At 40.5% G+C, this 72089-nt stretch overlaps 2 protein-coding genes across 3 annotated transcripts; one reads left to right on the top strand and one right to left on the bottom strand.

Annotated features, from left to right (window-relative positions):
- The first annotated feature begins 21725 nt into the window (after positions 1 to 21725).
- PSMF1 (proteasome inhibitor subunit 1) lies at positions 21726 to 45232 on the top strand. Of its 2 annotated transcripts, XM_020990646.2 has the most exons (7): positions 21727 to 21959; positions 25711 to 25863; positions 27409 to 27491; positions 31563 to 31748; positions 41781 to 41834; positions 43245 to 43403; positions 43937 to 45232. In XM_020990646.2, exons 1-7 carry the CDS (start codon positions 21831 to 21833, stop codon positions 43986 to 43988), a joined length of 816 nt encoding a protein of 271 aa, XP_020846305.1. In that variant the 5' UTR covers positions 21727 to 21830; the 3' UTR covers positions 43989 to 45232. The 2 variants fall into 2 exon arrangements, with proteins under 2 accessions (XP_020846307.1, XP_020846305.1); XM_020990648.2 differs by lacking the exon at positions 41781 to 41834 and having other exon boundaries at positions 21726 to 21959.
- Positions 45233 to 56709: 11477 nt separating this feature from the next.
- Positions 56710 to 64439, bottom strand: TMEM74B (transmembrane protein 74B). The gene is made up of 2 exons (XM_020990649.2): positions 63958 to 64439; positions 56710 to 59136 (listed from the first exon to the last, which is right to left on the bottom strand). The coding sequence occupies exon 2, from the start codon at positions 59091 to 59093 to the stop codon at positions 58311 to 58313; it is 783 nt and encodes a 260-aa protein (XP_020846308.1). The 5' UTR covers positions 59094 to 59136; positions 63958 to 64439; the 3' UTR covers positions 56710 to 58310.
- Positions 64440 to 72089: the final 7650 nt, after the last annotated feature.

The following is a 72089-nucleotide window of genomic DNA, read 5'->3' as shown; positions in this document are numbered from 1 at the left end:
GAGAGGGGTGACAGGCAATGCTTGTATCTTGCTCTCCCAGAAACTGGATCAAAGAGGGAATAACATACACACTCAGTTGGGTACAGAAATCTATCTTGCCCTACAGAGAATTAGAAGGGGAGGGTGACAAGAAAAGGAAGGAGAGGAACTGATAGAAGGGAGTATGGATTGGGGGAGCAGTGGTCAGAAGCAAAATAGACTTTTAAGGAGGGACAGGGTAAAAGGAGAGAGAGAAGGATAAATGGGGGGAAATAAGATGGAAGGAAATACACAGTCAGTCATCATAACTGAATGTGAATCAGATGAACTCACCTATAAAACAAAAGCAGATAGCAGAGTGGATTAAAAACTAGAATCCTACAATATGCTATTTATAAGAAATATACTTGAAGTAGAGAGACATACAACACAAAATTAAAGGACTGGAGCAGAATTTGTATGTGTTTATGGTTCAGCTGAAGTAAAAAAAAGCAGAAGTAGCAATGATGATCTCAGACAAAGCAAAAAAAAAAGAATCTTAATTATTCATGGGTAGGCTGAGCCAATATAATAAAATGTACAATTCTACTTAATTTACTTATTCAATGCCATACCAATCAAATTACCAAAAAACTATCTTATAGACCTAGACAAAATAATAACAAAATTCATCTGGAAGAACAAAAGGTAAAGAATATCAAGGGAATCAATGAAAAAAACGTGAAGGAAGGTGGCCTAGTAGTACCAGATCTCAAACTGTATTACAATGCAATAATTATCAAAACAATCTGGTGAAGGCTAAGAAATAGAATAGTAGATCAGTGGAATAGATTAGGTACACAATACACAGTAATAAATGGCCATAGTAATCTAATATTTGATAAATGAAAAGACCCAAGCTTTTGGGACAAAAACTCATTATTTGACAAAAATTGCTGGGAAAACTAGAAAACAGTTTGGCAGAAACTAGGTATAAACCAGTATTTTACACTATATATCATGATAAGATCAAAATGAGTACATGATTTAGATATAGAAGGTGATATCATAAGAAAATTAGGGGAGCATGGAAAATTTTTATCTGTTAGATCTATGGATGGATAAGGAAAAAATTTATGCCCAAACAAGAAATAGAGAGCATTACAGGATATAAAATACAAAATAAAATATATAATTTTGATTATATTAAATTAAAAAGAGTTTGCCCAAACAAAACCAATGCAGCCAAAATTAGAAGGAAAGCAGAAAATTGTGGGGAAACTTTTTTTACAGCAAATTTCTCTGATAAAGGTCTTATTTCTCAAATATATGGAGAACTGAGTCAAATTTATAAGAATACAAGTCATTCCCAATTGATAAATAGTCAAAGGATATAAACAGGCAATTTTCAGACAAAGAAATCAAAGCTATCTATAGTCATATGAAAAATTGCACTACATCATTATTGATTAGAGAGATGCTAATTAAAACAGCTCTGAAGTACCACCTCATACCTATCACATTAGTTAATATGACAGAAAAGAAAAATGATGGGTGTTGGAGAAGATATAGGAAAATTGGAACACGACTAATGCATTGTTAGGAGAGTTGTGAACTGATCCAAACATTCTAGAGAAAAATTTGGGGGCAGCTAGGTGGCACAGTGGATAGAGCACCGGGCCTGGATTCAGGAGGACCTGAGTTCAAATCCAGCCTCAGACACATGACACTTACTAGCTGTGTGACCCTGGGCAAGTCACTTAACCCCATTGCCTAGCAAAAAAAAAGAAAAAGATTTGGATATACAACTATCCTTTCTATATTACAACTTTCCCCATCATGGTTTTAATATATCATAGGTTGACTTAAGAAATTAAATGGGAATTTCAGGGAGTTTTGCAGAAGCTGAAGAACAGCAGATGACACAGAGCCTATGACCAAATACTTATCCCAAATTTTACAATAAGGTACTGTAAACACCCTACGAAAGAAAAAGAAAAAATTCAGACTTCATCTCTGGTATGAAGGGAGGGCCAAAAAATTTACTTGGATTTTCCAGATCTAAGGGGCCCATGTCACTAGCAATGTGGAAGGGATAACTGTACGCCCAAAAGGCTATAAAACTATGTATATCCTTTGACCTAGTAATACCACTATTAGGTCTGCATCCCAAAGAGATTAAAAAAAAAAAAGGAAAAGGACCTACACATATAAAAATATTTATAGCAGCTCTTTTTGTGATGGCAAAGAATTGGAAATTGAGGGGATGCCCATCAATTTTGGGGAATGGCTGAACAAGTTGTGATATATGATTGTGATAGAATACTACTGTGCTGTAAGAAATGAAGAGCAGGATGGTTTCAGAAAAAACCTAGGAAGACTTATACAAACAGATACAAAGTGAAGTGAGCAGAACCAGGAGAGCATCATACACAGTAACAGCAGCATTGTATGATGACCAGTTGTAAATGAATTAGCTGTTCTCAGCAATACAATGATCCAAGACAATTCCAAAGGAATTGATGGAGTCTGAATGCAGATCAAAGCATTTTTTTTACTTCATGGGGGAGGGGAGCTGTCTGTGTTTTCTTTTACAACATGGCTAATATGGAAATATGTTTTGCATGACTACATGTATAATCTATATAAAACTGTGTCTGATAAAATATATTATCTCTGATTTCTACTGTACTGATTTTATAATGTAATTACTATTTATGCTGCATTGATTTTTAGAATTGTCGGTATCTGCCTGAACTCAACTGCTCAAAACTTTGGTCTGTCCTAGTCTGAATTGGCCTAGAGGTCTGGTTGAAAGAGAGTAGGTGCTATAGCTCATGCTCCTAGTCAGTCCTTCACCCCCTCAACTGTTGATTGCTAACCAGTTTAACCCGGGACTCATTTGTTTTCTGTAAACAGCAAGTGAACAGCTTAAACCCCTCCCCCCCAAGACAATTCTTCAGTGCTTTTCTTCCCTCGTAAAACTAGAGGTGGTTTGATCTTCCCCAAGGGGACAGCTTACCAGGTGGTCCTGATTTGGGTAGTGCTGATTTTCTACCCAAGATTACTAAAGGCAGCTGGTGCCCCTAAAGCAATTAATATTCTGTAATTGTTAGAGAGAGGGTGATCAGCCATACCTGAAGGCTAACCCGCTTTCCCTAGTCGCAGCCAATCATAATGTTTCTCACCTACTCAGACCACCCCCCCTCCTTTCCTGTGTCTCAATAAAAACGTGTGTTTTTTTCCTGTACCATCTGGGTCCCTGATTTTGCAGAGGTTGCCAGAGTGATCCACTTTATTGACAGCTATAGGCATTACAGTTAATAAACTATTATCTTGCCCAAAGAAAACATGCCTCAGTTACACTGTTATTGGCATTTTAGGTGCCACAGTTTTAGAGGTCCCACCCAGATCAGGGGAGAAAGTCTGGTCCCTTAGACTCCTGTACTAGATCCTTCCCTTTCTTTTGGGCCCTCGTGGAATTTTCCAACACAGGGCAGGATTTCTTCTAGGGATTTGCACTGTGAATTGTCTCTTCCTCCTGAGCCCAAAATCTTCTCTCAGTGAGAAGGTAAGTAGCCCACTGGAAACAATTTTATCTGTCTTGTGTCAAAAATTGCAACTTTATCTACATTATTTTAAGGTGCTAGTTTTGTGTTCAAGTGTAATAATTTGTAGATAATTTGCGACCCCCAGAGATCAATCCCTTAAAGGAAACCTTTTTCCTCAAGGAAGTCTCACAGCTTAAACTGGGGAGAAGGATGATCCCTTGAGGGAATTTTTGTGGTGGTGATAGGGGGTTATCCCCTCAAGGAAGACTCTCAACTGTGGGTTGGAGAGTAATCCCTTGAAGGAGTTCCTCCTCAAGGAGTTCTCCCCTCATCCCTCCATGAAGGGAGTTTTGTATAACATGGTTTCTGGAGACATATCACACACACACACACACACACACACACACACACACACACACACACACACACACACACACGAGATCGGTGGCCTGGAGAGTTTTGTATAACATGGTCTCTGGAGCCATCTAGGGACCAAACTAAGAATACCAACAGGCTTCTTTTTGTTTCAGATGTTTTCATTGGTGGCATTTATTACAACGCCCCTTTAATTTCTTTAGGGAGAGAGATTGTCTCCAGGTCTGGCCCTGATACTGCCCTTTAGTAGCTCATAAACTGGGTCCCCGAACAAAGGACTGAACCTACTGGCAGTTACACCTACACTGGGGAGTATGGCATAATGAACCTAGTTGTAGAAAGCAAGGGCCAACAGGGATTAATCCTACATCTCCCCCAGGAGGCTTCATTTGTGTCAAAAGCACCAACATTTTCAAGAAACCCACAGATTTCCCCTTAACTAACCACCACTTCTGGTGCTAAAAGCTGGCATCTAGAACAGGCAGAAGGGATTTGTGTTAGGGACTTCTTTAGATGCATAAACTGAGCACCTGGCCTGTGTCAAGGCTGTTCAGCTAAGCTATGTGGTGCCTCAGGAGGGTTTCCTGAAAAGATTAAAACTTTAGCCAGAGCATTCTGCAAGACTGTTGCCATATTAAGCTACCCAAGTATCTAAATTGTCTGTGTCTAATAATTTTTTTTAATGGAAGCTAGAATTAGCAAAAATAGTATACCAAACAAAAGGTACTCCCTTAGGGAAACTCCTTGAAGCATGGGATAAAGGCAAACTCCCAAATGAGCCAGGGATGACAAAAACAACAACAACAACAACAAAAAGGAATTAGGTTTTGTAATATCTGGTTTAAAACAGGAAAAGGAGAAGAAACAGGCTGTTATTGCCCCAGTACAGATAGCTTCAATCCAAACCAGACTTGCTGTCTTGCCAGCTGTTTCAGAGGCCTTCACACAGGTAGAACCAGAGGCAATCTCAAAACCTCTCCATTCACATGAGTGTTTTTGCTATAGGAGGGTGGGCCATGTTGCTAAGGATTGCAGAAAGAAAAAACAAGACCCTAGAAAGGAAAAAAAGAAACAGCTGTGGAAGTACCCAGAGGAACAGTAATACACTTGAAAGTGTAGGGAATGGGACTATGGATCTCGAAGAAGAACTTTTTATTTCCCTAGAACCTGAAGTCCTAGCCCTAGTTATCCCATTCCATTCCTCTCCCAAAATGGTGAACGCCATGTCACCCTTAAGGTTAGGAACACATACTATACTCTAAATCAGTCCTAATGAATAAGCCCAATTCCAAATGGGCCTCTCTAGGGCCTTTAAATGTTGGGGTTTCAAGAAGCCTCAGCACATTCCTAAATTGTCCCTTTGTATGATTTCCATGGGTCCCTTTCTGTGGCGCATTCCTTCCCCCTAATGCCTAAATCCCCTGTAAACCTACTGGGACCAGATCTCCTATGCAAACGTAAGGCTTCACTGCTTCCCTGATGGTACTCTGCCTCTATGGCTACTCACCCAATATCTGACAACAGGGTAATGTGTTTAAAACTGCAAAATAAGTTGTTGTTCCTTAAAGTATACTTTGATCAAGTTTTCTCTATATTGGCTTTGAAGGCAATCAATTTAGAATGTCAGCGATTCATGTTTAAGATATATGTTACTATTGTATAAGAAATGTTAAGAATTTTAAAATGTAACTCTCTTGATTTGGAAATTACAGAGTATTAACCCTAACCAGACTCTGGAAAGTGCAGAATAAATAAACAGAAAACAGAAGAGAGTAAGCATAATTGAATTTCAATAAATGCTTTGTGTTACTTCTGTGAACAACATAGTAGACCTCGGTTGTCCTTTGCTCTGAAGAGGACCAAATGTGGCTGATGAGAACAATACAAGCCTGGAAGGCTTTACCACAGTTCAGTCACAAATAGTCCATATGAACATTTGGAGTGGAGGTGTGTCTAGATTTGCATAGCTCACTTTTCTTTTGAGCTACCACAATTCTGCTTTGCTCATAGAGTACAGCACCTTCTCTGATGAGGGCACACCATGCTGGATGATCCTGTGCCAGTATCTCCTATGACTCACAATTGATTACAAAGTTCTTCAGGGAGACCTTGAAAGTGTCCTTGTACTGCTTCTTCTGGCCTCCATGTGAGCATTTGTCTTGTGTGAGTTCTCCATAAAACAGTCTTTTAGACAAACATATGTTTGGAATTCAAACAACATGGCCAGCCCATCAGAGTTGAGCTGTCTGCCGTAGACTTCGAACACATAGCAGTTCAGCTTGAGAAATGACATCAGTGTCTGGTATCTTCTCACATGGGTAATTGTCAGGAGGTAACTAATAGGAGGAAGAGACTAGTAACTGGGGAAACATGAGACCAATTGTCCATTATCCAGAATCCATGTAAGCATGCCATCGTGGAACTGACTGATGAAGACTGATTTTCCACAAGCCCTCACAACTGACAGTATCAAAGGCCTTGGTTAGATCCACAAACATTCAACATTGTGTACAAACCTCTGTTCTGCTCCTGGCATTTCTCCTCAAGTTATGGGCAGCAGACACCATATCAACTGTTCCTTGGCCCTTTCTGAAGCCACACAGGCTCTCGAGTGGATGACCATCTTTCAGATGAAGGATCAGCCTATTAAGGAGGACTCTGGCAAGAATTTTGCTGGCAAAATATTAAGAGAGAGAAAGACACCTCCACTATGTCACAGGACAATCTATTTCCCTTTTCTTTATAGAGATGGCCATCGGAGGCATCCTTGAACTCCTGAGCAGCTAGGTGGCCCAGTGGATAGAGTGGCTGTGCCTAGAGTCAGAAAGACTCATCTTCTTGAGTTCAAATCTAGCCTCAGATACTTGCTAGCTGTGTGAGCCTGAGCAAGTCCCTTAACCCTGTTTGCCAAATGAGCAGACCTTAACTGCTATTTGAATAGACCAGGCTTTTGTAATCTGTTAACTAGGTATGGAAGAACTCAGAATCCCACTTCCTGTGCCTCAATAGGAGGATAAGCCACTGCAGGCCTCTTAACTTGAAATGTTATGTTTTAAAGGTTTTTATAATTACTAAGAATGTCTTAATGGATTTTTAGGAGAGTTTGTCGCACAAATATCTTATTTTGGGACTAGGATTGTGCAGTGTAAGTTTCTTTCTGGGAGAGTGGGAGAGATATGACATGCTTTCATCTACTAGAATTTCATCTACCAGAATTGCAACTAATCAAGCAATAATTCAATGGAGTTTAGTTATTTTAGGTAAATTAGTAAAAAGACCATCTGAGTTAAAATGAACTACACAGCTTAGGAACTAAAAGCTTAGTAATGTCAGGACCCATATGCTAAGACCACTCCTCTCTTTTTACTATTAGGAGACAACCTGTCTTCCAGAGTTAAGACCCAGAAAGCAAGTCATGCCCTGAGCCTGGCATAACAACAATCCTTTGGATTCATCCTCTGGATGAACTCTACTGTAGCTACATCACAGAACTGGCTCAAGCCAGCCTCACGTGGTCCCAGAGGTTGGACAAGTAAGTACCTGCAGGAGCCACATTCAGGTCATGAAGAGAATTTTTGTCACTAAGCAAACTTGCCTCATTGTTGCTGTTATATCTCACTGCTTGGTTCTTTGTCTACCCAAAGCTATATGTATCAAGGCTTAGCCGCACTGTCTTGGATCTCCTTGGTCTAGAGAAGACTCTGACACATGTATCTAGTTTCCATCCTCCAACAGAATAAAGAAGATTTTTGCCTATAATATCTGTGAGCTCTGGTATTTTGTTTTATTTTATTTTTCAGAGTTAACAGTTAGTGTATAATCTCTATGAGCTCTTGGTTATTTTCAGAGTTAACTGTTGGTGTATAACCTCTATAGCTCTTTATCAACCCTGAAAATAAATGACCAAAGAGCTATAGAGCCACCGTCAGGATTACACAGAACTTTGCAGCTTCTACATTAAAGGATCAGAGGGCTTGGAATACGATATTCCAGAAGCAAAGGAGCTTGGATTACAACCAAGAATCAACTACCCAGCAAAATTTAGTATAATCTTTCCGGGTAAAAAAACAAAAATTCAATGAAATAGAGAACTTTCAAACTTTCCTGATGAAAAGACCAGAAATGAACAGAAAATTCAGTCTTCAAATATAAGACTCAAGAGAAACATAAAAAGGTAAATGGGGAAGAAATGTTATTCAATAAGATTAAATTGTTTATATCCCTGCACAGGAAAATGATGCTTATAACTCTTAAAAACTGGATCTCTATTAGGGCAGTTAGGAGTATACATAGACAAAGGGTGTAGGTATAAGTTGACTTTGATGTGATGATATAAAAAAAAATTAAGGGGTGAAAAAAAGGATTGTACTGGGAAGATGAAAGGAATTTTAGAAAACTTAGATATGATAGACCTCTGGAAAAAACTGAATGGGGATAGAAAGTAATAGACCTTTTCTCAGAAGTACATGGCACCTACACAAAAATTAACCATGTATTAGGTTCTAAAAACCTTACAATAAAATACAGAAAGGCAGAAGTATTAAATGTATCCTTTTCAGATCATGATGCAATAAAATTATGTGTAATAAAGGGTCATAGAAAGATAGACTAAAAATTAATTGGAAATGAAATAATTTAATCTTAAAGAATGAGTGGGTCAAACAACAAATCACAGAAACAACCAATAACTTTATCCAAGAGAATGATAATAATGAGACAACATACCAAAACTTATAGAATTCAGGCAAAGCAGTTCTTAGGGGAAATTTTACATCTCTAAATGCTTACATAAATAAAATGGAGAAAGAGGAGATCAATGAATTGGGCATGCAACTAAAAAAGCTAGAAAAAGGGCAGCTAGGTGGTGCAGTAGATAGAGCACTGGCCCTGGATTCAGGAGGACCTAAGTTCAAATCCAGCCTCAGACATGTAACACTAGCTGTGTGACCCCGGGCAAGTCACTTAAGCCCATTTCCTAAACAAAAAAAAAAAGCTAGAAAAAGAAAAAATGAAAACTCCCCAATTAAATACCAAATTAAAAATTCTGAAAAGCACAGGAGAGACTAATAAAATTGAAAGTAAGAAAACTATTGGACTAATAAATAAAACCAAGGCTGGTTTTATAAAAAAAAAACAATAAAATAGATAAATCTTTGATTAATTTGATTTTTAAAAACCAGATTACCAGTATAAAAATGAAATGAATGAATTCACCATGAATTAAGAGGAAATTAAAGCAATAATTAGGAGCTATTTTATCCAACTGTATACCAACAAATCTGAAAATCTAAGTGAGGTGGATGAATATTTACAAAAACATAAATTGCCCAGGTTAACAGAAGAGGAAATAAAATCTTAAATAACTCCATTTTAGAAAAAAGAATTGAACAAGCCATCAATGAACTTCCTTAGAAAAAAATCTCCAGGGCCAGATAGATTTACAAGTGAATTCTACCAAACATTTAAAGAACAATTAATTCTGATACTATATAAACTATTGGGAAAAACAGGTGAAGAAGGAGTTCTACCAAATTCCTTTTAAGACATGATGCTGGTACCTAAATCAGGAAGAGCCAAAATAGAAAGAAAATTATAGACCAATTTCTCTAATGAATATTGATACAAAATTTTTTATTAATGTATTTTATCAACAATCACTTCCATAAGCATTTGAGTTTTAAATTTTTCTACCCCTCCCTCCCCAAGACAGCATGAAATCTGATGTAGGCTATATACATATACATTCCTATTTTACATATTTTCACATTAGTGATATTGTAAGGAAGAATTAGAACCAATAGGAGGAACCACAAGAAAAAGAAAACAAGAAAAGAGTAGCAAATAGTATGCTTCCATCTGCATTCAAACCCCACAGTTCTTTCTTTGGATGTGGATAGCATTTTTCATCATGAGACCTTTGAAAATGTCTTAGATCTTTGCATTGCTGAGAAGGGCTAAGTCTATCAACTTTAGTCATCGCACAGCATGGCTGTTACTGTGTACAATGTTTCTTGGTTTTGTTCACTTCACTCAGCATCAGTCCATACAAGTCTTTCTAAGTTTTTCTGAAGTCATCCCAGCACAATAGTATTCCATTACATTCATACACCGCAACTTGTTCAGCCATTCCCCAATTGATGGCCATCCCCTCAATTTCCAATTCTTTGCCACCACAAAAAGAGCTGCTATAAATATTTTTGTACATGTGGGTCCTTTTCCAATTTGTATGATCTCTTTGGGATATAGCCCTAGAAGTGCTATTGCTGGGTCAAAACTATTCCCTTTGGGCCTAGTTCCAAATTGCTCTCCAAAATGGTTGGATCATTTCACAACTCCACCACAATGCATTAGTGTTCCAACTTTTCCACATCTTCTCCAACACCCATCATTTTCCTATTTTGTCATGTTGGCCAATCTGATAGGTGTGATGTGGTACCTCAGAGTTGTTTTGATTTGCATTTGTTTAATCAATAGTGATTTAGAGCATTTTTTCATATGACTATAGATGGCTTTAATTTCTTTATCTGAGAACTGCCTGTTCATATCTTTTGACCATTTGTCAATTGGGGAATGACTTGTACTCTTATAAATTTGATTTAATTCTCTATATATTTTAGAAATGAGGCCCTTATCAGAGACACTAGTTGTACAAATTCTTTCCCAATTTTCTACTTTCCTTCTAATCTTGGTTGCATTGGCTTTGTCTGTGCAAAAACTTTTCAATTAATGTAATCAAAATTACCCATTTTGCATTTTGTAATGTTCTCTATCTCCTGTTTGGTCATGAATTCTTCTGTTCTCCATAAATCTAAAAGGTGAACTATTCCTTGCTCTCCCAGTTTGCTTATAGTATCAACCTTCATATCTAAATCATGTACCCATTTTAACTTTATTTTGATATATGGTGTGAGATTTTGGCCTATATTTAGTTTCTGCCATACTCTCTTCCAGTTTTCCCAGCAGTTTTTGTCAAATAGTGAGTTCTTATCCCAGAAGCTGGGGTCTTTGGGTTTATCAAATGGTAGATTATTATAATCATTGACTACTGTTTCTTGCATACCTATCCTATTCCATTGATCTGCCACTCTATTTCTTAGCCAGTACCAAGCATTTCTTTTCATTAGTTCCCTTGATATTCTGGGCCTTTTGTTATTCCAAATGAATCTTGTTATTTTTTCTAGCTCTAGGAAATAATTTTTTGGTGGTTTGATTGGTATGGCACTGAATAAGTAAATTAGTTTAGGTAGAATTGTCATTTTTATTATATTAGCTAGGCCCACCCATAAGCAACTGGTGTTTTTCCAATTATTTAGATCTGACTTTATTTGTGTGGAAAGCATTTTGTAATTGTGTTCATATAGTTCCTGGGTTTGTTTCAGTAGGTAGACTCCTAAATATTTTATAATGTCTACAGTAATTTTAAATGGAATTTATCTTTCTATATCTTTCTGTTGGGCTTTATTGGTAATATATAGAAATGCCTGTGATTTATATGGGTTTATTTTATAGCCTGTAACTTTGCTAACGTTGTTTATTATTTCAAGTAGTTTTTTACTTGATTCTCTAGGATTTTCTATCATCATATCATCTGCAAAGAGTGATAGCTTTGTTTCTTCTTTGCCTATTCTAATGCCTTCAATTCCCTTTTCTTCTCTTATTGCTAAGGCTAACATTTCCAGTACGATATTGAACAATAGTGGTGATAATGGACATCCTTGTTTCACCCCCTATCTTATTGGAAATACTTCTAGCTTGTCCCCATTATATATGATGCTTGCTGAAGGTTTTAGGTATATTCTACTTATTATTTTAAGGAAGACTCCATTTATTCCTATGCTCTGTAGTGTTTTTAATAGGAATCAGAGTTGTATTTTGTCAAAAGCTTTTTCTGCATCTGTTAAGATGATCATGTGGTTTCTGTTAGTTTTCCTAATATTGAACCAGCCCTTCATTCCTGGTATAAATCCTACCTGGTCATAGTGTATTATTCTTGTGATAATTTGCTGTAAACTATTTGCTAATATTTTTATTTAAAATTTTTGCATCTAAATTCATTTATAATTTTCTTTCTCTGTTTTGACTTCCTGGTTTAGGTATCTGCACCATATTTGTATCATAGAAAGAATTTGGTAAGATTCCTTCTTCGGCTAGTTTCCCACATAGTCTATATAGTATTGGAATTAATTGTTCTTTAAATGTTTGTTAGAATTCGTTTGTAAATCCATCTGGCCCTGGAGATTTCTTCCTAGGGAGCTCATCAATTGGCTTTTTCAATTTCTTTTTCTGAGACGGGGTTATTTAAGTATTTTATTTCCTCTTCTGTTAATCTGGGCAATTTATATTTTTGTAAATATTCTTGATGCAAAATTTTTAAATAAAATATTAGCAAAGAGATGACAGCAATTTATCATGAGGATAATACACTATGACAAGGTGGTCATACCAAGAATGCAGGGCTGGTTCAGTGTTAGGACAACTATCAGCATAAGTGACCATATCATAACAAAACTAACAGAAATCATATGATTATCTCAATACATGCAGAGAAAGCTTTTGACAAAACACAGCATCCATTCCTATTAAAACACTAGAAAGCACAGGAATAAATAAAAGGGAGTTTTCCATAAAATGATAAGCAGTATCTATCTAAAACCACCAGCAAGCATTATATGTAATGGGGATAAGCTAGAAGCATTCCCAATAAGATCAGGGATGAAACAAGGATGCCCATTATCACCATTATTATTCAATATGGTACTAGAAATGCTAGCTTTAGCAATGAGAGAAGAAAAATAAATTGAAGGAATTAGAATAGGCAATGAGGAAACAAAACTATCATTCTTTGTAGATGATGTGATGGTATACTCACAGAATCCTAGAAAATCAACCAAAAAACTGCTTGAAACAATTAGCAACTTTAGCAAAGTTGCAGGAAATAAAATAAACTCACATAAATCATCAGCATTTCTATGTATTACCAGCAAAGCCCAGCAGCAAGAGATAGAAAAATTCCATTTAAAATAACTGTAGACAATATAAAATATTTGGGAGTCTATCTGCCAAGAGAAACCCAAGAACTATATGAACAGAATTCCAAAACACTTTTCGCACATGTCAGATCTAAACAACTGCAGAAAATCATAATTGCTCATGGGTAGGCTGAACTAATACAATAAAAATGACATTTCTACCTAAATTTGCTTATTTAGTGTCATACCAATCAAACTACCAAAAATTATTTTATAGAACTAGAAAAAATAACAAAATTCATCTGGAAGAACAAAAGGTCAAGAATATCAAGGGAATTAATGGGGGAAAAATGCAAAGGAAGGTGGCCTAGCCATACCAGATCTAAAACTATATTATAAAGTGGCAATCATTAAAACTTTTTGGTACTGGCTAAGAAATAGAGTGGTGGATTAATGGAATCGGTTAAGTACACAAGACACAGTAGTAAATGACTATAGTAATCTACTGTTTGATAAACCCAAATTCTCAGTTTCTGGGATAAGAACTCACTATTTGACAAAAACTGCTGGGAAAACTAGAAAATAGTATGGCAGAAACTAGGCAGAGAACAACATCTCACACCCTATACTAAGATAAGGTTGAAATGGGTAGATGATTTAGACATAAAGAATGATACCATAAGCAAATTAAGAGGGCAAGGGATAATTTATCAGTCAGGTCTATGGAGAAGGGAAGAATTTATGACCAAACAAGAGATAGAGAACATTATGAAATGCAAAATAGATAATTTTGATTACATTAAATTAAAAAGGGTTTACACAAAGTCAATGCAACCAAAATTAGAAGGAAAGCAAAAAGCTGGGAAAGAATTTTTAGTGCCAGTGTTTCTGATAAAAGCCTCATTTCTCAAATACATAGAGAACTGAGTCATATTTATAAGAATACAAGTCATTCCCCAATTGATAAGTGATCAAAGGATATGAACAGGCAGTTTTCAGATGAAGAAATTAAAGCTATCTATAGTCATATGGAAAAAATGCTCTAAATCACTATTATTACAGAAATGCAAATTAAAACAACTTTGAGGTACTAGCTCACACCTATCAGATTGGCTAACATGACAGAAAAGGAAAATGATGGTTGTTGAAGAAGATGTGAGAAAGTTGAAACACTAATGCATTGTTGGTGGAGTTGTGAACTGATCCAACCATTCTGGAGAGCAATTTGGAAATATGCCCAAAGAGCTATCAAATTGTGCATACCGTTTGATCTAGCAATATCACTACTGAGTCTGTATCTCAAAGAGATCATAAAAAAGGGAAAAGGACCCACATGTACAAAAATATTTATAACAGCTTTTTGGTGGCAAAGAATTGGAAATTGAGGTGATGCCCATCAACTGGGGAATGGCTGAACAAGTTGTGGTATATGAATGTAACAGAATACTATAGTGCCATAAGAAATGATGAGCATGTGGATTTCAGAAAAACCTGGAAAAGACTTACATGAACTGATACTGAGTAAAGAAACTTTGCTGCTTCCGGTTAAATCTTGTGGGACTATAATTACAATTATTCTGAGTCTGATTCCAGGTATGGTCCTCAGGAAATGTCATTGAGCCTATGATCCATAATGTCAGTAGCCCAATGGGAGTGACATTTATGAACTACCCAATGGATATCTGTCTCTGAAGTTGAGGGGGGAGGGAAAGGAGAAGGTAATAGGTGACCCTGGGAAGGTTGAGGTAAGACTCTCTTGACTTAGTTTCTCATACAAGAAATTTTCCTACCTGGTTAATTCTGAGCCTAGCTGTGCACATGCTATCAATACAATAGACTACCTATATGACTCTTGCCTGGAATTAACACAGAGCTAAGGGAGCACCTTCCCTTGCTATAGCTATGTCCTTCTTTTTCCTTCTATGGCAAGTTTCTATAATCATGGCAGGAGAGAAATAGAATTACAAACACAATACTTATTCTATTATCTATAGACTAATACTGGAACACATCTAAGTTACTGTAATAAAAAGCAAGTATATAAGATCTAAGTTATTCAATCTGAAGTTATAATCCTTCTAAACAACTAGGTTAAAGAGTACTTTGGCTTGTCATATGCCTCCTAATAGTTATATAGTCATGAGTCAGGTTAGGTCCCTGAAATAAACCTGCCTACCAAGTGTGCTCTGAAATGCAAGCAAACTATGTAAGAGCTACCTTAAATATGTCCTCAGAGTTTAGAGGGTACTTAAGAACACTGGTCTATGTTCATGGAATATCTATTTCATTTGAACATGGTTATAACTGACCATGTTTTACCACAGACAATTCACTTGATATATACTGTACTCTGTATACAATTTGGAATTCATTATTTAGTATGTTTACACATTCCACCCCAGGTCATTTTGTTACGATTGAAGTAAAATAAGCATCTCTTAAGTAAATTCATTTGTATATTCATTGCACCTAGACATAGAAGTCACCTATTTACAAAGAGTATTGTTCATCCTCCTGAGGAAGGAATTAATTAGAATGGGAAATGAGTGGAAATTTTTGAAATAGCAACCAGATCAGATATAGAAAGATAGATGGATAAAATATAAATGATTCCAATGGGATATACAAGCCTCGAGCATGTTCTAATAGCAAATTCTAAAAACTGGGTTCAAGATTTTAGATATACAATTATACTGTTGACCCTCTGCACAAATCAGGTAGTTTAAAAGGGTTAATTAGGTTCTGCTCAATTGTTATTTGAATTTCCTAAACATATCAACATAACAATTTGTTCATTTACATCACAGGGCAGTTATAGGTAATGAAGCTGAAGTTTTTCCCCTTTGTTGGCCTTGAATATGAAGTAAAAAATGAAATAAATTAATTCTAGTCGAAAGAAGTTAAATGGTAGTGGAGTCAATGCCAATTTAAAAAAGCACTCTTAACCTTAGCTTACATGTCTATATTGGTAAATATTAAATCTTTAATCAGAAGAGCTTATTTTACAAGTCAGATCCTCATGGATTTCTTTTTAAGACTTTTCCTGCCGCCTGTTGTTGGCAGTGTCTATGGGACACAGGATTTAGATAAAGATAGAAACAGCAAGGGATACGTAACAAGTTAAATTAAAAGTAAAAATTTAAGAGGCTGTCTTAAACTGTCATTGCATATTGTAACTGGCAGATCTTAGCCAAAACATCTAAGAATTTCTGCAGGTGACCTGAACTAGAGAAGCAGGTCTGCTGGCAAAGGTGTTCTGAAAACAAACCCATTCCAAAAAAGCCCAAGAAATGTTTTCAGAAACCAAACAACTGAAAGAAAAGTCAGAACTAAGATTGATGTGCTGATGAAATGGACATTAGGAATGAGTTACTAAGAAAGAGACTGAATGTTCATCCTTCCCCCTCATTCCTTTCCCTCATGTCAATTTCTCTGTAAGGCCTTCTTATAGAAGGTGACTGCTCCCAACAGTCTGTCAATTCATATTTCTCTCTCTCTCTTCCCCCTCCCTCCCCCTTCCTCCCCCTCCCTCTCTTTCTCCCCCCATTACAGCTAGCCTTCAAAATCAACTGTCCTTGGGGAGCTAGGTGGCGCAGTGGATAAAGCGCCAGTCCTGGATTCAGGAGGACCTGAGTTCAAATCCAGCCTCAGACACATAACACTTACTAGCTGTGTGACCCTGGGCAAGTCACTTAATCCCATTGCCTAGCCAAAAAACAAACAAAATCAACTGTCCTTAATCAAGTGCTTAGTGCCTTCAGATCTTTTTGTATCCTGATGAGTCATTTCTGAGAGTGCAGTAGATTGGATGCCATTTTATAATTGACATATTTGCTAGTGATCCACTGAGAAAACTTTTCTCAGTAAATCAGAAGGGAGAATGTGAGAGATAAAAATTAATATCCCCTCTGATTTCTACTGTATTGGTTTTATAACATAATTAATATTTGTGCTGCATTGATTTTTAAAATTGTTAGTGTCTGGGGGCAGCTAGGTGGAGCAGTGGATAGAGCACAGGCCCTGAAGTCAGGAGGACCTGAGTTCAAATGTGGCCTCAGACCAAACACTTGACACTTACTAGCTGTGTGACCCTGGGCAAGTCGCTTAACCCCAGTTTCCTTAAAAAGAAATTGTTAGTATCTGCCTGAACTCATCTCAATTGAAAATTTGATTTGTCCCAGTCTGAATTGGCTTATAGGTGTGGTCAAAAGAAAGTGATGCTATAGCTCATGTTCTCATGTCCCCTTCTCCCCTTGCCCCGCCCCCCACATTTGCTGGCTGATGATCAGTTTAACCTGAGATTCATTTGTTTTCTGTAAACAAACAACTTAAGCTGTATCCACACTGCCCCCCAAGATAATTCTTCAGCCCTTGCCTGTTCTGGTAAAACTAGGGGTGGTTTGATCTTCCCCAAGAGGACAACCAACCAAGTGGTCCTGATTTGGGTAGTTCTGATTTTCTCACCAAGATTGCTAAAGGCAGTTGGGGCCCTTAAAGTAATTAACATACTGTAATTGTTAGAGAGAGGAGTGATAACCACACCTGAAAGCCAATTCACTTTCCCCAGCTACAACTAATCATAAGGCTTCCTAACTACCCACCTCCTTTTTTTTTTCACCTCCAAAAAATGTGTTTTTTCTGTGCCGTCTGGGTCCCTGGTTTTATTAAAGTTGCCAGAGTGACCCACTTTATTAACAGATATACATGTCACTGTTAATAAACTGTTATCTTACCCCAAGAAAATGTGCCTCAGTTTCCCTGTTATTGGCATTTTACACCCCACAACTACTTGCCTTCTTAAGGGGGGGAGTGGGAGGGAGAGAATTTGGAACTCAAAATTTTTTTAAACGAATGTTAAAAATTATTTTTACATGTAATTGTAAAAATACGTGTATATATACATACACAATACACACACATATTTGGTATTAAAAAAAAAGTCTGGTTTTGACCAACCCTATTGCTTCAAAGTAGACTCTCTTACGTGAAATGACTCATCTCTATCTCATGATAAAAAACCAGAAATCACAATTCTTCTGGCTAAGACACAAATAGACAACATCTTTGTGTGTCTCACTCACCAAACAATTATACACATCATAATTTCTCGGCTATCAACATTAAAGTCTTTAACAGTCATACATAAAATTGTCATTGTTTTGTCCTTCCTTTTTGAAGAGGACCAATGATATCATAGGATGATGTCTTAACTTTCAAGTAAATTGGATTTAAGTGAGGCAGAGTTGCACAAAATCTTCAGCTCTACTCTCTTCCAGAGTAATTGAAGTCCAATGGCAAAACAAAATCAGGACAGTAGCCTAGGATGAAGTGAATGACCCTGATATCTTCAATATCTGATGAAGCTCATTAGACTATTCCACTGTGGGAAGTCTTCACATGCTTGGGGTAGATATCCCCCTACCTCACTGACAGGTTTGAGGCTTGTCAGTTACCTGGCTCAGCCATCTGCAAGGTGATTTTACAGGGGTGTGGCCACATATTACAGCTTCTTGGAGCCACAGGTGAGAGTTAGGTGTCAGACACCAAAGGTATCCCGGATGAGCAGCCTTGAAATGGGCTCAGCAAACCCTCACAGCAGAGGTGCTACTTGTGCTTAAATACCCCACACACCCCTACATAAATTAGACGCTAGGAGACAGTACACTTCAGCCACATTTGTCCTGACTTAATATTTTTTCTCTGTGGGTTGCTTTCTCAACATTTATCTCACAACTGCCCTTGGTTTTTCCCTTTTTAATCAGTAAAATTGTCCAAATCAGAAAGGGGTACCACCTTACATGCACAATATATGTATGTATTTATCTGTGTGCATATGTGTATAAATATATATATGAATGTATGTATGTATTTAGATAGATAATAATTGAAGCCATAAGAAAAGATGAAATCACTATGGGAGAAAGTATAGAGAAAATAAAATAGAAGCCATAACAGTCTAGTGGGATATTTATGCTTAGAAGATGGGTAGCTGATGAACCAGCAGAAGAATCAGGAAAAGGCATTGTAAGAGAAGACAAGAGAAGAAAAAAATATCAATGGAGGGAAATGGTCAACAGAAACAAAGGCAAGAAGGAAAAAGACTGAGAATAGGCCATCAGATTCAGGAAAAAGTTTGTTGGTCAACTTTGAAAGAGGAATTTCAGTAGAGTGGTTGGCTCAGAAGCTAGATTGCAAAGGGTTAATAAATGAGTGGTAATGAGGAAGCAGAGGTAACAGACATGAACTACTTTTTCAAGGACTTTAACAGTGAAAAGGAGGAGAGTTAAAGGACCCCAGCTTGAGGGGATGGTAGCACCAAAGAAAGGCTTTTTTAAGGATAGGGGAGATTCTTTACCTTCCTACAATCTAGTTTCTGACTTCATCATTCAGGAAAAACTACACTCTTAAATGCCACATAGAGTTAATTCTCAACTTTTGTGGGGGTAACATTCCTAGAAAATAGCACAATAGTTTTAAAAAAATGTGAATGTTGATACATTGAAACTATGGGAAATAAATAGAGGGTTAGGTTCCCATGACCACCAAAAACTAATCTTTCACTAGATATTGCTGAAAATACACTTTTCTGCATACAGTTCTTCATAACAAAACAGTAATTCTAATAATATTCATTTTTCATAACACAGTAACCACAAAATAATCCGTAAAATGCAGGGGAGATAAGAGGCAATGCTGGACTGAACAGGGTCAGAGGCTGCAATGTCAGAAGAACCGCCGAAGTAAAAAAGGGAAAAGGGCAACACCTGTCTTCTCTAATGTCCCTTTCAGCTCTAGAGTTGAACTGTTTCCCAATGAAAATCACATGCCTCAGGGTGACTCCTTGGCCCCTGTCTGAGCTCCTGACTGGGGCTTATTGTCATAAGAAATGATAAAATGGATCTTTAGATAAACGTGGAAATGCCTATGTATTTAGAATGAACTGAGCAGAACCAGAACAACTTACATATATAACATTATAAAGAAAAACTTCAAAAGACTTCAGAAGTATTTAATGTAATGACCAAACTTCTATTCAAAACAGCTAACGATGAAGCATATACACCTATTAACAGACAGGTGGTGGATCCAAGATGTAGAATAAGGCATACATTTTTGGTTTTTTTGTTTTGTTTTATTTTTAGGCAATTGGGGTTAAGTGATTTGCCCAAGGTCACACAGCTAGTAAATGTCAAGTGTTTGGTCTGAGGTAGGATTTGAACTCAGGTCTTCCTGACTTCAGGGCTGGTGCTTCTATCCACTGATACCTAGCTGCCCCAGGCATACATTTTTGGATGCAGCAAATATACCATTTTGTTTTGCTTGACTATTCATATTTGTTAGAAGAGCTTTGTTTTTCTTTTTTCTTCTTTTCTAAATAGGGGTTGAGGTTGAAGGGCGAGTTAGAATAGGGAAACAAAAGAAAAAAAAGTCATTGAAACATATATTTTTTTAAATGCACAGGAAACACATGGAAGACCAAAAAGATTAACAGACAAGTAGGACAGCTTTGAAAATTATGATGGCTACATTATATATTTTAAAGAAAGGAAATTTGTACATGATAGAGATTTACAGTGTCATGAACAATCTTCTGTTATATTATGTAAATGTAATGGCCCATTTTAATTCATGTTGCCAAAGTTCAGATTTTTAAAAAATATTTTAAAATTGTCTATTCATTACTAATACTGTCAATGGGGATGTCCTTGATTCATTCACTTGATGAAAAAATGATTCTCACTAAAAAGTTATATAGATGGGGAAGCAGATATTGAAGCTGGTAGTTATTTCCACCATCATTTTTTTTTCCACAACAAAATCCAAGACTTTCCCCCACATCTTTGTTATCTTCCCCTCCCCCAGACACCTTATAACTCAATCCCTCTATGCCCTCATAATTTTCTTGTTTCCAATATAGATCTCCCTAATTTGCATTGGGTCCAATACAGTTGTTTTCACTGTTGTTTGTTCTCTTTAGGGGCACTTCTACCTCCGTTAACAAGCACAGTCAGGAAATACGTTGTTAAAGTCCAAATGTGTTGGTTTTTATTGTCCTTTAGAGTGGAAAAAGTTTTATTACCGAATCTTTGCAGATCTTTTCCATTTTCTTCTGTACTTGAATTCCTTCCATTTTTTTTAATCCTTATTTAAATGCCCTTAAAATGACTTTGCTTAGTTGACTTCTTGGCCAATTTCTGTAAAATGATTTTTCCCTCCACTGCTTCTTCTTCATAAATTTTTTACAAACTAGCTTATGTTTTAAAATCAGTGTTCTAAGTCGTGTTTGCTGACAAAAGCATTTTTAGGCTTTTTGATTCTCATTAATATGGCGCTGCATTTACATCTATATTAAATTATTTTAGTCTTTACGTCCTTCCTTCCATTCATATCCCATTTTCTATCATCAACTTGTTTAAACGTGTCTGAATGTAGTTATTTTAAATGCATTCCATTTTTCTCTCGTTTTCTTTCTTCTAACTTTGTGCTATTTTGATAATTGGTTTAAGCGGTGGTCTCAGCATATAAGTACAGCTGATGGGGGAGGGGGGAGAACCTCTCCAGCTTTCTAATTTCCTCCTTATAAAACACAACCTCAGGTGGTCTGACGAGCTCTTCGACGGGAGCTTCTGACACCGGCACCCCGACGCCCCACTTCGCAGCCCGGGCGCGCCCCTGCCCCCCTCGCACCGCCATCCCTCCTGCCTCCCCTCGGGCTCCCCGACACAGACAGCAGCGCGAGTCCGAGCGCGAGCCGAACCGGAAGGGAGATGGGGGAATTCCTTTTCGGCTGCGGAACCCGAAGCAACAGCCCAAGTTTCCTTCCAGGCCCGTGGTGGCGGGAGCCCGGGCCTGCGCAGTCTGCGCGTCGTTTGCCTCTCGCCGCGGAGGCGGGGCCCGCCGGCAGGCCGGAGCGGTTGGACGGTGATGTGGGGCTGACTTGACATTTGTGTAGGAGGCGGCTGGATACCAGGAAGTCATGGCCGGCCTGGAATTGCTGTACGCCTCGGCAGCGCCGGGGATCACTTGCCGCCAGGACGCGCTTGTGTGCTTTGTGCACTGGGAGCTCGTCACCCAGGGCTACCGAGGCCTGGGCACCGGCGACCAGGTACAGCCCCGGCCCGGCTCCCCGGTCCCCCCCCTCCCCCATCGCCCCCCACGCTCCTCCCGGCCAACAGAAGCATACACGCGTGCATGTACCCCGACTCCTTGCTGCGGAGCAGGTGCAGCCTGATCTGCCCTGTGGGCAGGTATGGCCGGCACCCCCCCCCAAGACAAGTTCCTTATCCGGAACCTGGTAGGGCCCGCCGTCTTCCCCCTGCCCCCCACCCCTACACACTCGGCCCCCGGGACCAGGTACGGCCAGACCCCACACACAGTTACATTTGATTCTCATCGAGGCTGTGACACGCTTATAAACACACTCCTCCCAGCTGTCCATGTCTATTCATAGGCTGCCACACACCTGCCTTACCTGGGACGTGGCAAGGATGCCTCGCTGCCACCACCCCCCCCCCATTCACAGTCTCCACATGCTCTTTGATCCATGCACTGTCCACCACTTGCTGTTCGTCCAACACACAAAACCATCCCTGAACTTTTTTCACTGGCTGTCCCCGATGTCCAGAATGCTCTCCCTCTTCATCTCTACCTCCCGGCTCCCCCAAATTCCTTCAAGTCTCAGCTAAAGGTTCACTTTCTGTAAGAAGCTTTTCCAAGTCCTTTTTAATCTTAGTGCTTCCCTTATGAAACTATCCCAAGTTTATTCTGTATGTATCTTGTTTGTGCATAGTTGTCTATGTGTTGTCTCCCTCCATAGGCTGTGAGCTTCTTGAGAGCCTTTCTTTGTATTCCTTGGGCTTAGCACAGAGCGTGGCACATAATATCAATTAAATTCTAGGTGACTAACTTAGTTAGAAAACTGGCATAGCAGGCCTCCTTGCCCCCACTTCTCACAGTGAACAAGTGCCTGAAACCGTTACAAACCCTACCCCCGCCAGACACAATGTACTAACCCTTCCCAACTTCCCCTAAATCCTCATCCTCACATACATTCACACTAAGTTGGAATAGAATCATAGATTTCTAGCTAGAAGGAGGTTTAGAGGTCATCAGTTCTAACCCCTATTTAGATGAGGAAATGGTGGTCCCACAGTGAAATGGTTTTTCCGGTCTGGATTCAAACCCATTTCCTCCAACTCCAAATCCAGCTCTCTTTACATTTTACCACACCATCTCTTACTCTTTCTTCCTACTCTTTCCTTACTAGAGAGCAGGAAACACACACACACACACACACACACACACTCTCTCTCTCTCTCTCTCTCTCTCTCTCTCTCTCTCTCTCTCTCTCTCTCTCTCTCTCTCTCTCTCTCTCTCCCCCTCTCTCTTTCTCTCTCTCTCTCTCACCCATCCACAGGGTGGGTCCTGAGGCCCAAACATCTTCCTTACTTTTTACTCACCTTCAGTTACAACCTCTCAACCTTTGTTACTTTTTTTATATATTCTTCTCTCCAGTTATGAGAAATAACAAGTTCTACCCCTTCTTCCTCTTTTCTGTACTACTGTATTATTTTTTAACTCCCCATCTCTTTCCCCTTTTCAAACCTTCAGAACAGAACCAAGCCACACTTATTTTTCTTATTTAACTCCTTCAATACCCCTTGAAGAGATGACTCATTTTTTCTCTCCAGTAGAATATTAGCACTACATCATCATACAGCTCCTTCAAACTACTTGAGTAAATTTCCCTTTAAGTTTTCTTTGGACCCCTGTGTTTATACTTTAAAGTTCACAGCTCTCTTTATCAGAAATGTTTGAAAATCCTCTATTCCATTTAGGATTCCATTCAGGTTTGCAGGGTAAATTATTCTTATATGTAAGTTCTCTTTTTGGCCTTTTAAAATGTTGTATGCCAAGATCACCTTTAATTTTTTTTTTTGTGGAAACTGCCAGGTCCTAGGTGATCCTGACTGTGGTTCCTTATTACTTGAACTTCTTTTTGGATATTTGTAGTATTTTTTTTTTCATCTGGGAGCTCTAGAATTGGTCCCTGGGAATTTTCCCTTTTTTGTTTGTCTTTTTTTTTTTAAGGAAGTGTTTAGTGGATTTTCTCAATCTTTATTTTGCCTTCTGGTTCTCTTAAATCTGAGCAGTTTTCATTCATGATTTCCTGAAAGCTACACATGTCTGTGGCCTATATCTGGCAGTGCTGGCACTGGCTTTGCTGTTGACCCGCTTTCCTATTGCCCCTCAGGCTTTTAGCTAATGCACAGTTCTGGGGTGTAAGAATTAACTTACTGTAGTTTCTCGTTGTATTTCTTGATCATCAATCAGTCCAGCACCAACTTCAGAGTTTTGCTGGAATACGTATGAGGAAACTGGTCAGTCTGTCTCCCCTCGGGCCTCCTTTCATTTTTTTTATACTGGAGCAGGCCTTGGCTTTTTATTGCTGAGAAGATGATAGTCTCAGAGATGGGGACAATCTTAAAAATTGTAGTATGTTGTCTGTCCTGCCCACTGTGGGATTTTTTCACCTAACTGGTATACAGAGATGCTGATTTAGCAAGTAGATGCAGTCATCTTTATTCAGAAAGGAGATCTAGATTGAGGACAGGGATTAAAAGCCACAAGCATGTGTTCTGAAGAAAAATTAAAGGGACCCTGACTATAATATACTTTGTCTTTGTCAGAGTCTCTGAGTCCCATAAGTAATCTTCAGATACTTAAAATTGAACATATTAAAATCTAACAGGCTGTGCTGTTTTTTTTTCTCTTTCACTTTCATTAAGCTACTGAATTTCACTTGCGTTTCCTTCAGTTTTATTTCTGCCATTTTTAGGCCTCTGCGGGTACTTGTCTTCCAGCTAGATCATTCTGAAAATATTCCAGGGATTCCTAGCTATTTTTGGTTTGTAGCAGCCCAGCTGCTTGATTTCATAGCCCCTTTCTATCTCTTAATTCCCCTCCTGAAAGTGCTGTGTGATCTGTTTTTTTAGAAAATGTACTAATGTATTTTCAGAATTTTTTCATTTCAGAATTTCACAACATCCCTTGAAACAATTCCAGCACTTTGGGGTACTGCAAAACCAAGGCTGGAAACCCCAAAATATGCAAAAGTTGATATTCACCTAGTCAGGATGTTGTAGCAGAAAGGACATTAGAAGCCTGGCTTCAGTTCTGGTTCTGCCACTGGCTAACAGTGTAGCTTTAGGCAAGTCACTTCCCTATATCTTGCTCTTTTAAGAGGTTTGAAACAAATTGTCACTAGTATTCCTTCTAATACCAACAAGGACTCTATACCTTTAAATAAACCTTTCAGATATCAATGCGTGATCTCTAGTTATACCGCAATACATAGAACTTCCATAATTGCTAATGTGGAAAATAAATCTGGTCATCTTTATACAGAGAGAGAATCTTGACTGGCATGGGAGTTAAAAGCCATGCGCAATTTTATTAAAGAAAAAGGCTACCTAGGACAGCTAGGTGGTACAGTGGATAGAACACCGGCCCTGGATTCAGGAGGACCTGAGTTCAAATGCAGCCTCAGACACATAACACTTACTAGCAGTGTGACCTTGGGCAAGTCACTTAACCCCATTGCCTAGCCCCCCCCAAAAAGACTACCTAAATGTTTTTTTCAGTTGATGTTCTACACAGTCTTGTGCAATGTGATGAGTTTTTGCACAGAGCAAATTTAAATGGAGTTGCCCTACTAGCTCCATTTTGGAATCTGGCCAGAATACCCAGGAACTTATACATGTTTTTTAAACCATTAAAGTGTACAGTTATCCTGCCTCTAAGAAAGCTCTAGAAATTCTCATTTTCACTTTACCCTACCCACTATATCTTCACAGCCAGGTCCAGATGATAAGAAGTCTGAGCTGTTGCCACGTGGATGGAATGCCAATAAAGATCTGTATGTCCTTCGCTATGAGTCCACAGATAACTCAAAGGAACTCCTTCTGAAGGCCATCATGGTGGATGATAGCATGATTATCAATGCTTTGGTGAGTCCTCTTGCAGTTAAGCCCAACCCTACAGGGGCCTGCTAACTAGAGATATGACAGCCAGCTAGATGCAGTGGATTGAGCATCTACTTCATTTGCTACAGTTTCAAAGTTTATATTCAAAGGGATGGGAGGGAGGGAGGCAGGCAGGCTGGCAGGACTTTCATGGTGAGGGAGGAGGTCTCTTCTTTCAGCCTCTAAACAAAGTCTCAAAAGGGATCTGACTGAAAACTTTTTAATCACAAAAGGTATGTGAATAGGGGGAGCCTATGCCTCCAGACCCCAGAATACATTCACACGATAACAAATATTGGTAATTGATTCTATTAGAAGCTGAATTTAAGCAGAATAATGTTTTATGGTAGTTGTTAGCTTCATAGGAACAGTGCTATAAATGGCATGGTTATAGCCCAATTTGGTTATAGTATATTAATGGCGTCATTGCAGAGGATCAGTTAGGGCAGTGTCTGTGCTGTGACCAGTATTGAAGTAGCAGTATGGTATAGTGGAAAGAACACACTAGAATTGGAGTTAAAAGACGGTTCTGATTCTAGCTCTTCTCTTTAACCATGTGACCTTAGGTAAGTTGTTTCCCTCTTTGGGTATCCAGCCCCCTATCTGTGTCTAATAAAGGGATTGGACTAGATAATCACTAAAGTCCTTCCAGCTCAATGGTTGCTTGACACTTTAAAAGAAACAGATTTAGGACAAAGAAGGGGAAGTCCTACTTTTATAGACAACAATGAATGAACATAGAAAGCTCATTTCACCTAAGAAGTGGGGGAAGTAGAACAGATGTTGGGCAGTAACCTAAAATACTTTGTTGGTGTCCATCTGAAGCTAACAGGTGAAGTGGTTTACCTAGAGGAAAGTTCTGAAGAACTAGAAGAAATCTGAGCCTGATTAGAGGACAAATGATAGGTCAAGTCCTGATATCGTTGTGCCCATGTTCTCATCTAAATAATATATGTTCTTTGGAAAAATCCCTGAGAATTCAGAAAACAGGGCAGCCTTTAAACTAGTAAAAACAAAACAAAACAAAACAGGTGAGGGAAGGAGATTGCCTTGGGGACACCCCATTAAATTTATATGACCACTTTTCTTTACAGCTGGAGTCCTGAAGCCAGAGTAGCCAGAGCATAAGACAGAATTAGGGAAAATGATTAGAACTGGATCTTTGCCATTCCAATGTTTCAGAAACTCTCAAATTTTCTGTTAGGGATTTCTCAGCCAGTCTCTTGTGTCTGGATCAGGGGTGGGAAACCTGCAGCCTCAAGGCCACATGTGGCTTTTTAAGTCCTTGGGTGCTGCCTTTTGACAAGTCCAAGTTTTACAGAACAAATCCTTTTGTTAAGGGAATTTGTTCTGTGAAGTTTGGATTCAGTCAAAGGGCCATACTCGAGGACCTAGAGGGCCATATGTGGTCTCAAGGCCACAGGTTTCCCACCCCTGAATAGTTTGGGATGGTGTGCCCTGGATTCACTCTGGGTCTCTGGCAACTTTCTCCTGACCCCCTAACTTTTTTTTCCCTTTGCTATCCCCCAGGAGTGTAAGTCACAACAGGTGGTGGACTTGACCCTGAACGTGGAGGATTATGTGGATGGTGAACACCTGGGTGACTTCCACAGGTATTCCCAATAATTGCCCCTCCTCCAGGCCACTCAAATAGGGTAAGAAGAGATGAGACAATTAGTAGAAAAATATTGTGGGATAATGGGATAGAAGTGGGTGAGATTGAGACAGTCCAAAGAATTGTTTGAAACTAACCTAGAGATAGGTACCTCCCAAATGCTGTTAAAGCTCTCAGTTATCCATGTATGATATATTAGCAGCAGTCTCAGGCTGGCTTTCCTCAGAAAGTTCTGGGATGTTCTGCATAAGCCAGGTAAATTTATTAGCCCTCAAATTGTATCATTTATTCAGTTTTCCTAAAGCGCAAACTTGATCATGTCACACTCTGTTACCTTCAGGATAAAGTCCAGGCTCCTTTGTTTGTCATCTTTGAGATCCTCTACATCTGGCCCTTGCCTACCTCTCCTGCCTCACTATGAATTCTTTCACAACTAAAAGATAATGAATCATTCTTTAAACACTCCTTTGGTTTTCCCATTTCTGTATCTTTATACACATTGTTACCTTTTCTTACAATCTCTTTCTTTCCCATCTCCAATTGTCAGGTTTCTATCCATTTTTTTATGGCCCAATTCATATTCAAAGTATATCTCCTCCGTTTCCCTCTCTAACTTTTCAGTCTCTATTTATGATACTTTATTCCTCTGTATCTCCTTAGCACTGTATTTGTACCTCCCTTGTGGGGCTTTCCTATTCTGACTTATATGAGTTATTTCTGTGCCTGCCAAATTTCCTGAACTAGACTGTATACTTCCTGGAATTCAGGGACTGTGTCTTATTAATCTTTGTCCCCAGTCAGAGGACCCAATAAATTTTTGTTCAGTTAAAGTGAATTTAGCCACTTATTGACTATGTACTATGCTCATGGATTATTTGCAGTGGAAGTATAATAATACAAAAGAAAGTTGAAAGAGAAGTTTTCTAAAACACCATGCATTCCTGGGCAAGCCAACTTTCTACGTTCTTTGCTTCCTAAATCATATAAGAATAGCCTAAAATGATATGGTTTAAGCTGATTCTTGAATTCTAAAGAACTACAAGATACAGGAACTACAGAACAAGACAGTGAGGAAAATGGATTGGTATGGTGCCTGTTTCCTTTGAATTATCTGGACAAGTTTCCTTTCCCAATCCATTAGCATGGATATTTGAGAGCTGGCGATGATCCACATTTTGGATAAATCTACCCTACCCCTCTTGCCTTTCGTAACTGACACCCAGGGAAGAAATAGGGGAGAGCAATTATGAAAGAACATCCACAGTCTGTAAAACAGGACAGGCTAGTACATTTTAATCTATCTTTGCTTCTATTTTCTCATCTCTACTATGCTTTAGGAACTTGTGCCAATCACACAACAAATATTTATAGATGGTGAGGAGCAAGTGAGTATGAAGATGCTTTGCTCCTCTGCACCTCTGACTTCATTGTCACATTAGATGAAGCAGTAGGTTTCTTTTGGCATTGCCAGATTAGTATAAAACTGGGGAGATGAACCCCTTGCTCCATCAGACTTTATTAATATCTAGCAGTCCAGTACCTAGAATGAGGAAGGGAATAGCCTTACTTGTGCTTTGCCCTTGCTCAGGTCACATCCGAGTTATTGTACCTAGTTTGGAGTGCTGAATTTTAGGAAGAACATTGATGAATTAATTTGTTCTCTTCCTGAACAGGACAACCAGGATGGTTTCTAGTCCTGTTAGCATCTCATAGTAGGAATTAGTTGAAGGAACTGGGGTTGTTAAGTTTAGAAAACGAATACTTGGGAGAGTGTAGCATGATCTTCTTCAGACAGCTGAAGGATTATCATTGGTAAAGAAAGCGTGTTCTGTGTGACTCCAGAAGAAAATCTAGAACCAATGGGAAAAAGTTATTGGGAAGCAGAGTTTAGCTCAATAGAGGGAAAAAGTTTTTAACAATCAAAATTATCTCAAAAGTGAATGGACTGCCTCCCTAGAAAGTGAGTTAACAGAATCTCTGAACTTAAAAACACCTCAGAAATCATTTAGCCTCTACCCATACCTAAACAGAGATTTCCTCTGTAATTATTGAAGGGAAACTAACTACAGACATCACTGGAGAAGTATTTAGGCACAGGTAATATGAACACTTGCTGGAAATATTATAGATGAATCTATCAGTAATTCAGTTCAACATATGCAGGGCATTGCATTAGGTACCAGGGATACAGTGATTAAAAATGAAACAGCCCCTGACCTCAATGAGCTTACATTAAATTGGAAGTATTAAATGTATGCAAGTAAAGATAAAGTAATACAATGTAATTTCAAAGAGGAGAATATGCTATTAACTAAGGATAACTAAGGAAAGGATCCCTATTGAAAGTGGCTTGAAAGCTGTGTTTTGAAGGAAGCTAGGTATTCTGGGGCCAGCTAGGTAGTATGGTGGATAGAGCACTGGGCCTGCAGTCAGGAAGACCTGACTTCAAATCCAGCCTTAGACACTTACTAGCTGTGTGACCCTGGGCAAATCACTTAACCCTGTTTGCCTCAGTTTCATCATCTGTAAAATTAGCTAGAGAAGGAAATGGCAAACTACTCTAGTATCTTTGTTAAGAATACTCCATATGGAGTCATGACTGAACAACAAAGGTATTCTGTAGGCAGAAGTGATGAAAAGTACATTCCAGATTTTGGAAGTCATTTGTGCAAAGGCATAGAGATGGGGGTGGAGGGATGTCATATGTGGAGGATAGATAGGTCAGTCTGATTGGAACAGAGTGTGTTAAGGGGGATAATATGAAATAAGATTAGCAAACCATATTTTGGAGGGTATTGAGTACTAGACTGAGGATTTTGTATTTTGTTTTGGAGGCAGTATGGAACTGTTGAATGTTTTAGATTTGGGAAATGGAGTTAGACCTGTGCTTTAAGGAGTATAATTTTGTTAGCTCTTTGAGTGATTGAAGGGGGAAAAAATTAAAGGCAAGAAGGAGTTATACTAGATGATCTATTAAGATCTTTTACAGTTCCAGAATTATATAATTAGGTAGTGAAAGGCAAATGATATTACAAGAAATCTTCCTTCACTGTTGCTTTGAATCAGGTGGAGTTTTTGAATAAGGCTTCATTTCTGCAATCCAGGTTTTCACAAGGATATGCTAGACTTTGGGGAAAGTCCTTTCCAGTATAATTCATAAAAAGAAAGCAATATAGGGACTCAAATGCCTGGTGATAAGTAAGAAATTGTTCTATACTACATGCATCCTAAAATATTGGAGCTGGAAGTGACCTTTCAAGATCATGTCTTACTCCTTCATTTATAGGGAAAGGAACACAGGCTAAGAGAAAAGTGAGCTTGCCTGATGTCACACAGCAAATTATTTGAATCAGATCCAGGACTAGAATATAGGTCTCCTGACTGCTATTCCAGAACTTAATAACATATGGTACTTGGAAGATAATTCTTTTAAGGCCCTTGTAGTAGGATCCACATCTTAGGTCCTGAGCCATTCCAGCATTCTGCAGTTGATTAGTAAGAAATGCCTGTTATTCTTTTTCTTGTGTAGGTGAAGGGAATTAGAAGAGGTTTAGTGAACTTAGGACATGTACTAAGTTAGAATGAGAACCGGGCCTAGAACATTCTGAAGTCCTACCTCCTGGCCTGGGTTGAGCCATGCACATTGACATGTTCCCTATGGTTATTATTTGCTTCCCTTCCATACCTTTTCCCAAGTGATACAGCCTCATGACATAGGATGAACACACAATGGGGAGCTGGTGGATGAGTCCTGGGGGAGCCAGCCAGCTGAAAGCTATATGCTTTCTCCCTGTGCCACTCAGATCCCCGTGCTTCTCCCCCCTTAGCTCTTTCTAATGGGGCACTAAAGGAGGAGGGGCAAATCAGATGCCGAAGAAGCGTCGCCCGAAAACTCGAGACGCCAGGCTATTACCTCCTCCGCTAAGGGCCACCAGGCGGCCAAACCACATCCGGGCGCCAAGGCTCCTCGCCTGCCCAGGAGCTGCCAGGCGGCCCACAAGTCAACTATCTTTAAGGTTGCTAGCCAGCTAAATGTACCTATATTTGACTACCCCTCTCGATCCCGCAGGGTCTACAAGAACAGCAAAGAGCTCCAGACACAGATTTCGTCTGGCCTCATTTTGCCCATCAAGAACTCTTTGAGCAAAAGTGATTCGGCCAGTTCCTCTCGGGAGTTTCCACCTGCCACCTCCAGAGAATACGACCCTCTCCGTATTCCCCCTCACCACCCACACACCAGCAGGCAACCTCCTTGGTAAGTACAGAGTTGGCAGCATGGAGCAGGTAGCAATCATATATCTAAAGTCCTAGTCTACCATTACTCAGGCATTCATTTGTCCTTGTTGTGTTCCTCTTCCTGATTGGACTAGAGAATTGAATGGCACATTTCTGTCTCTTTCTGTGCCTTCTATTTACTAGCATTCTGCTAGGCCCCTGGGGACACAAAAATTATATAATCCCTACCTGTCCTTTAGGAGCTTAGAGCATTGGGAAGGGCGTGAGGGTAGACTACAATAGGTATACAAAGAAGTATAATACAAAATAGTATCATATAATTGGAAGACAGGAGTCATCTGGAGTATATTCTAAGAAACTCTGAGGAGAGATATATAGCTTTTGGCTGGAGGGAAATCAAGGTCAGTGTCTGGCTTCCCTTTATTTATTAGCACTCTATCCTCAAATTTTCCTACACATGGTATGTTTATGTTATCTGTGAACATTTCCCCAGTAAAATATAACTTCCACAAAGTAGGTGCTTAATAAATAAACACTTGTTGGATTGCATTGCAGGGAGGAAGTGACCCCTGAGCTGAGCCTTAAAGGGTGAAAGGTGGAATTGGAGAGGAAGTGCTTTTCAACGGTAGAGACAGCCTAATCAGGTCCTTGGGAGTGGGGATAAGAGTAGTGAGATCAGAAAAAGTAGTCCAGTTTGTGCTGGAACATAGGAGATGTGAAGGGGAATAAGGTGAAACTAGTTTGAAAGACTGGATTGGGACCAGATAATGAAGACCTATAAATGGCAGGAAAAGGAGTTAGATTTTTCTCCTCTAGGCAGGAGGGAGCTACTAAAGGTTTTTGAGTGGGAAAGCGAACATATATGAACATTAGGGATATTATGTTGGCAGTTGTGTGATGAATTGAATACTGGAGAAACTAGAGTCATGGAGACTAGGTAGAAATTTCTAATTGCCCAGAATTCTTAACCCTACTGGTTTCTGCAGGTGATTTTGAGTTATTAGCAGCTGCCTTAGGGTCCTGTTTGTCAATAGAAACTCAAGCAATATAAAAATCCAGTGCTATTTTCTCAAGACCGGCAAGTATTTTGTGAGCACCCACTATGTGCAAGAGCCTTATGACCCAACAGGACACATTGGAGTAGAAAGAATACTAGATGGGGATTCTTGAGATTTAGTCCTGGCCCTGAAGTTGAAGTCCAGATCCTTGGATTTTAGTCACAGCTTTGCCATTCCAGGACCCTGAGCAAGTCTCTTCCACTCTCTGGTACTTAATTTCATCCTCTGTAAAGATGAGAGGATTGGACTAGAAGATTTTTAAGCTCCCTGCCAGCCCCAAGATTCTGTAGCTCTAATGGGAATGAGGGTTCCTGAAACTGTTAGGTTGCTAAAAGAATCCTTAAGGTATCACCTATAGTGAGTGGTTTCTTTCCCAATAGTTTTTTTTTCAGTCTTTTTATTTGTTGCATGACGAGTTTTTGGTGGAGCTTATACTTTTCTCAGATCACAAGCTATTTGAAATAAGAGATTATAAGGCCAGAACATTTACATAGATCAGTCAATAATTCAACAAATACCGAAAAGCTCTGTCACATGTATAACATTATATATTTATTACTATGCTGAGAGTAACACAAAAATTAGGATCATTTCCCTGCTGTCAACTAGCTTACGACCTAATTATAGAGAGTTAAGATGTATATATGTCAATATAAATAACATATACAAAATGTCATAACAAAGTATAGGAAATTACTAAATTAGAGTTAAAGATAGTTTTTGTAGCAGTGTTAGTCTGTGGTTGTTGCCATCGATGCAAGCATCCAGATGAGGTGAGACTGAACTGGGCATTGAAGAATGGGTAGAGTTTTGGTAGAGGGGAGAAGGCATTCACATCAGGTGAAACATAGTGGCTTCAAAAAGCCCAAGGCATATTGAACAGTCAGCAAATCCTTAAAGTCACCCAACCACTTTAGCCCTATGGTCCATCTTTTGGGGCACATGTCCTTTTTTCTCCAGTTAGACTGTGAAGCTGTTACCCATCTTTGTATCCCCGTCACTTAGCACCTTGTCCTTCTTTCTCTTTAAAGACTGTATTTAGGCTCCAATTCAGGCTCCAATTCCTCTTTGGAGGGAAACCTTCCCCAGTCCCATCAGCTGAAAGCAGCTCTTTTGCCTCAAGTTCTCCCAGAGCATATTGCCTTTATCTCTGATCACAATTCAGTCTTGTCTCATACTTATTTGTATACATGTCTTATCTTGATTTTCCTAAAACATCATAAGCTTTGTACCTCAGTTGCTGAGCACATGACCTTGCCACTTAGTAGTAAACACAATTTATTTTGAGACTCACCATTAAGGCTTTTTTGTTAATGGTGTTGATGAGTAGGATAGTTTGATCAGAGTGAAGATGCATATAAGGAAGGACTGGAAGATAAGGCTAAAAAAGATAGATTCATAATATTTTGAGTTGGAAGGGACCCTGGTTATCATATTTACTCCACACCCATCTTGTATGTGTGAAAATTGAGGCTCAGAGAAGTTGTGATTTGCCCAAAGTCACACAGGTAGTAGAAGTAGCAGAATTATGATTTGAATTCAGATCCTCTGACTCCACATCCAGGGCTAATAAATCTCTCACATCAACTCAGTGGGACCCAAATTGTTGTAGAGGACCATACAAAGTTAAGGAGCTGGGATATATTAGCTTAGGCAATGGAGGGAGGGGTCTCTGAAGATTTTTTTAATGAGAGTAAAAAGAGAAAGTAATAGGAAAGCAGTTCTATTGAAAAATTGGGCTGGTGGCAACCTTCCAGAATGGATTAGAGGAAGAGTGTGGAGGTCTTCTCTGCCCTCCCATCTCCCAGCGCCCATAGACATCATTCCATTCAGTGAATAGAAGACCAGGGAGGCAGGTGCAGTACCAGCATTAGCGGCGCCTCACCCACACCCATTTTAGACCATGGAAGCATTTTAATCTTCAGTCCTTATATTAGGGCCTGGCTGGTGAGATAAGACAGAAAAAAGAATGGAATTGGTTCCACTCATTCAGTGAGACTAGGAAGACATTCCTATCCAAGGAGTAAGAGGGAACCATTTGGGCATGAGAGAGTATAAGCCCAGAACAAATACATTTCAGCTTCTTATCAATAAAAGTCTCCTTTGGGCCTAATGGATGATAGGGTGGTCTCTCCCAAGCAATGGCAGATGCTCCAAGTCTTGGGATGATGTATAACTAAGCTTCTCTGTTTTGTGTGCTTCTCCATATAGTTGAATTCTCTCCTTTCACCCTACCCCCACTTTCCCTCCAACACGCCCTCCTTTGTCAGCACAGATGTCAGTAATGACACTAATTCCGTTATTATAACCTAGCTGCCAAGTTGCTTAGCAACCAGGCTCACACACTTTCACCTTTTTATTTCCCCTCAAATGCCCATCCTGGGGGTGGGGCTGGAAGGAAGAAAAGAAAAAGGGAATAGCAGCAGCTGGGCCGCCTGTCCTGGCTTCGATGGGGTGTTAATTACAGCATCCCCAAAAGCAAGAGTTGGGGAGAGATCCCATATCAGTAAATGGCAGTCCCTTTCCTCTTTCTTTCCCTCTTTTCCACTGTGGGTCATTTGGAGCCAAAAGAGCCCTGGGCGAGCCAGCTAACAATTTATCTTAATGACATCTATTTAACAGATAGGCCAGAAACTCCCTGGGATCTAGAGGCAGCAGCTGACTTGAGTTCTGTGGGAGAAGTAGCTAGTTCCCACTCCACACTGGGCTATTGAGCCCCAAAAGCTATGAAAGCTATGGATAGAAATATAGAATCCTAAGCCAGAAATTAATGAATCGTCTACTCCCAAAATCAGTTCATCCACCATCCTCAAATCAAGAGACTTATAAGTGAATGAGATGTCTAACCTAGACCTGCAGGCAGCCACCTGCCTCATGATGTAACTGTATGAGAGAATATAGATGAAGAAAACATTTGGTTGGGGATGAGTTTTGGGGAATCATTTTTTGCAAGACTGCTCTGTAAAATGAGGGGTTGTAGATATATAAGGTCCATCTCTTCCAGCTTTAACAAGATTCTATGTTCTCAAGCCCCTTTCAGCCCTGATATTCTTTGGCTTCTGAAAATCTGTTTCAATGTGAGACAGTGGTATAAAGGCAAAGAGGGCATTGGTTTGAGTCTCAGAGGTTCCAACACTGTTACATCTGTGTGACCTTGCAGATATGTCATTTAATCTTACTGTGTCTCAGTTTCCTTATCTGTCAGATAGGGATGATGGTACTTTCCTCACAACCCTGGACATTATTATCCCCATTAAATGAAAAAAACTAAAGCTCAAAAAAAGTTAACTTGCCACAACTAAGTGTCAAACCCAGATTTTTAAACCCATAGCTTATGGACCACAAGTCCAATGTCATCAGTCTTTTGTGCTATAACATGAGACTTTTCCTCCTTTGTAAATCTTAATGTCACATAGGAATTCAAGTTAATTAGGGAAAGCTCTTCCTTAATCTCCCTCAATAGTCCTTTTGTCTCAGCTCATAGAAAGTTTATTGAGGGGATTTGTTCTGTGAAGTTTGGATTCAATCAGAGGGCCAACCTTGAGGACCTAGAGGGCTACATGTGGTCTAGAGGCTGCAGGTTCCCCACCCTGGTTTATTCTCATATCTAAACTGAGTCCAAGTCCATTCTGTCGTAGGCAATGCTCATTTCTCCTCATTCAGTTCATCATCAGTGAAGCTGAAGAGCTAACAGTTACCAACCACTGTTGTTCCCAAATCTTAAAGTCTGAGGCAGCCACCCCATAGCATTTTCCTCTCCAGACCAAATGATATCTTTGTCCTTTGCATTGGTGGCAGATTCTTTTTAATTCTAGCATAAAGCTGACCTTTGGGGAGGTGGGGGGGGGCCCTACCATATCAGGAGAATGAGATTGTTTCTCTTAGGGCTCCTGCTGGCATCTTTAAAGTGGTAGCCTTAAGAGAAATTGAGCCAAACCTTTATCTGCAAACAAACTTGTCTCATGGTATTGCAATAAAAATATCCATACAGTCCAAGAATTTCTTGCCCTTAGGTATGAAAATCTATCTTAGCATATAGGAAAATAAGGGGGGAAGGGGACAGGAGAGCAGGGGGTTGATAGAGGGGAGGGCAGATTGGGTGAGGGGATAATCAAAAGCAAACGTTTTCTGAGGAGGGACAGGGTCAAAAGAGAGAACAGAATAAATGGGGGGGTAGGATAGGATGAAGGGAAATATCCTTAGTTTTCCACAACAGGACTACAATGGAAGTGTTTTACATGACTACACATCTGTAACCTATATTGAGATGCTTGCCTTTTCAATGAGGGTGGGTGGGGAGGGAGGAAGGAGAAAATTTGTAACCCAAAGTTTTAAAGACATATGTTAAAAATTAAAAAATAAATAAATAATAAATAAAATTCAACTCAAAAAAAACAAAACAAAACAAAAATTTCTTGCCCTTAGCTAATAGTTTTCATAGTCAGATTCCACTGCAATGAAGAAACTTGGGCAGCCCCTTCGAATTTTTTGGTAATGAGATTTGCCATATATTCAGATTAATTAATAATCCAAAGAAAATTTTATACCTTGGGAGACTTATCTGTCTCCCATCCCTATTCCCTACCATTCCATTTTTTTTTTCAGCCAGAGGAAAAGTTTATTAGTGGTAAAACATATAGGCCGGGTGACACCCGTAAGGATGAGCGGGCATGAGAAAGGCTCAGCCTTTGGGGCACAGAGAGATTCTCAGCTGGGTGACGCCCGTAAAGACGAGCGGGCATGAGAGATTCTCAGCCCCCACCATTCCATTTTTAAGAGCATTTTACTCTGGGGTCTAATCTATTCAGAGCCCATCTGGACTTTGTGCCCGGTTGTGAGTGTCACATTTTAGGAGGAACATTGACAAGATGAAACACATCCAGAAGAGGGTGACCAGAATGGGAAAGGGACTCAGACAGCATCATATAATGATTACCTAAAGGAAATGGGAGTGTTTAGCCTTGAGAAGAAGTAAAAGGTCAGTCTTGATTGAAATCTTCAAATATCTGAAGAGTTGTTCCATTGGCTTCCCTAGGATCAGTTAAGGTATAAGGAGGCCAATTTCAGTTCATTATGAGAAGAATTTCCTAACCATTCGAAATATCCCAACATTGGAACAGACTGGGGAGAACCAGATGCTCCCCACTATTGAAGGTATCCAGATATAGGCTAGATGATCACTTGTTTAAGGATTTTGTAAGATCTGAGAGGGGTAGAATTCATGTTTCAGGTGTTGTTTGGGCTAGGGAACATGTAAGGTCCTTTTCAGTTCCCAAGATTCTGTGATCCTATAATAATATTCTTATCCCCTTGCTTAAAAGCCTATAGCTTTCCCTCATAAAAGAATAGGAGTGGTGATTTCATTCTAAGCTGAGAATACATTGGGTACATCCAGACTGAATATATAAGCCCTTAATCCTGCTTACAGATTCAAAAATCCATTTAGCTCTCCTTCTCCTGGGACTTAGGACTTAATTTGTAATGTTTTCATCAAACTGACCTTGAGCTAGAATACTTAGAATTGCCAAGTGGCCATAGGTTCAACAGTGAAAATGGCAGAACTAGGTGTGTAGCCCTTATGCCTATATTGTGCATGTTCATATATGTCCTGTATATGTTTACCCTTCCAGCATACTTCAGTATCCTCTAATTATAGATGATTTTTTAAAAAATAAAGGATAAAAGCTCTTCTCTAAGCTGGTTTTTTTAATTGTATGCTAGGTAGTACATATATCAAGGCTTTGTCATATGATATGTGTTGTCCTGCAGGGTCTTAGGGCTTTTAGTACAGGACCTCTTGCAAATGATGAGCCATAGACATTTAGCAGCTTTATCTAGGGTAGAAGCTAGCCATTAGTCTGCAAAAGTTCCCCAGGAAAGGAGACATTCCATAGCTGGTTTTTGATTAGAATCAGAATCTTAGAAGGTATGATTAAAGGTTATCTAATCCAATCTCCCACCCAGTCCCTTTTGCAGCATCTCTGACAGGAGGCATTAAAAGGTCCTTAGGACACCAAGAAAGCAAATGCTTTCAACCCTTAGGTAATGCAGGTAAAGGAAGAGGTTGAAAAGGTTCCCTTTTCTTTTAAATTGATGTTGGCATGAAAATGCTGTTCCCCACTAAAACTTGACCTGAATATACCCTAAGGATATAGAATTGTGTTTCTCAGTCTTTTTCAGCCCCTGATCACCTCAGATCCTTAAATCTGCTAGGGCATATTTGGGATATTCGTATTTCCTGCCTCCTTCCTCCCTTTTTAGTAATTTGCTATTGTATGTTTATCTACACACTCACAGCAACATGGTATAGTGGAAAGAGAAACTGCAGTTAGAAGACTGGCCTATTTCTGCTACTTATTGGTGTATGATCTTTGGGCAAGTAGCTTCATCATTTTGGGCCTCAGTTTCTTACCTGTAAAATTGGGATAATGCCACCTAAGTGGTTATGAGGTCAAAGGAGATATCAAATATTTGTGAAGATACCAAATTAAACTATAAAATACAAGATAAATGTAGAATAGTTTATGTACCTACATGACTGCTCACATTTCTGTATTACTTTACAATTTTCAAAGGGTTTTTCATGATGTCCAGGTGAAGTAGGTGATACAAGGATTTTTATCTCTGTTTTTTAAAGAAGAAAACAGGTTTTGAGGAATTGTGCCTTGTCCATGGTCAAACAATAAATAACTGGAAAAGCCAGGAATCTAACCTAAATCTTCTGATTCTTAGTCATGTATATAAAGTAGAATAAATATGAGACAAATATTTTCCCAGAATCTGACATATGAAATATGAATGAGACTTACTATTAGTCTTATTTTTCAGTGCATAGCTATACATTTTTTTCCCAAGGAGATCTCATTTGCGGTATATAGTCTGTTATAGTCAGATAGATATGGCACATGTCAGTCAAATATTTGTGTACTTACAGTGTTCAAGTCTTGCTTTAATTTATGTATATGCATGCCTACACACCTCCATCCATTGATATTGCCCATCATCTTAGTTACATGCCTTTTGTCCAGTGGTCAAAAATTGCAGATGAAGCAGGGGAAGAAACCTAGGTTCTCTTGATACAATGGACGTCTGCTTCATGCTGCCTGGGAAAACAATACTAAAGGTAACAGCATCCCAGGAGGATAGATATCATAAGTCACCTGCTTTGTCTTTCAAATGGGGTAACTCGTGAATTTTGCAGTAGCTAACATTGCAGAAATGAGAAAAAGGAGAGAGTAGTGTCATTAAAACCCTAGAAGGAAGAGAATATCAAGAAGAGGAAGGGTGATCAGCAATATCAAAAGCTGCAGAGAGGTCAAAAAGGATAAGGATTGAAAATAGGCCATGAGATCTGACAATTAAGAAGTCTTTGGTAATTTTGGAGAGAGAAGTTTCAGTTGCATAATGAGGTCAGAAGCCAGAGAGCTCAAACAAAAGTTGAGAATAGAGTGAGAGAAAGGAAATGGAGGCACGTATTATAAAAAGACCTCAAGGAATTGAGCCACAAAACGAGAAAGTGATATGGGCCTACAGCTAGCAGGGATGGATGTCAAGTGAGAGTTTTTGAGGACTGGCATGTTTGCAGCCAGTAGAGAGAGAGATCAAAGATAAGTGAGAATAGAGATGATAGAGGGAGCAGTCTGCTGGAGAAGAAGGGATGGAATGAGGTCACTTTTGCATATTGGGGGGTGGGGTTGCTTTGGTAAGGAGAAGGGACTACCTCATGTGAGATGAGTAAAGTTGGTGATTGTGGCAAAAAACATCTGGAAGATGTGAGTTGAGGGGAGAAGAGGAAGTTTTCAGCAAATGACTGGGATGAAATATGAGGCAATTCTCACTGAGAAGGCGTAGGGAGGAGGAGGGTCTGTGAGATGTCTAAGGAGGAATGAAGAGGTTTGGAAAAGCCATTGTGGTGAGTGGGATAGTGAATCAATTACCTTGCTACAGTGAGGGCTCAGGTGAGATGAGATAACTGAGTGGTGATGGTAGAAGGTAAACCTGGAAGTGGCAGAAGTATTCCAACTGCCCCCCTCAACCAGGGATTGGGGGGGGGGTTGCAAATGAGTGAGAGTGTAACAAATTCTGGAGAAGGAAGGCCAGGGAAACTTTCATCAGGAAGATGCTTGGTTTCACTGAGAGCCAGAAGATAAAATGAGCAATAATAGAAAATTTTAAGATGAAAGCAAGTTTGCTGCCTACAGTATTCAGTAGGTAATCAGTCTCCCCCAGGATTCTTCTTTAGACCACATCCAGTAGAAAGATAAAAAGACCCAAGCATATCATATATGTATGTGTCCAAAGACCCTCCTATTTACTTTGTATCAGTTTTCAAGTGTGAATGTTATGGGTATGACCCCTCTTAACTGTCCTTTCATGTTTTTTGTTCTCTCTCACCCCTGCCCCAACTCTATTATTAGCTCAGCGTGAATAACAGCTATTGTGAGACTTATGAAGGATTTAGCACTAGAAGCATGATGGTAGTGGCCAGCAGACCTTATCCTGGTCACAGGTGCTCTGTGGCTGATGGCTTGTCGAACAGTTACCTGGATCAATAAAACCCCCTTCCTTGGAAACGTACGTGCATCTGCTCTAAACCACAGAATCTTTCCTGGCTTATTAGTAGGAGCTGACTGGAACAGCACCAGTTTGTGGGTTTTTCAGGACTTTAATTTGTAGCTTTTTCAAAAAAAGTAATAATACATTAAGCAGAACTAAAGGCTTACCTAGGATCAGGAGACAACAGGCCTGTGCCCCAAGCAACTAGATAAATGGCATTGGCACCTCTGGACTATAAGGACCTTTTGGTCCTTTGAATTCTGTCTTCCCTCCAAGGCCAAAACGCTTGCCATTGTCTCTTTTCCAACTGCCAGAGTTATGTACGTATTCTCCCTGTCTCCTCAGCCACTGTGCTCAGCCCTGTTCCCTCCCACAGGTGCTGGGCTGATGTTGCACACCCCCCAGGCTCTGGCATAATTGTGTTTCATTTGTTTCAGGCGTGATCCGCTGGGTCCATTTGCTGTTGGGGGAGAGGACCTGGACCCCTTTGGGTGAGTGCGGCTGGGGAGGCGGCAGCTCTAGGTAGCTTTCAAGGCTTTCCCTGCCTGCAGCTCATCTTCTAATTTTAGAGCTATTCAGTCATGGTTCAGAGTGGAAGAAGTAGGAGGAACTGAGCAAATCAGAAATAATTATAGCTCGTCCTACTCTTGACACCCAACTTTGGGAAGGAGAGCTTTTGTTTGACAGCGAGATGGAGAATGGTGTCAAGACCTAACATTCAGCAACTCTAGAAGGGAAGTTTGAGGGCGGGGGGAATGTAAGCAACTGTACCACTGACTCCTAGCTCCATTTTTCCCACATGCAAAATGGGGGTATGGAAAATGATCTTACCTGACAGGGATACTAAGTTTGAAAACAACAGTGGGTGTGTGATTAGTTACCAGACCCAGGGAAGTTCAAGTAGATGTCCTTCTTAGAAAGCCTCATGGGCCGTTTACAAATCATTGGTGTCAGACCCTACCTTGCAGGAATTGGTCCTATAGTAGCCTTAGATCCTATAAATGAATATTTTTGTCATTTCCCCTGAGTTTTATTGGATAACCTTGTTCACTTGCTTCTCCCTTATGATTCCTTTCTTTACCACATCATTTGGACTAGATATTAACCTCCTTTGCAAGTTGATGCCAACTTTGGGATCTCTTTCTAGGGAAAAAAAGATGGGGCATGGGGTGTGGGGGACCTAGTAGTTGCTTGGCTCTGCATGTAAGTTTGGAAACATAAGTTTAAGTCTCCCCTTCTCTGAAGGTTCACATATATGGAATTGCATAAGGCAGATCAACCAGAGTTGTAGTGGCCAATTTCCCATTTTAGGGCCAGATGTGGATCTTCAGAGCTTATAGTGCAGATCCTAATGCAAACATGAAAAAGAAATAAATTGCCATTTTGAGTTATATTGATGCTATGGTTTAGTAATGTTATGTTCTTCAGAAGGCATAAAATATGACAGTGTGGCAACACACGAGGGCAATCTAATGAAACAAAAGCAGATAGAACATTTCTCATACTCATTCAAAAGTTGACTGTGGCCCTTTGCTGATGACACTGATGAATTTCTGACTCCTGCCTTTAGTCCCATTGAACACCCTTGTTCTAGAGGTGATTTCTCTTTGTTTATATTACTGTTGACTCACGTAGCCTTACAGAATTGGATTTGCCCTTCAGGACTGAGGACACAAATTCAGAACCAGATTCATATTTCAATCAATAGGGTGTGCTCTTCTACACTCACCACTTCCTATTGGTATGTAGTTGTTCAGCCTTATTTGCATCTCATCCTTACCTATCAGAGCCAAACCTCCTATTTGTCCAACAGGATAGAAACAGAATGGCAGCATCTTTCCCTACCCTTTACCTTTGCCCAGAGATACCCACTGCTCAACCTAATTTCTTTCTTGCTTCAGGGGTCAGAGAGGTGGCATGATTTTGGACCCCCTGAGATCTGGTTTCCCAAGAGCTCTCATTGACCCATCTTCTGGACTCCCCAACCGGCTTCCTCCAGGTGCTGTTCCCCCAGGAGCTCGATTTGATCCTTTTGGCCCCATTGGAACTAGTCCATCTGGGTAAGTATTTAATGAGTGCCTTACCTTACATGGCTGGAGAATTGGGCCCCTGGATTTGATCAAGGAGTAGTGTGCAATCAAAGGCAGCCTGTTCTGTTCGTCTCATTTCTGTTCAGCCCTGCACAGCCTACCCCTGCTGTCAAAAGCTTGCCTCTAGACTTTGTGGAGCCCTCTCCCATCCTTTTCCCATGAGGGGCATAAGCCAGGTGCAACTGTGGGTAAATGAGAAGGCTCCTACCCTTAGTATGTAACCTGTTATGGAAAAAGTACTAAATCTGGAGTCAGAGGACCTGGGTTCAAATTCTGACTTTGCTGTTTCTTACCTGTGTGACCTTGGGTAAGTTATTATAACTCTCTGGGCCTCAAGTCTCCTTAACTGTAAAGTGAAAATGTTAGAATAGATAGCCTTTAAAAGGTTCCTTCCAGCTCTAATCCTATAATCTTGTGATCCTTTGATCTTATGACTTCTGGTCACTCAGGGAACTATAAATCCCTCCTCCTCCCCAAATTCACCACTGCTGTTTTCATTACAGACCCAGTCCAGATCATCTCCCACCCCCAGGCTATGATGACATGTTCATGTGAAGGCCATAAAAATGTAACATCCCAGCCTGAGCATCCTTATAGAGCTGAACCAAGATCATCAGTTTTCATCCAGTCCTGGAGCTTAGGAGTCCTCTAATGGGTTGGAAGTTCAGCTGGAATTGCCTGCCCATCCCCACAATTACCAAAGCACCATCCATTCTCCACCTCTGCCTTGAAAAAACTCACTGCTTGTAAATCAAGAAGAGAAGCCAGCGTGTTTATCTCTTTCATCACCAACTTCTGGTTCCTATAGGAAATTTTTGGCAGTGTGTGACCTCATTCCTGCTTCAATCCTGGTTGCAGTGTTCTAAGGACAGAAAGCATTTGATGTATTATTAAGAACTCAAATGTCAATACAGAAATTGTGTTGTTGGGTCAATCTTCTACTTTTTTTTTTAAATGCATATCGTGTTCCCTTCAAAACAAAAAAGCTTTGATGTTTTATGATTCTTAGACTAGCCTTCCCTTTTCTTTTCCCTGATGCATGCCTTTGTATAATTTTCACATGCTTTTTCTTTCATAAATTACTATTGCTGCTTCCATTACTGAGACTTAATCCGCATTTCATTTGCTGTGGATAGAAATGCGTAGCTGGAATCTGTTTAGTAGAGGCAATGTGGATAATTTGGGAAGAGAGGAGAAGAGGAATGGGAACACAAATTTTACTGATTTTTGTTTGTTGGAGCCTGGGATTGCTATCCATGATGGGGCTCAGCCAGACCTGAGTTGGAGATCAGAGTGAGAAAGAAATGAAGACCAGAGCTTTTTTAGTACTGTACTATTTGGACAATACACCCTAAGTCATTAGACTTATTCAGTGTTCATTAGTTCTGGAAAACGCTTTTGATCCTTGATAAAGTAGAAATCATCTAATCAAATGCCTTCATTTTAATTTACTTTTTAACATTTGTTGGCGTCTTTTGTTTTTACATCAGTGATTTCTGGATATATCTCTCTGTGCTCCTGTTGCTCTCCCCGCTTATTCTTCCCCGTAAACAAAAAGTTAAGCAAACCAAACCAACATATCAATGGCATTTGAGAGCATATGCAATAATTTATACCCACGGTGTCTATCTTTTTACCTCTCTAACAGGATGGAAGGAGGTTCATTTTCTAATCTCCTCTCAAGACCGAAGTGAGTTATAATTGCACAGTACTCACTGTTTTTGTTTATAATGTTGTAGTCATACATATTGTTTTCCTGGTACTGCTTATTTCTTATTACATTAGTTTCTGCTAATGTCTCCGGATGTTTCATTGAATTTCTTCTATTCATTATTTCTTACAATGCATCTTTCCTGTATCAGTTTGTTTGACATTCCCCAATCAAAGCAACCCATTCATTTTAATTTTATTTTTTAAAGCTTTATTGATTCCTTCTGTATTACATAAGTTATTTCCAGGTATATGACATCCCCATGAGTCTTACTTTCTAAGAAAAACATTTAAGAAAAACCAACCAAAAGAGCAAAAGAGGCACTGGGTTTGACATTGTATGCAGTATTCCACATCCCTAGTCTACTACTTTTCCAACAAAATGAGTATGCCCCACTGCCTCTTTCATTTTATAGTGGAGCTAAGGCCTGGAAGATGAAGTAAATTTGCTTTAGATCCCACAGTAAGGTAACTGAGCTAGAAGTAGAACTTGGGCATTCTGACTGATTGGCGGTGGTTGACTGAATGATGCGTAGCACAGACAGTGTGTACAGCTTTGGGAGAGAAATTGAAGATGTGTGCGGATTAGGATCTGTGCTTTTTCTCCTGAAGCATGTGGTCTCTTAAATTCTTCCAAGTTTTAGAGAAGGAAACATAAGATGTTTTGAATTTTTAAGCCCTATAGATTAATTTTGTTGTGAACTGTTCCAGTTGCAAAACTAATAAGCATCCACTACACACAGATAACTTTGGGAATACAGAAGTTAAACAGGACACTCCTTGTCCCTAAAGAGCTCAGCCTAGCAGGAAGGATAAGAAATATAGATAGCCATAATGCAAATTATAATGTAAGTTTACTGAAGAGGTCCACGCAGAGTCATGAGAGATTTGAGGAAGAAAAGTGCACATATAGCTGAGGGGTGATTGTGGCAATGAAGAAGACTGTACTTGAGCAGAACCTCGGAGAAAAAAAAGAGGATCTCATAGATGTGGAAGGAGACTCTAGCAGGCATGAAGGCTAGTGCTCCTAAGAATGGTGGTGAAAGAGGGCAGGGCAAGGTTAATCAGGAAGCAGTGAGTAGTTTAGTTTTAAATGTAAAGAGAAGCTGTGTGTGGTGAAGCCTGGAAAACTGGTGGGGGAAACAAAGGCTTCTGGGTGTAGTGTAACTAGAAGGAATGAGAAATAAGGCTAGAGAGCATCTAGCAATCTAGACTTACAGTGGTTGGTGACTTCGGCAAGATAGGTGTTTAAGTCTGCATAGGGCTACGAACAGTTTGGTGTTTGGTGGACCCAAAACCTAACTGAGCGGTGGGTAGGGGAATTGTGCTGTCAATGCTAGAATTCAGTGGGCGATCTGGGAGCAGGTACATAAACTCGGGCCATCTGCTTCCCACTGCTTCAGGAAGGACCTCCCACTCTAACCTGTCACCATCTTGCTCTTCCTCTTGCCAGCCCACCCTTCCCTCCTGAATTCCCCAATAATAAAAAGCAACAACACTAATAAAAATCAGTTGGTGGGCAAGAGCTGTGTAATCTCATTGTGACTAGCCTAAAGGAACAAAGCAGGGTGGCAAGTCCTAGCCTCTGACATCCATGTGAGCCTGGGTAATCATTTAACCACAGGGTCCCAAAAAAAGAGTGTAAGCTGCAAAACAGTTGCATTGACAGAAAGAGTCTTCTTACCAACAGCATCAATGAAATCATAGGTCCTGGCCAAAAAAAAAAAAAGACACTGTTCATCAAATGAATAATACCAAGTCCCACTCACTGAAAAAGTTGGAACAAAGGCTGGATGTCTACCTGTCAGAGATGCTGTGGGGGAATTCTTCATGGGGACTGTCTGCCAAGGTATTCCTTACAACTTTAAAATTATAGGTGCCAAATAGGCTTGAGAAGCACATTTCCAGCAAGAGAGTACAACACTGAAAAGATATCTATGTTCTGATTTCCCCACTTCTTAGCAATATGATCCTGGGCAAAACAGTTAATATCTCTGAACCTCAATTTCCTCATCCTTTATCTTCCTGCAAGCAAGCAATGATTTCTTGAGATACCCCACAGTTTTAAGACCTATGATTCTATGATTGGCTACTTTTTGGGGAAGTAAATTTGGAGGGAAAATGAGCCATGAGCACCCCAGTCCTAGGAGACAAGACGCATGGCTACAGCTAGCATATGCTTCCTCCAACAGCTTCCTGGTAACAAGCATTAGTCCAGTGAAAAGCCTTATTCTATGAAATAAGTCTATTAAAATTAATTTTTAAATTAGTTAAAATTAAAAATAATTAAAAAAACTAATTAAAAGCATGTGTAAAAAGTGGAAGAGACCAAGATCTGACAGCTGAAAACAAGACCTTAGCTTTCACTGTGAAGTCTGGTGGGAAAATGTTTTATGTTTATATAAGATTTGGGTACTACATGCTTCATAAAATCTCACAATTTGAAAAGACCAGGTATCTCATCCAATCTATGCTTTAACAGGAGTCCCTGTTCCAGTCTCTGTAAAAGACCCCCAGTGATGCAGGAAACTCACTGCCTCTAGAATGAGTGTGTTCTGCTGTGAGACAAATTCTGATTATTAGTAAGCTTTGCCTTACGTCAGCTAAGCAGCTTTTACCCGTTGTTCCTACTTCTCCCCTTAGAGGCCAGGCAGAGCAAGTTGAATGCCTCTCACACATGACAGCCTTTCAAATATTTGAAGGCAACTGTAATCCCTTGTCTTCTCCCTACCCTTTGGGGGAAAATTAAAAAATAATAACCTGGACCTCTTTAAGCTTTATTTTATGTAAGTAAGCTATACCTTTCTACTGAACGTCCTATATCATAGTTTCAAACCCCATCCCCTAACCATTTTTTCCTCTGGACAAACATTAGCTTGCTAATGTCCTGCCAACTTGCAGATTAAAATCAAGTCTAAGAAGAGACAATAAGATAACAGAAGAGACAAGAGATAATAGAAGAAGCAGGAATAAATGCTTATGGGCACCCCAAATGAACAGACTATAACAGGCAAAAAAATAGACGTAAGTTTTCTGATCTGGAAGAAGGCTTGAGAAAATAGATGGACTTCCTCTGGAAATATCTAAAAGAGGACATGGACAAGAGTTGCACAGGACAAGAAGGTATAGCTGGGCTACAATCAGTACATTTACTCAGATGAATGAGATTACAAATCAAAGTATTAAAATTAATTTTCTGCCACCAAAAGGAAAAATGGAATCCATTTGGCTACATCATTTTTATTCCCTGATGATAGAAATGAACATTCATCATCAAAGATTTTTCCTGGAGCTAAACTGAAAGAAGAATTTATGAGTGTTCTTTTATAAAGGAATCTCTGTCATATTGTTTCCCCTCAACAAAGTACATTGGCCAAACTGGACTACTCTATCCTTGAAACACCCCCCCCACACACACACACACACTAATATTCACACTTTTTTCTGTTTCTAGAATGCCCTTTTCATAGTTTACCTGTTTAATTCTTACCTAACCTTTAAAACTCAACTCAAATGTAACCTTCTCTAGGAAGTTTTACCTGATTTCCCTGTCAGTAGTGATCTCACATGGCACTCATATGTATTTATCATATAATAGAGTTTTTTTCAGCTATCTGTGTAGGGGTCATATCAATCCTACTAAACTGTGAGCTCCACAAGGGTAGAGACAGTGTTTTATCTAAACTTTGTATTGCACCTGGGGGCACACTTCTGTTCAAATATAGGTCCCCCCAAAGTACATTATGTTCAAAATACTCTGGGGGTCCAGATCTACTCAAAAGACATAGCTTATGAGCCTCTGTCTGTGGGTTTACTTTTACTAGTCAATCAAAAGACCAAATTAAACTGGGCACATTCTCCCACAAATGCATGCACCATCAGTGGGAAGACTGGGCATACTTGGGGAATATGGGTAGGGGGACATACATCTAGAGTGAATGTGTGGCTAAAGCACATATATGTAAAGGGGAAATTTATGTCTTCAAAACTGTAAGACCACTTTCTGTTGATGTCATGATACTGCTTCCTCTGGACTAGCTCCCTCCTGGTCTTGGGAGATGTACAGTCTCTCACAAGGCTTGCTTCTTACCAGTCTCATGGTCCATACGGGAACATGCTCCACTGACCCCTTTGTAGGTGCCTGGTGTGGGTCTGCAGGGCATATATCTGTGGAAATTCTTTCCAACTTTTGACTTTAATTGGAGCCTTCTGCTGATGTGCTATTTCTTTTCCATGTGAGGAAGAGTGAACTCTACCATGTTCCTCCTGGCTTAGAGCCCAGAGGCTTAAACTTAAGCTCTTTTAGGGAAGCAAGTACTTCATACAACAAATATCAGAGTAGGGAAAAAAACTTTTAGCTGCTTTCTTTCACATAAGAAAAATATGTCATTAGAATCTTGGTCATTATCAGCTTTCCCTCTCCAAAAGGAATTTTCTTGTCCCCTGACTACAAGCTCTTTTGGAGCACAAAACAGCCAGCCAACTATTATAACATTGACATTGTGCGGTTTTTCATTTTAGCCTAAACTTTTTGCTCACAAGGGGCAAGAATTTCTATTCCAAGCCTCTATCTGACTTGGAGTTAGAAAGTCCATACGATGCTTGCTTAATTCTCTTATGGAGCTTGCCCCAAGCCATTTCAGGGAGGCTGTGCCAATGAAACCCCACACAATATGGATCTTACCTATTCTAGTTTTTACGGGTCCCCCAAATCCCATGCAAATGACTTTGGGCAAGCACGAAAACTAATCCTAACGATCCAAATCATTGTCTCCCCAGGCTTCTTCCACACCCCTGCCTTTATCACTGTATACCTGACCATCAACAACTTTAAGCTGCATCTGTATCTTCTACACAATAGGTAATTAAGAAATGTTTGTTTGGACGCTAAGTGACTTAGTACATTCTATATCTTCTGGGTAAGATTGCATTGTATGCGAAAGAAGGATAGGAGCTATATGGCTGGCTATTGGGGTTATCTTTGATCTAAAACTTCTTCCGTGCATCCAGGCCACAGCTGATTTCCAAAGCAAGAAATTAGAAGATGGTTTTGGACACATGTGACCTTGGCATTGAAGAACCAGAAAAGTGCAATTCAACTCAACAAACATTTATTAAGTACCTGCTTAATATTCAAGGCTGAAGCAGAGAGTAGGCAGCTGAGCAAGCCTCGAAAAGGACAATTAGAAAGGTAAGTTTCATCATTTCATCACTTGAAACTTTCTACTATTTGCTGGAAACGATATCTTATTATTGTCCCCTTTTGAATCTCTAGCCATCCTTAAAAGTCCAACCTAAATGCTACTTCTTCCATAAAGCCTTCCTTGACTTCCCCAGTCAGTAAGGACTTCCTTTGAAGTCCACTTGAACTCCATATAAACACTTTTTTGCAGCTTTGTTCTACATTTACCATGCAGTGCTATGTTTGTGTCTTATCTTCCTACCAGACTGAGCTCCAATGAGAGCAGAGTGATCACATCTTAGCAAAACTTTTTCTCTCCCAACAACTAATAGCACTCTTCACCTAGTAGGCACTTAATAAATATTCAGTTTAATGGATAATAACACATTTATGTAGTATTGAATCACCTTTGGTTGTCTATTGTCCTAGTAATGACTTTGGATTTGATTGAATTTTTGTATGGTCTAGATTTAGATTAATAGAATTCCTGAATCTATTTTTAAACCAATTCCCATCCTCTCCTCCTGGGTCTCAATGATTCATGAAGATTATTGTTCTTTTTTTTTTTAAAGCATTTTTTTATGACAAAAATCAAGGATTGATTAAAATCCCTTGATCTATTGCTGGCTATTGGTGTCTGAAGATCCAGGTTAGAAGCCTAATTCTACCATTTATTAGCTGCATAACCCTGAGCAAGTCACAATCTGAACTGGTTTTCTCATCAGCAAAATAAAGATAATACCTGCCTCACATGAATGAAAGGAAACACTATAACTGTAAAATGCAATGTGGACATGAGCTGTTTTTATTGTTGGTGGTGGTAGTAGTAGTAGTAGTAGTAGGTAGTAAATAGTGATGGTACAAAAAAGCAGTTATTTATCCACTTGTGCAGTAGTGTCAAGGCGTTAAATGTAGAAGAATAATAGCAGGGTAGTAACTTGTCCCAGGACTTTCTATCTGAACTGGTTTTTTTTTTAAAAAAAGATGATAATAATGCATTTCTATCTGAACTTCATCAAAAATATGTGAATTAGTAATAAATAGCTCCAACAACATTTTTATCTTCTCAAAGCCCTTTAAGCATTTTAATTTGATCTTCATAATAGCCCTTTGAGGTGGATGAGTCAAAGATCATTGTCTCCATTTTTAAATGAGGAAACTTGGACCCAATGCAGTTATGTGATATTCACAAAGTTGGTAATAAATCCAGCACTTGATGCATTGGCTCTTGGCACTGTGCCACTTTGTTTAAAGGGCAGTTAAGTGTTGTAGTGGATGAAGCATAGGGCCTGGAGTTAGGAATATGAGTTCAAATCCAGTTTCAGACAATAGCTATGTGACGCTGGGCAAATCACTTAATCCTGTTTGCCTTAGTTTCCTCATCTGTAAAATGAACTGGAGAAGGAAATAGCAAATTATTCCAATATCTTTGCCAAGAAAACACCAGGTGGGGTTATGAAAAGTCAGACATGACTAAAATGACTGAACATTTTGCTCAAAAGAGCAACAGGAGGAGGGAGAGGGTGCAGATTGAAAAATAAAGGGGCCCAGTTCACACAACCAGGCTGGGGAAATGAAGGAAGGATTCATAGTAGAGGTGGGATTTGGGCTGAGCCTTGAAGCCTGGGGAAGGAAGAAAGCATTCCTAGTGAGGAAATACTGATTTATGTTCTGAGTATTCAGAATAGGACACTACCAGATAGGTTATATTCAACCAGGCTTTACTTTGTAGGTTATTTTCAAAGAGAACATGGTTTCATCCTGTGGTGCGTCCAAATTTATGGAGTAATGAACCATTTTATAATAGTGTGCCTCCCCTTAAGCCTCCATAATCCTACTCTTTTGGGACACCAGGATGGGTACTGAGAATAACTTAAAACAGTGGAAAGAACACTTGGTCTAAGTGAGTTGCTGGCTATGTGGCTATAGCCAGTCCCCTATCTGGGTCTCAGTTTTCCTCTGTGTCAAGGGGATTGAGCTGTTATCTAAATTTCCCTCTGACTCTGGTATTCTATTTTCTATGTTTCAATGGCCCTCTGTTAATTATTTCAAATTCATCCTGTATATATCTTGTTTGTACGTAATTATTAGCATGTCTCCTCCTTTAGACTGTGAACTCCTTGAGGGGAAGGATTGACTTTTTGTCTTTATATCTTCACGCTTAGCACAATGCCTGGCACATTGTAGGCATTTAATAAATGTTTATTGATGGACTTCCAGCTCTCATGGTCTGTGTTCTAATGCTCCTTTCAACTTTGACATTCTTTATTTTAAGGTCTCTTCCAGCTCTGATAGTCCGTATTCAATGTTCTAATGTTTCTTTCAACTCTGACATTTTGTGTTCTAAGGTCCCTTCTAACTTTGATAATCTATGATTCTATTAGAGGTAAAACTTGACTCAATTTCAGTAGCACAGAAAAGATGGTGAAAAAGCCCAGCTAGTTCAGTACCCTGGCCAGCTCCCAGCTAGCTAGTACAACTTTACTCTCCAATTGTTCACAATTGAAGTTGTCAATGAAGGCACAGTGAAAGCACCTTCACAAACTCTTCAGTGTCTCTTTTGGTGTTAAGGACTTCTAGGCCTCTCCCTTCCCTACATTACTGCCTTGACCAGGCATCACCAGAATCTCAGAGCTAGAAGGGCTGCGACTAGCCCAATTCCTCTCAATCAGGTTCACAGGAGAGAGAGACCTTCCAGCAAAGTCTCAGGAGTTTGAACTTCTTCCCTCAGGTTTCTTGGCTCCAGCTTCATTGATAATAGTAATATGAATAATATCTTATTTATGTAGCATTTTATAGTTACGGAGCCTTCACACACAGCATCTACAGTGGGAAAAGCACTGAATTTGGATTCAGATTCCAGTTCTGCTATTTACCAGCTATATGACTTTTCCTAAGGCTGTTACCCTCTCTAAGTCTCAGTTTGCTTATCTGTAAAATGAACAAAGATCCAGAGTTCCACAGAGAGCCTTTCCAATGATAAATCTTTGACGCTAAGAGGCACTCTTTAGAGCTCAGTATCTTCATATGTAAAATCTAAAGTGGGATAACTGAATTCCAAAGTCCCTTTAGACCCTGAATCCTAGGACCTTATGATTCTACACAAGGGCATTTATCAAATACTGTATTGTTATTTATTGTTGAGAGGCCGTGCAGTGTGGTGAAAATCACACTGAATTTGAAGCCAAAAGGCCTATCTTTGAATCTGGGCACTGCTGTTTCTAAGCTATGTGACCTTGGACAAATAGCATCTCTCTGGGCCTCAGTTTTTTTGTGTTGTTTTGTTTTTGCCTATAAAAAGAGGGGGTTGGACTAGATAGTTTCTAAGGTCCCTTCCATCACTAGTAGTCAGTGGGGTGATATGAGCACATAGGTGAGAAAGGGTAGAACATCTTCCAAGGATTTCAAATAATAGTTTGACTGGAGCATAGCATAGTGAGGGTGGGAGGAACAGTGGGAAATGAGGCTGAAGAGGTGGGTTAGAGCCATTGTGTGGGATGTCTTGAACACCAAGGTGAGGAGTTTGGACTGGATCCCATAGATAGCAGGGAGCTATGGAAGGTATTTGAGCAAGAAAGGGACCTTTTGGAAGCAGTGTTATCAGAAGATGGATCTGGTGACACATGAAGGGTGGATTCGAAGGGCCAACATTAGATGCCAGGAACCCAGGAAAAGAAAAGCCTTTAATCTCTTACCCCATCTGTGTTCTTAGAACAGAGGAAGCCACAAGGACACAGTAGCTTCTGCCAAAAGCAAAGACTTGTGGCTTCATCCAGGACATGAAGCTTAGGGGTGGGGGTGACGGTTAAAGCAAAAAATCAATATGCTGAGGTCACATTCAGGGAACAGTGTGGCCCATGGCTTCCTGAGAAAAAGAGAACTTCATCACTAAACTAGCATTTTCTGGCAGAGAATCTCCTGTGTTGGAACATTTTCTAAAAAGGATACTGTGTTGGTCCTTTAGTCAGAATCGGAAGAGGCCAGAGGGAATTGGGTCCTCAGAAAATGGGTAATGAGGTAGCTTAGAGGAGACTGAGAGAGCTCAGAGGGGCAGAGCTCTGGATGGTTATTTAGCAGTGGTTGTGGAAAGCTAAATTATGTCAGTCAGTCCTCTCTGCTTCTTGGGCTTTCACTTTCCCATGAGTCTTTAAGATCTGCTGAGTGGGAAAAGGGGTCCACCAAATACCAGACAGCTGTTTGGTAGAGGCAATTGCAAGGTGAACCCAGGGGTGGGGAGGGGGAGGCATGTAACTCAATCCTCACATGTTTGTTAAGCACCTGCTGTTTGCACTAATAAGAAATGCTGGGTCTGGAGTCAGATGTCCTGGAGTTGAATTTTGGTTCTGCTGCTTAGTACTTGTGGAGTGATAAGTCACTTGTCCTCTGTGGGCGTTCGTTTCCTTTAAACTTCCATGATCTCTAAAATCCCTTCCAGTCTTAAATCCGATGAAGTGGAAATTCAGATTAAAAAAACAAAAAGCCTCTGCCTACTTCCCTGCCCTCCCTCTACCCAGACAAATTTGGTTCCCTCTGCACAAAGGAAGTTTCAGGGACAAAGTAGCTTCTGCCAAAAGCAAGAACTTGAAGTCTCATCCAAGACATGGATGGTAGAGGGTGCGGTGTAATGCCTTACACTTGGGTCTAGGATTACTGTAACAGGTATGACAAACTCTGCTCTCAAGGAGCTTACAGTCTTATTGGGGAAATAAAAGAGACAAATACACAAATAATTGTGGTACAAGAAAGAGTGAGGAGAGATGTCCAGACAGAGTGCTAGGAGAAATTCAGAAAAGGAATAAAAATCACTTTCACATGGGGGATTCTGGGCCTGGGTCAAGGAAGAATTCCTAGAAGAAAGGAAGGGACTTTAACAGGCAGAGATGGGTTGAAAGTTCGAAAGGAATTCTCTGAGATTCGGGCTGGGGCCAGGGAAGAAAAGTCTGGAATTAATATGTTAGAGAAACAGCCCAATGAGAGAAACTTCAGGAGAGACCATTCCAAGTATTTGTTATTTTCACAGGGATTGTGAAAAGTCATCTAGTTTCTTATTCTTCCTTTGTACTGGAAGGACCATTCCCAGATTAACCTTCTGAAAACTGCTAGTAATAGGTCATTCCCTTGCACAGCAGAGTTAAAGGAGCACTGGCCTTGGAGTCAGAGGACCAGGATTTCAAGATAGGCTCAGCTACTCACTAGTTGTGTGAACTTGGAAAGTCATTTAATCTCTCTAGGCCTACAAAATGTGGTGGTGGTGGTGATGATGATGACTACGATGATGACTGGCTTATACAATACTTTAAGGTGTGAAAGAAAATTTTGATGTATTTAATTTTCACCTCCTTGTTAGGTAGCTATTCACATTTTATAAATAAGGAAACTGAGGCTCAGAAAGATTAAGTGAATTGCCTTTGATCACATAGTTAATAAATGTCAAATTAAATTCTGATTAGGACAAGAAGTCAGGTCTTCCCGACTCCAAGTACAGAATTCTATTCAAAATCATATTTCACATTTGTTTTTTTATCCCTAGATCCTAGCACAGTGCCTTAAACATAGTAGGCACTTAATGTTGTTGGGGTGTGTGTGTGTTTAAGTTGAGCTGAATCTATAAAAAATAAAGGAGTTGCACTATATGATTTCTGGGGTCCTCTCCATTTAAAAAAATAGTTTTGTTGTTTATTTTGTTTTTTTGTTTTTTGTTGTTCTAGGCAATGGAGTTAAATGACTTGCCCAGGGTCACACAGCTAGTAAGTATTATGTGTCTGAGGCCGGATTTCAACTCAGGTCCTCCTAATCCAGGACCAGTGCTGTATCCACTGTGCCACCCAGCTGCCCAGAAAAAAAATGAGTTTTAAAATATGGTTCTTTCCCCAACAGTTTCAATGGGGGCATGTTGCTCCCTCTATTTCCTCTCCCATCTCCCACAGGCAGATGACCCAAAATAGGTTAGACACATCATAGAAACAGTTGGAAGGTAGTCACAACAGGGCTGGGACTCTGGAGTTTTCTAGCTTCTCTCATTTTCTAAGCCTCAATTTCTTTTATCTATAAAATGGAGGTCTTAGTACTCACGCTATCCATTAACAGATGGATTGTGAGGATAAAATGAGATATAAGTAAAAAACACTTTGTGACAGTCAAGTACTAACTAAATGTGAGGGATTATATATTATTATTTATGAGGTAACTGCCTAATTCCATTAAATGCTTTCTCTTGAGCAGTTTTGCAATAGGATGCAAGGCAAATTTCTAAGACTCGGATTTAATCTTTAAACAGCCCCTAAACCCATTTCATCACAGCTAAATTGATATGAATTGATGGTCCCAGATTTAACAGGTTTATTCCCCAAAGAGGTCTCCTTTCACAGAAATTCATACAATTGGTATGATTATTTTTATTTTTATTTTTTATCGTTGGATTGAGAGGTCTATATCCCTTCATGAGGACACCAGGTTAAAATTACTTTACATTCTATTGTAGCTTAACTATGAGAGCTCCTGTAAACTGGGGGACTTGGCCAGTCCTCATTGAACTTAAGAAGTAACTGATATACTCATGGAACCCCATGAGCACTGTAGAATTTGGAACCCCATATGTGTTGGAGAAAATGTTATTGTCCCAAGGCATTGGTCTTGGTCAACCACACCCCCTTTACATATCAGAACCAAATCCAGCTGAACTTGACTAAATGGTCCATAAATCCCTCCTTCAGTTCTCATATTTTATGACTCTGTGAACAACTTCTAAACCAGAAACAGAAATGGATATTTTATCTGTCAGAGCCATTCCCTTATTAACTCTTATAAACCACCTTTACTTCCTACAGATCTTTGGAGACGGACTAGAGAACATCTCTAGACCCTTCATCATTTGGGAGATAGTGTAAATGCACTCCGGCCGTGAGAAAATGGAATGGACTAGAGAACGTCTCTAGACTCTTCAAGTTCCAGGAAATCTGACTTTAAGCCATCCATGCAGTAAAAATAAATAAATAAAATAAAATGTGCTTGTCATCTTTCCAGCCCTCTCTGCCTTTGAGGGAGTCTCAAAAAGGATTTCATCTCTTGCTTTCTAGCTTAACATTCCTTCAGTTCTCCAAAGATCCAGTTCCTTTCAGTACTGGAGTCATTCTCTCCCAAAAGCAGTGGAAAGTATCTGGAACTAGGACCAGAGTGAAGGAAATCCTGTGTGAAAAGTGGAGTGTATGGAAGTGTGATTAGCTCTGAAATGGGATGATTCTGGAGAGATGGCCAAAACATTTTTTCCCCTAAAAGAAATTAGGGTGGCATTTTGCTAGTACAGGGAAGGTTTATGATTCAATATCTATCTTTCTTTTCTTCTCCTAGAATCATAGTGGGCATTGCCAAGAAGAGAAACACTTGCTCATCACATGAAATGCCCCCAAACACATCATGCTTCTTGTATTAAAGGGAACTGTATTCCTCAGGTCTGCCTCAAGTCTGTGCCCCTGAAATATTTGCTAAGAAGTCACTATTGCTAAGAAATCACTGCTTATGTCACTGCAGAAAATTAGACCCTAAGATCTGAAACAAGACCACCCTGTGCTTTTATGCAGTAAGGGTAGGCCAGGAGATCATGACTGCCTCACTTTGGAAGTTGGGTAAGAGGAATAGGCAACTGCTGGTTACAAATCATCGTTTTCCATGAGGATGGAGCCTAGAATATGGCACAGGTAACTGTTAGCCGCTTTGAAGTTCTTTCCATGACTGAACCCCACTTGGAAATATCTGGTAGTGAAGTACCATTGGACTGGATTGTGACCCTTAGCACAACCTTGTTGATGGTACCTTTCATTACCTTAGGATATACTGTGACCCCACCCAGAAAGCTTTGTTTTTCCTGGGACTCCAGGACCAGTTGTCCACGTAAATAATCTTCTCCAAAGGGAGTAAAGATGGAGTCTAGACACTGACGGGATGTGCAAACCTGTGCTATCAGTTTACCCTCTCCTGTAGCAACTGTACTACCCACAGGCTGTGCCATCATCACACATGCTTGAGGGAGGAGAGAGAGAAGTGAAGGTGTCTGGCTGGATTGGGTGAGTCTCTGTCAACTGGACAACTTCATTATCCACCAGGGCCTGGGCCCCATCCCCATTAAGCTGCCTCATTCTCAAGTTTATAGAGCCATAGGTTTTCCGAGGGCCTCTGGGTACAGCTAAGTTTCTCCTCCGGTAGAGTTCCCCTTTGACAAGGGACACCATCAGTAGGATGGAGAGCAGCATGCCTCCCAGGGTGAGGAGGCCCAAGCCAGCAATGATACACTTATCCAAATGGGAGCCCAGGCGGGCATAATACATCTCCAATCTTTCCATCTCCCGGGCTGACACTGTGTCTGGGTTCACTCTTGCTTCCCGGGGAATAGCATAGGCTACCACCACCAACAGGATTCCACTCACCAAGAAGACCAAGGCAAAGATGAAGCCATAGTCCACTGAGTGGCCTGCAGTCTCGGCCCCCAAGCCTTCTTCTGACCTTGGAGAAAGGTCGTCCCTCCGGGAATGGGGGTGTGAGAGGCCATCCACATATGGACAGGATGAACTGCCGGGCACAGCCTCCTGTGGATTCTTGAAACAGGTCTCTTGTTCCTCCTCCTCGGAAAAGCAAGTATTCTCAATTCCCTCTTTCTGCAGGGCTGAGGGGCTGGGCCTCTTTTCTGGTGCAGATGTCCATTGTGAGAGTGTTTGTTTGGGGGCCCTGGGCCCATTGCCAAGGGTCCTTAGTTCCAGGGAGGAAGAGGAGGCCATTGGAAAGTAGTTATCCAGTTCATCCCTCTTAACCCCTCAGCGGCTGGAAGACAGAACAAACCAGGCAAGGACAGAGAGGAAAGGGAGCAAAAGTTGTGTCTCTGTCTTAGAAAGATATCTCAGCAAATGAAGGGAGCCTCATATTCCATGCACACATGTATACTTGCACACACACACACACACACACACACAGAGCAAAGTACAATACATATGCCTATACACAAACACACAGAAATATTTAGAATACTTTGAAGATTGGTTGTCAACTGGATGCATTCAAATTCCCCTGGGGCAGCTCAGGACCCTACTACAGCTTAGAAGTTGGTTTTCCTCAGCTGTTGTGGCTGAGAGTACTTATCACCAGGTGACTGTCCCTATATACTTAGCCAAGCTGGCCTTCAGAAGAGGCACAGATTGTCATCAGACTAAAAGAACTTCTGCAGCTCATTAGGACCTGCACTGAAGGACTTAAAGTGGAGAAGACCTGACACTACTAGCAGCTGGCTTGATTTAACACATTAAGGTTTATAAAACACTTTAGATCCATTATCTTATTTAACTCTTACAACAGCTCTGAGTGGGGAGGAGAAGTACTAGTATGCCCATTTTACAGATAAGAAAACTGAGGCATGGGGAAAGGATTTGCCTACTAATCCTCTTTCTACTACATCAAGCTGCTTCCCCATCATTTCTTCCCCTACATCAACAACTAATGTCCATTTGTAGGCACAGCTATACTCAAATATGGCCATGTATCTGAATGACAGGCCCACATATCTGAACACAAATATGTACATAGATGTTATCATGCACACGGACACATAGGCACAGTCACAGATTCACCCAGACACAAACAGGTATTTCCTGGTTGAAATGTTATTCAGAAGAGAGGGTGAGGTGAGGTGGGGAAGAGACAGAGACAGTGAGAGATTGAAAAGGATGCTTCATAAAGAAATGAGACCCTCAAATCCCAGAGCTGGAAGGGTCATTACAGGTCATCTAGGTCAACTCCCCACCCATTTCAGGAATCCTTTATTCACCAAGTCTTGAAGTTACAGGGGGAAAAAAGGGAGTATATACTAAGCATTTCACATGTCTACCACATTCAGCATTCTCTCCTTCCAGGGGAGAAAGAAAGCAGTAATCCTTCCCCCCCCCACCTCTCACCCCACCCCTCACACACATACATATACACACCACTACCACCACCACCCATTTTACAAATTAGGAGACAAAATCCCCAATCACACCACAGGGGAATGGCTGAGATAAGACCACAAGCCAAGTAGCTTGACTGTATCCCAACAAGGGTCTCTATGGCAGGGCAGGTAGCTGGAATTCAAATCATTATCAAGAAATGTCTCCTTGTGTTGTGTCCAGCCTCAAGGAGACAAGGAAGTCTCTCCCTATTATGAGCCCAAGAACTCACAGTCACATTTCCGTAGCACTTTTACAAAAGCTCATTCCCCACAGTAGTGTCAGGACAATGACACAGACAGTTCGTATAGAATGGATCATAAATTTAAAGCTAGAAGGGACCTTAGTAATATCTAATCTAACCCCTTCATTTGACAGATGAGGAAACTAAGACCCTGAGAGGTTATTTACTCACAATCACACAAGTAGCAACACAACCAATTTCGAGGCCTAGATTCTCTGAGTCCAAATCTAGTGTTCTTTCCATTGTGCCACACAGTTACACTTGTTTTATAGATAAATAGGTTAAATGAAGGGTTATATGACTTGCCTTGGGTCACATGGGTATAGACCCAGGATTCAAGCCCATGGTCTCTGGCTCCAACATCCGTGGGTCTTTCCACTTCACCACAATGCCACTAATCTAGTTAGGACTACCAACAGATACCCCAGATGATTCTTAATGGTTCTTTCTCCACCATGGTCCAGTCTTTATGCCTTTTTGTTCTTGGTTTTTCTCTCTTCTCTTCCTTTCCTCCTACTTTATCTTCCTAGTTCCTTTCTCTCTCTATAGAAAGGCCACTGAAGATGGGAGATATGGGTTTGCTTCTGCGCTCAAACACGCATAAGGTGTATGGCGATGCACCAGTCATTATAAACCTCTCAAAGTCTCAACTTCTTCATCTGTTTATGGGGAAAATAATATTTATATGGAAACTGAACCTATTGTGATAAGTAAGAAAACTAGCCTTACAGTAAGAAGACCTGAGTTCAAATTTGACTTCTGATATATACTGTGTGACCTCAGACAAATTACTTAACTTCTCAGCCACCTCAGGCAACCATCTGAGTTGCAGAAAAGGTGCCAATCTATACTGGCAGAGTAGCTGCTCATATGTAGCTGCTTCCACAGATAAAGTCACAAATCCAGTAAAAAAGAAGAAATACTTCTGCTAAGGTACTTCACAGGGTTGCTATCAGGAAACTACTTTGTAAACCATGTTTTCATTACTATTATTTCCTTTTTCACTCTTGCCTTTGTCTTAAATCTGATGGAGCACCCATAAACACTGTTTAGTTTGGATGGTGGCCAAGAAGCTGCAGAAATTCCTAGACTTACAGATCGTAAAATGAGGGGGTTAGAAGAGGAAACTAAGGCCTAGAGAGGGGAAATGATTTGCCCAAGGTCATAGGAGTTAGTGGTAAAGTCTGGGCTCAAACCCGGATTTCCTGACTGCAAGCCAAGCTCTATTCTAGACTCTTAGGACCAACCATCCTTATTTATAGCAGTGTTTATCTACAGGCCCTGTACATGTATGTCTGGGCGGGCTGACTAGACACCCCAGATAGAAAGTGTTCCCTTCAAAAGAACCCTTTCTAAATTCATGCTGCATCCAGTGGGGTCTGATTTCAGTAGCTTACTCTGTACAATGTGTGCCAGACAGAGATCTATTCAGAAAAGGAAAATGGAAACTGTAGGAGCCACTGTGTCTTCCTCTGGGCCTTCAGCCTTGTCTGTCTCCCAGGGCACAGGGAAGCCCACATACCCTCCACTGGCACCAGTCTGAGGATGGCCCAGAAAATCATATCCTATCCCCACCTTCTAAACACGTACATACGTTCTCTCTCTCTCTCTCTCTCTCACACACACACACACACACACACACACACATTTGGCTGAGAAAGCTTCTTGTGGCAAGAGGTAATCTAATTCATCAGCATCATCTAAATTGGCATCTCACCCAGTCCCAGCTCAGAACTTTTTATTTTTTCTTAGAATGACAGAGACAAAATAGCCCTGATCCAAATTGAAGCTATCACACATTTTCACACACAGACCCACATACACAGACTCACAGATACACACATGCACCCTAGAAACATAACCACATAGAGAAGACACTCTCATACAGAGACACATAAAGACAACAACAGTGTTTTACATATACTCCCATATAGAGGTACACTTACAAGGGCAGACATAATACATAAATAAATGTGTGGTGTAATGGATAGAGGGCTGGATTTGGAGTCAAAAAGACATTCAAATTCTGCCTCTACCTTTTACTAGCTATGTGATCATAGGTAAGTGACTTAACTTCCCTGAGCCTCAGTTTTCTTATGAGTAAAATGGGGACAATAATACCGGTAGTACCTACCTCCCAGGGTTGGGGTGATGATCAAATGAGAGTATGTATGTAAAGCACTTTGCAAACCTTAAAGCCTTGTGTAAATGTCAGCTACTACTCACGCTGTCACAGATACACACAAAGATAAGATATGGGATCTCACAGAGAGACATATACAGATGTCTCTCTCACACACAGATAACTTCTCTCACACATAGATCTAAAAGCACACAATACATACAGAAATACCTTCTCCTGCACATGCAAAGAGACATAAACACATAGAGCTTCTCTGACTAAAAAAAACAGATACAGACACACACGCACATAGATACCCTTTCTGTCGCACTCGAAGAGGCAGGGACACACACACAAAGATAGATAAAGGTATACACACTCACGCAGAGTGATACACACTAGTTACACATCCAGGACCGGGAAGTTGCACACACATACACACACACACACACACACACACACACGCTTGTATCCTCCCTTCTTCACTGGCTCACACCCCCTTCGTCCTGTCCTCCTCCTACCTGCCCATCCCGGGCCCTGCTCCTAGCTCCCGGGGGGGGGGGGCCTGGGGGGGGCAGCTTGGTATCACCAGCAGCTGTCCTCGGCCGGCGGCCTCAGGAGGATGAGGACATGGGCCAGGTGCGCGGGGAGGCCACGCGTGGACTACAGCCGAGGTCTGAGCTCCAGGGGGCTCGGAACAAGCCCCTGAGTGCGGAGCGCTCGGTGCCGCCGGCTCCGCCCTCGCCCCTCTGTCCTCCCGCCGTGGCGCCCTTCTGCCTCTTGACCGAGGTCAGGGAGGTGCGGGGAAGGAGGGGGCGGGGGAACCCCCCTAGCTGCAGCACCCCCAAACTCGAGGCTCGGAGCATCCCTCGCCTCTCTAGGCGCTGCGCTGCCGCCCCCTCCCCCAGCCAAGGACAACAAATCTGCGCCTCTCCCAGCCCCGGAGCGTACCTGTCCAGGGGCCACGCGCCGCCTCGGCTGCCCCTAACCCAGGTACAAAAGAATCGGGTGACCAGGCTATTACCCCCTTCCTCCCACCCTACACCCTGGGCCCGGGATGCCTAGGGACCAGGCGCCCGCCTTGTTGGCCTCTCTCCTGTAGCTCCAATCCCGGAGAGCCCAGCCTAGCCCAGCTGCGGCCCGAGCCGGCTCCGCACTTCTCCTTCCTCCTTCTACCCTCCACCTCCTTCTGCTTCTCCTCCTCCTCCTCCTCTCCCCGCAGCCCCCGGCGCCGCCCCGCCAGGCACCCTGAAGGGAGGGAGCCTGGGGGAAGCTCGAGCTCAAGTCGGAGCCCTACGTACCTGCGAGGGGACCGGGGCAAGCTGGGCGCCCAGTGTGTGGCTGACCGTGGCGGCGGGAGGGGAGAAGGGAGGGGAGCTGGAAATTACGGAGTAGCGGAGTCAGCGAGCCGGATAGTGGGTCCTCACCTCCTCAGGCTATTGGTGGACCGCTGGGCCCCGGGAGACTGGGGCCGGGGGGTGGAGAATAGATATTGTCGGGGCGGGGTGTCTTGCTCTCCTGGAGGGTCCCAGGGGGTCTATTGCACCAGCCACTGCACTTATCGAACCCCAGTGAGCCTAGTTTAATAGCACCACCACCACCTTTCTCCTCCTCCAGGGTCCCCAGGGCAGGTCTGAGAGGACTTGGGGACACCCTTGCTGTCTGTCTGGTCCCTGTCTGCACCAACCACCCTTTATAGCTTGAGCTCCGGCGCTGCCTGTTAGTTCCGCAGACCCAGCCCCAAAGCCCCCAGGCAGCAGGCTACTGAGGCTCTACACCCACCCTCGTGATAGGAGTGGGGAGGGAGTGAGGACTGAGAGGGGGATGAAGAGAGCTAGGAAGGAGGGGGCCCGAAGATTGAGGGGACCAGATAGGTAGAAGTCCCTTGGGTTCCAGTAGACTGAAGTGGGGTGGGCCCCGGGCGCCCCCTTTAGGCAGAATGGGAATAGAGTTCCTTTCCCAGGTACCCACTCTAGAAATTCAGTCCGAGGGAGGTAGAGCGCTAGTGTTCAAAAGTCCCTTTCCTTTGGACCATTATGAATAGTCAACTTTGTAGCAATGGCATTTGACATCTGCCTCCGACGCCTACCCCCCCCCCAACACACCATGTAGATAAAACGGATATGCTTCTCTTAGCTTCTCTTCTGTATCGGTGAAGGTGAGGAGGGGACTGTCTCAGCTGGAATGTCAGCCCTAGAGGTGGTGAGAGGGTGATCCTGCAAGTCAAAACTTGAGTAGCCCATCTGGGACGTTTGGGGAGGGGAGAGAGCTCTTCCTTCCATGATCTGTGGTACAGCAGGATTATCTTTACAGACCTGTGCTCTTTGGATAGAACCGTGTTTGAAATCACAGAGCCCCTGGGGACCTTGAAGATCAACCTATCTTCTGTTCTTTTCAGGCCTGTAGCTACCAGGCCAGAGGGCTTCCCTTCCTTTCCCTCCCTCTCTCCTATTCCCACTCTGATCAGGAATGTTTTTTGTCTCAGCAGCTAGATCTTTCGTTGTCTGAAGTGTGAAAGTGAGACAAAGACAGAGATCAGAGATCATAGCATTTATCATTGAAAAGGGCCAAACATCTCATATAACAGAGGAGGACACTGAGACCTAGGAAAGAAGTAACTTGCCCAAGGTCACACAGTTGGTGGCAGAAGGGTAATTGTACTCATTCCACTACTCCATGAAACCTTTCATTTTCTTTGTTTTAAATGCATCCCCGGCCCAAAACAGGGCTAATCTGGTTTGACTGATACTGGAATGCATTTGCTAAGTCTGCTCAGCCTCACTGAATATCGGGAAATGAATTGATGGACTCCCTCCAAATTCTGGTGAGAAAGTATCCCATTTTGGTACATACAGAAACTCAGTCATACACACACACACACACACACACACACACACACACACACACACACACACACACTCCTTCACACATTCCATCCAAACCTCCTGTTGCTGTTCATCCTTCCTACTCAAAGAGGACCAATGACATCAGACTGTGGCTGACCAGTCCAAAACGAGTTTTGAAGGCTCTGCCATAGGTTGGGTACAATTAGCCCATTTGAACACTTGGGATGGAGATATCATAGAGGATAGAGCACTGGGCTGGAGTCAGGAATCTGAATTTAAATCTGGCCTCAGACACTTACTAGTTATGTGACCTTGGGCCAATCACTTAACCCTGTTTGCCTCAGTTTTCTCATCTGTAAAATGAGCTGGAGAAGGAAATGGCAAACTACTCTAGCATCTTTGCCAAGAAAACCCCAAATGGGGTCATGAAGAGTCAGACACAACTGAATAACAACAACAAAATGGTGGGTTTGGAGGAAAAGAATAATAGTTCCAAATCTCTCACTCTCGACTCTGAGCCTTATCCTAAGTTTTCTCTTGCTTGGAATCCCATTCCACCCTGAAGATTTGTTTGATTTTTAATCAAACAAGCAATTCCATAACATAGTATAATAAAAAAGATGATTGTACATGAAACTGCAAATCTGTTGTGTACAACTTGCTATTCCTTTTAAATATATAATAAGATTTTCATGTAAATTTCTTTTTTTCACTTTTTTCTTCCCTCCCCCTCCCCCCAGAGATGGCTACCATTAGAAACAAATATGTGTTGTTAATATATATATATATATATATATATATATATATATATATATATATATATCTCATTATTCAGTAATATTGTTTTAAGAATGACTTTGAGCAAATAAGTCATTTGGACTATTATAAATACCCAAATTAACTATAAAGGACATATGAAGAAAAACACTGTTTGCACCCTGTAGGTTTATTAGGCTCATATCCCACCACCACTCCTTCAAAGGATATGGGTCTTAAACCTCACTTGACTCCTTCCTGGTCAAAAGCATAGGACCTGTGGATTTTCCAGGAGACTTCTTCCAGGCAGGCATAGAAAGGGAAGGAAGGAAGGAAGGAAGGGAGAGAGAGAGAGAGGAAGAAAGAAAGAAAGAAAGAAAGAAAGAAAGAAAGAAAGAAAGAAAGAAAGAAAGAAAGAAAGAAAGAAAGAAAGAAAGAAAAAGAAAGAAAGAAAAAGAAAGAAGAAAAAGAAAGGAGGAGAGGAAGGAGGAAGAGAGGGAGGAAAGGAGAGAAATAGGGGAAAGAAGTGAGGAGAAAAGGGCAAAAATAATTTTTAAAGGAATTTTTTTTGTGTTTCCCAGACAGCTGTTGTATGGTTTCCCAGCAGTGTATGGCCATTCAATCAATATTAATTGATGATGAGGAGACCATATGGGACTCACACTATTTCCAATTCATGTGGCTTCCTCAGTGAGGGGCTCAAAATACCTTTATAGCATGACCTCGAATACCCTCACAAGTCTATAAGTCTGGGACTCCACTTTGAGTGCTAAGAGTTATATTCTCTGTGACTGCTATGATCATTAGAGAAACTGGGTTCACAAGACTAAGTTCCATGGGTTATATCCTCTTAGATACTAAGCCAGAAATCCAGGTAAGATGCCTCTAGGGAGACAGTGGTGCCTGGGCTAATTCCTCATGGACTGTTCAATTGGTTTCAATTCCACAAACATTTACCAGGCAAATATGATGTGTAAGGTGCTGTGCAGGTGATGGGGATACCAAAATGAAAAATGACAGAGTCTTTGTCCTGAAAGACCTTACATTCTACCACAGCAGGAGCTCATAATATTTTTGTTTGTCAAGGACCCCTTTCTCAGTCAGAAAAAAATATTTTTCAATACATAAAATAAAATACATAAGACCCATATCCTTTGAAGGAGTGGTGGTGGGATATGAGCCTAGTAAACCTATAGGGTGCAAACAGTGTTTTTCTTCACATGCCCTTTGTCAGTCTGATGAAGCCTATGGATCACTTCTCAGAAAAAAATATTTTTCAATACATAAAATAAAATACATAAGATTACAAAGTAAAATAATCATACTAAAATATAGTCATCAAAGGTTTTAAAACCAAATTTGTGGGTCCCTGATTTAAAGCCCCTGCTCTAGGAGATGAATAATAAATATATTGCAGAGTAGGATATGATGGGGTCAAAGGAGAGATCTAGGCAATGGACTCTGAGAAACTTTTAGGAGGAAGACATTATTTTCAGTTAGGTGGATCAAGGAAGGCTTCAAAGAGGAATCTGACCAGGAGGGCTCTAAATTAAAGAGAATAGATGGAGAAAACTTCCCCTATGTAAGTGCCAACCATAAATCACAGAAGGTAGCAGGTACAGTGAAGGTAGAAGAATATCAGTAGGATGGAGTAATAGTTCACAGAAAACAATACCCAAGAACAGTCAGCAATAAAACTGGTTAGCTTAAGGTCTCTATACACAAATGCCCAGAGTATGGGTAATAGGTAAGGAGAACTGAAGATCCTAATGAAAGGCAGCACATCCATCCTCATGGGTATCACTGAGTCTTTGTGGCCTGGGAATCACGACTAGAATATGACAATGGAAAAGTATACAAGGTTCAAAAGGAATATGGCTATAGAAGGGCACATTTCCACTCTTCAGTGCATCTGTGAGCTCACTGAATGTGGATATCTCCTCCAACAGTACATTTCACAACTCATTCACACCTCATCCTATATGGTTTTTGTCCAAGGCTTTCAATAAATCTTCTAAGGTAGATTTTCTTTCTACAATACACCTTCCTCTATGATTTTTGTCTACAGTCTCCCATAAATCTTCCATAGCAAATTCTCTATCATACACTCTGGTTGATGTCTTTTATATCACTTCTTGTACCCATGAATGCTCTGCAAGCCTTCTTGCTCCCACTATACATTTCTTTATTGACCTCTGAGTCACTCATAGTTTTGATGCTTCAAAGATAGTTCCATGTTTCGTAGCCACATAGCATTACCAGGAGAATATTAGTGTTAAAAAGATGGATTTTTGGCAAGATATTCCATATTCAAAAGAGTAGATTAGATAAAAAGTTGGAATAGCTTTGTATGTTAAGGCAATATCATCACTTGAAGAAATCCAGGAGCCAGGGTAGGTAAGCCTAATGGAGAACATTCAGTTAAGAGTAAACAGAACGAGAAACAGAAGTAATGCAGTTCTGGGAGTATAGTGTTAGCCACCTGGACAGAAGGAGGACATAAACAAAGAATTCAGGAAACATAGAAAATATAGCACGGAAGTATGGTGGGGAACTTTGTCAGATGTCTGTTAGAGCCCTTTTTCTCTCTTCCAAAAGCAGAGTAAAACTGATAAATCCTTGATTTACCTTATTCTTCGAAAGGTAAAGGAATCAACAAAGGCAACCAACTATTACTCTGAACCTGATTTTGACCAATAAAGAGGAACTGGTTTCCAAAGAGAGGTTGGAAAAGTGAGTATTGTACCTTAGAAGGCAGGATGAAAAAGGAGAGGAAATCTAGGCATCATCTGAAACGTACTCTAGAGTTTTAGAAAACCAATTTTAAAGGGTTCAAACAAAAGATCGGTAGGGTCCTATGGGCTGAAATGAGACAAAATAGGTTGCTCCAAGAGCTTGTTCTCAAGAATGAAATTCCAAAGACACAAATACAAACTCTTCTAACAAGGAAGAAAAGGGAGGGGCTGTCTATAAAGACTGCTGTGGATGTACTAATTTACCAGTTTCAATTTTTTTGAAATACATGTGTAGAAGATGGAAGCAAGAGAAAGGAATTGAGAATTAATAGTGAAAGGATGCAGTTCTGTAAGAATGTCAGAAGTACTAAAGCTTTGGCTAAGCAGATTGATAACAAATGCTAACTGTAATTAAAGGAGCTTTTTATTTTAAGCTCTAAAAAGAAGAGGATCAAAGAAGGGATAGGATTGCTACTGGGGCAAATGGAAAGAAGGCTAAACTACTTAATGCTGTTTATTTTTTCTGCCAAAGGAACAAGATCTTTGTACTGCGAATAGAACAAACATTATTAACAGAGAGTTAAAACACAAGACAAGTTAAGAAGGGACCCTAGTGAAAGAACTGATGAATATGATTGCTGAGGATTGCTCAAAGGCGTTTCCTTGACAGGAATACCCAACAAGAATAAAATCACAGGTCTGGGGGGAAAAACAGTTTTAATACAAATATCTTTTTCCATTTGGCAGTTTCAGGTTTTATTGTCTCCATTGTTTTTATTCATTTTAATTTTTATTACTTAAAAGGTATTATTTAATACTATATTATAATCTATTGCTTATATGTTATGATTTATTTCATTTTTATTATTTGAAAAGCAAAAGCTTTGAAAATTTTGTGTAATTGAAATTGCCTGTTTTTCTTTTTTATGACCTATTCCATCTCTTCTTTGGTTATTTCCCTCCTTGCCATAGTGATAAAGAACTTATTTTATGAAGAACAATGAGGAGCTGGAGCAAATGCAGAGGAGGGTAACCAAGATAATTAGATGACTGGAAACCATGTCATAGAGAGATTAGGAGAAAGAACTGAGAATTTTTTAGCTTGGAAACAGGAAACCTTAAGAAAGGCTTGATAGCCATCTTCAAGCATTTGAAGAGCTGCCATATGGAAGTGAAATTACATTTGATCTGCTTGGCCGTGTGGGGGCCAAGGAAGAGATGGGTGGAAGCTGTTGAGAGACAGATTGTTAGGGAAGTCTTCTGTGGCATGTGTCAGCAACATGTCTTATCTCTTTAGGAACTGGAGGGTTCCTGAGGGTCTCCATAGAAGAAACTGAACCGGAGAAATGTTTTATGGAAGTAGTAATGCCCCAGTATTGCTCTAGAGAAGGATAAAGACACACAAAATATCAGGGTATAGGGCAAGATTTTGTGTGTGGGGACAACCCAATCTGGTCTTTCCTTCTTTTGCCTCTTTCCAGTTTCTGATGAAAAGAATATTAACCTTCCTTTCCATTCCATCCTATACAGCCAGGAGCAGAAGAGAAACAGAAATTTCAGTGGCCTCTGCCAGCTACTTGTTGCCTACAATGGAGCTGCTGCAGTTTGAGCTTGAAGCAGTGGGGGAAGAGCTGGCACAGATCTTGGATTGTTGGATACTACCAACAGAGGTAAAAACTCTGGGGTAGAGATGAGATGAAGATGTAGTAGAGACACAGACCAGAAAGCAGAGTCAGGAAGGGAGAAGGATTAGATTTCAGCAGCTGTTGAGTCTGAACCAAGAGACTTCCCCAAAACCTAGCTCTTTCCCCTATTTGGCCATTGTTTGTGGAGTAATCCCAACAAATTCCAAACACAAAATTCCTTTCCTTAATTTTGCCCAGTATTAGCTGGTGTGGGAAGAAGTTTGGGGGTGATGATTGGGCAACACATTCCATTTGAAGGAAAATTTTGGCTGTGTTTTAACAAACCATGTGGCCACTGAAAAGTCCATTACCTGAGTCTTGTGAATGAGACTGGTGGACAGATAGCAAAAGGTTTCCTATGTATTGGGAGTGAGGGCTTTAGAAATTGGTCTACTTTTTACATTTGGATCAATTATTTCATTTCTATAATCCCAGCTTACTGTTAAACCTCAGGCTAGAGACCACTGCACCAAGAAGCCAGAGAAACTAGAGGCAGGAGGGGGAGGAGATAGAATAAGAGTTTATAGGCTGAACTCTATCAAACAGCTGGATGCTGGTCTTTGGGAAAACTTACGCAAGCAAACTTACGAAACAAATTGACTGGCGACTTGAGTGTAGTGCCACCTGGTGGGAAAAATTATATATTTCCCTCCCTTGCCAGTTAATCAATCAATCAACAGCCTGTTTTGGGGTAGGTTTACAGAATGCAGAACACGAACTTGTGAAGGTTCCTAATGGTACTGAAGCACCTTCAAAGTTTCCTGAGGTGCCCATCAAGTGCACATACAACCATGTCTTTCTGTCGAGCAGCCTAATGATTGACTGTACAAAGGTGAAGGTAGTGGTGAATGGTTCCTCAAGAAGAGGTGGGATGACCATTTTGGAGAATGTTCCTGTTGGAGGTTGAGTTGGACTGGAAATTTTCTGAGGGCTCTTTCAATTCTGAAATTCTGTGATTCTGTGGAATCACCCACTCTAAACTTTGAAGAAAAAAAATATTAAAAGACAGAGATGAAGAAGGAGAGACTACACTCCAGGCACTGAGGCTAGAGGTGGAATGGCCAGTTTGGCTGAAGTACAGAGTGTGGCAAGGGAATAAAGTGAAGTAGGTCTCAAAATGCAGGTTGGTACCAAATAGTAGAGGGCCTTAAATGCTAAGTAAAATAATTTTCATTTTACTCTATAAGTAATAGGGAGCTTGGGGCAGCTAGGTGGTGCAATGGATAGAGCACCAACCCTGAATTCAGGAGGACCTAAGTTCAAATCTGGCCTTAGACACTTATTAACTGTGTGACCCTGGGCAAGTCCCTTAATCTGACTGCCTTAAAAAAAAAAGTAATAGGGAGCCATTGAGTTTGTTTTTTTTTAAATCAGGAGAGTAATATGATTAGAATTGTGTTAACAGGATCTT

The sequence above is a fragment of the Phascolarctos cinereus genome, unplaced genomic scaffold, assembly GCF_003287225.1.
Source record: "Phascolarctos cinereus isolate Bilbo 61053 unplaced genomic scaffold, phaCin_HiC Scaffold_2;HRSCAF=192, whole genome shotgun sequence".
Taxonomy (NCBI): Eukaryota; Metazoa; Chordata; class Mammalia; order Diprotodontia; family Phascolarctidae; genus Phascolarctos; species Phascolarctos cinereus.
The sequence above is the reverse complement of the archived record's forward strand: the minus strand, read 5'-3'. Positions and strand labels throughout refer to the sequence as shown.

Coding starts and splice junctions, on each gene's coding strand:
- TMEM74B (XM_020990649.2), bottom strand. CDS start 59,093: ATGGCCTCCTCTTCCTCCCTGGAACTAAGGACCCTTGGCAATGGGCCC.
- PSMF1 (XM_020990646.2), top strand. CDS start 21,831: ATGGCCGGCCTGGAATTGCTGTACGCCTCGGCAGCGCCGGGGATCACT. Junction 25,864..27,408: donor GCATGATTATCAATGCTTTG/GTGAGTCCTCTT, acceptor GCTATCCCCCAG/GAGTGTAAGTCACAACAGGT. Junction 41,835..43,244: donor GAGGACCTGGACCCCTTTGG/GTGAGTGCGGCT, acceptor TTCTTGCTTCAG/GGGTCAGAGAGGTGGCATGA.